This window comes from Alnus glutinosa, chromosome 8, assembly GCF_958979055.1.
Source record: "Alnus glutinosa chromosome 8, dhAlnGlut1.1, whole genome shotgun sequence".
NCBI lineage: Eukaryota > Viridiplantae > Streptophyta > Magnoliopsida > Fagales > Betulaceae > Alnus > Alnus glutinosa.
Genome location: NC_084893.1, coordinates 6,528,896 through 6,599,984, shown reverse-complemented (window position 1 = coordinate 6,599,984; position 71,089 = coordinate 6,528,896). Strand labels below are relative to the sequence as shown.

Here is a 71,089-nt window from a genome sequence, read left to right as displayed (position 1 = left end):
TTATAAATATATTTCGACACGACTCGAACCTGACATACAATGTAATGACAAGCAACTTTTGATATATCCTTGTGAAATCGACACTAACTCAATACAAAATTAAAGAATTATAGTTGAGGGGTTTAACCTGTTTAATAAATGGGTCGGTTAGAGTTAACCGATATACTAGTATATAGCTTTATATTCATACCTCGTTATGATTCTACCCGACACAAAAACACGCATTATCACTCCTATTTAGGGTAATTTTTTGTTTTGGTTTTTTTTTTTTTGACATACTAGGACTACTTTTTGAAGTAAATAAATCTCATTATTAGAACAAGGGATTCCTCTATGGGGCCATTATTAAGCGGCATTTTTTGTATCTGACCATAGTTAGAATTATTAGCATTATTGGATGAACCCCACTCGTTTTGTGTTGAATTAATTGCAAAATATAAATCTTAAGAAAAAAAAAAAAAAAAAATATATATATATATATATATATATATATATATATATATAAACAATTGTAATTTATTCATTCTTCAAATAAAATAAAATAAAATAAAAAATTCTCTCATGACTTGGATTTTTTTTTTTAACCATTTCAAATGAAATAACACTTCGGCCAATACGGAGAAAGTGCACTACTTGCAAAATGTGATTACGGAACTCATTATGCTGGTAAGTTTTTTCATTTTTTAAGTGTAGTGATTGGCTTATTATTTTATAATAATTTTTTTTTTATATCAAAAAAGAAAGAAGTGGACGTACAGCTATTCTCAACATAAGAAAGGGGTGGTCACTCAACCACTCGTGGCAGCACGAACGGTCTTTATAAATAAAATGTCAACTTTACACTTGTACTTTCTTAAAATAAGTATGTTTAATATTTGTTTATTAAAAAACACAAAAATACTTTTCCAAAAATTTACCAAACAACTTTCTTGAATGAACCCCATAAAAAATATTTTCTCAAATGTAAATCTCACAATAAAAAAAAAAATTAAAAAAAAAAAAACATTTCTCAATTTTATATTACATCACAAGCTTTATAAAACCGAAATACAAAAAAAAAAACACTTTTCAAATTCATTAACAAAAAACATATATGTAATCTCTTTACATGAAATTCTAGATATTAAAATTTTATCCAACGATATAATTAGGGGTCACCTTACACTTTGGGGTTGCTTAAATTGATTTATTAATTTGAGTTCCAAATTCTGGACTTATAAAAATAAATAATCCTTTGATTTCAAAAAAATAAATAAAATAAATAATATACAAATATTTCGAAAATACCCATAAAGTGACCTAAATGGCTAAATGGTATTTTCCCAAAAATTCAGCCCTCCCCTATAAAAGCCCCCCAAACCCTAATTCTCCTCCTTCGCCGCTCACCCAAAAATGACAACCCGCTTCAAGAAGAACCGCAAGAAGCGAGGCCATGTGAGCGCTGGGCACGGCCGCATCGGAAAGCACCGTAAGCACCCGGGGGGTCGAGGTAACGCCGGAGGGATGCACCACCACCGAATCCTCTTCGACAAGTACCACCCGGGCTTCTTCGGCAAGGTCGGCATGAGGTACTTCCACAGGCTGCGCAACAAGTTTCACTGCCCCATTGTCAACGTCGACAAGCTGTGGTCGCTCGTGCCCCAGGAGGTCAAGGACAAGGCATCCAAGGACAACGTGCCGTTGCTCGACGTAACCCAGTTCGGCTACTTCAAGGTACTAGGCAAGGGGCTCTTGCCCGAGAATCAGCCCTTCGTGGTCAAGGCCAAGCTGGTGTCCAAGACCGCTGAGAAGAAGATCAAGGAAGCAGGTGGGGCGGTCGTTCTCACCGCTTAGGAGGTTATTGGGTATTTAATTTTGTGGGTTTTAATCTGAACTAGATTGTTTAATTGCTGTTGCAATTGGATCTGATATTTGGATATCATATATTTTAGAAAATGTTACAAGTTTCATGTTTTGCTATGAATTTTATTAGCTATGTTTGTTGGTTGGGTGTGAATTTTGGAGATGGAAAATGTGTTGAAGACGGGTTTCGTAGAAGAAAGATTGCCATTTTAAGAGTTTTAGCTATATGTTTGAGATAAAATAAGACCAATGTTGTTTTGATAGGATCATATTGCTTTCTGCTTTGGGAAGTTAATTCTAGGTTGTGCTTGATGGTCCAGCAATGAATCTCCTTGCTTTTGCTTATGTTTAATGCATCTTGGGTGTTTGGTTTGCTAGTTAATGACTTTGGCCTTCTAAAATGTCTGTGTAGTTTATACGGTTCATGTGCGTGCAGGTTTATGTGATCCTTTGCAGAACCTTTTTATGAACTCCTATTATAATGAAGTGTTTTTGTTTGTTGTCAGTAGTCACTGCTCTTGTCAAGTAATGGTGTGATGAATTTCAAGCCGTGGTTATTATTTCTGGGTCATTGACAGAATTTGCATAATGTAAATGCATCTCAATTTAGAGTGCTCTTTTTCGCCCATGCATCTAGCTAGGTTTGTGTGCTCCTCTAGTGAACTGATGCCAGTGAGGCATTTTTCTGAACTAATCCTGCTATATCATTTGGATCCAGCTTACGTCCGGTTGAAAAACAATTGGACATCCCGATTTAAGAGCACTATATTTAAGATGAAACGACATGGTGGAGGGTTGGTAAAACGTTGGAGGCAAATGCTTAAGTAGAAGACACTTTGATGTCGTTTCAAGGGGAAGGGAAAAACACCTCCGTTCCTCAACTTCTTCCTCTCAATTCTCACCTCAAAAACCCTAAGATAGAGTTGACTATCTTCTTCTTCTTCGTCTGTTGCTGATTCGTGACACAAACTGACAATGATGTAGCTAGGGTTTTTGAGGAGTGAATTGAGAGGAAGAAGTTGTCGAACGGAGGAGTTTTCCCCTTCTCCTTGAGACAGCATGAAAGTGTCTTTTGCTTAAACGTTTGCCTCCAATGTTTTACTAGTCCTCCACGACGCCGTTGTCTTAAACATAGTTCTCTTAAATTGGGACCTCGCAGCGTAAGCTGGATCCATATCATTTAACTCTAAGGTGAGAATTATTTTTGATTTATTTACACCTTTGGTAGGCTTAGGACTTTGGCGCCTGGTAGTTAGGGTTGTAATTGAGCTTAATCGGCTCAACAAACACATTTTTTAGCTCAAGTTCGACCAACCAAGGTCGAACAAATCTAATGAGCCACTATGTTTAAGTTCGACCAGCACAAGCCCGAGTCCCTTTTTTCATTTTCTCAAGGCTAGCCAAAACCCTAGGTTTGAGCTTAGCAAAGAAAGAAAGACTAATGCTATTCTTTCATACCAGTTCAATTTGTGGTTGAAACGGAATGCCTTTTAAGACATGTTACGTGGAGAGTAGTTAAAGGAAAAAAAAAAAACCAAGTTAGAAAAGAAGAAAGAGAGAAAACAACTGCATATATTAGTAGGGGATTTTATTTTTTTTTTCAACTTTTTTAATTGTTTTATATGGCTGAAAATATTTGGAAGCAACAATCATAAGCTCTTCCCCTAAAAAATTTCAATTTTTAGTCTCTGCCTCATGATCTATACTGCTCCAGTGGCATTGACATTATTGCCACCTTGCGTCAGCCCTCCGCATCTGGAGCTTCTGCTTCAATGTGCTGATGATTGAAATTGAAAGAGGCGACCAGAAGTATCCATTGGCCTACTACAACTTTGTGAAGACAAGGCCCTGTTTGGCAACCTCTCCTCTTCTGGAATCGGATTCTCTCCATTTCAATTAGCCGGTTGACTGTAAGGATTGTGTTAAAAACATCTAAGGTTTACAAATTGCCACCTCATTTAAAAGTCCATTAACGTTTTCTTATAGCAAACTTGACGTTCGTTAGGTTTGGTAGCTGCCATCTGGAAAACAAATGCGAATGGGAAAAGACAAACAAGAGAATAGAAAAAGACGAATCCCCTTCACTTGAATCCCTCTTATCTCTCTCTCTGTCTCTAATCTGTGAACTACTCAGAAAATGAATAAATAATAATCTATGAATTAGTTCTCTCTCTTTCATCTCTTTCATGGCCGGAATTGATTATCCTACGAAACCAAATATCATCACCACCACACCTCTAAAGCTCTTTGGCTTCAACATCCGAACGTTTTAGAAGAAAACGACTAGGGTCAACGTTAGTGATAATTAGTGAGCACAATCTCCAAGGCTTTGTGGGGAAAGAAGTCACACACGTAAAGGAAAAGAGAAACGAGAAAGAGACTGAAATTTCTAAAGAGAATGAGAAAGAAGGGGTTCATTTGGGCTTTTACTCTTCAAGACGACAATTTTTTTTTTTTTTAAATGACTTTTTAGGGTTTGGAAGTGTAAGTTTTACTATTCTCTAGTGTTTGGAAGATGTCAGCCCAGTGAGCAAAAGCTCATCGGAGTTGAGAGAGTATGTTTGCGGTTTTCTCAAAAACACAGTAACTTGTAAATACACCATTGTACATCAATGGAAGATGACTTTTGAAGATTAATGGCCCGTTTGGTGACCCTTTCCGCATATTTGATGTGATTTTTTTTTTTTTTTTTTTTTTTTAGTGGTAGTAAGAAGTAATTGATGTGATATAAAATAGAAAGAATTTATATAAAAAAAAAAAAAAAAAAAAAAATTTGTTGATGTAATATAAAAAGTAAAAAAAGTTTGAATGTTTTGAAGTTAATGTTTTTTTGGGAAAAGTGAAAATAAGAGAATTGGAGATCTGGATCCTCTCCGGTTAGAGTAAACTGGATAAAAGCCGGTTCACAGCTGAGATTTCTTTAAAGAAATCAAAGGTTAAAAAATTGCCACGTATGAAGCAATGCATTTAACGGGCGTCCAAAGCCCATGGTTAACTTTCTTTCATCCCAAAGTATAGACGCAAAGCAAAGCCAAGTTAACTCTTCCATCTGACTCTTTTTTTAAAAAGAAAAAAAAAAAATCTATTCCATTTGATCTGTTTCTATGATCTCCGAACTAATATTTTCTCTCTCATGGCTGAGATTGATTATCCTTCAAAACCAACCAAATACCATCACCACCACACCTCTAAAGCTCTTTGGACTCAACATCCAGAACTCAGATTTAAGCAAATCCACATTTGGGTCAACGTTAGTGATGATAAACCGTAGAAACGGTAAAGCAATTAATCACGAAAATCGGCATCTCCCTGAAGAGCACAAACTGAAAAGATCTCTCTCTCTCACCCTCTCTGTGTGCTCGTGCTTGGGGGAATCTTGCCAACAATTTCATTCAATGGTGGTCCAGTTTTTTTCCCCATCAATCACAAGTAAAGTCCCCAAAAATTTAGATGAGGCTATCTTCTTCTTCTTGTCGTCGTCCTTGATCGTTCTGATGATGCTAGACAAGCTGGCATCACATGATTAATTAATTCTGTGGAAAAAAGAAAATAAGGAACCATTTAGGCCTTGTTTGGAAGCCCACCCAAACTTGGACTTGTTTTCAAAATTACAAAGGCCCATGCAAATCCACATGTTTGGCCCACTATACCCATTTTTTTTTGTTTTGGGCTCGTTTTGCAAATTGTTTTTCTTGGGCTTTTGAAACGAATTCGTCAAACCTAGCCTGGCCCAGACTACGATGCCCAACCCACTTGAAATTTAGTTAAAATCAATTAAAGCTTGATTAACCTAACGGAATTAATGGTAACACTAGTGGTTGAACGTCCAAGCAGCGGAATAGGGTTGAAACGGAGTGGAGCTGGTTCCAGCTGCAATATGTGGTGACGCATATCCATTGTATGCAATTTTATTTTATTTTATTTTATTTATTTATTTATTATCATAATCGTCGACCTCAATTCAATCATTGAATCACGGAAGTTCAATTGTTGAGCCGTTGCAAAAACGTGTCAAACCATTGCCTATTCGAACACATGATTTGAGCAAGCAGAATTTAAAACCCAAGAATCTGTATTTGAGGAAACTGAAAGAAGATATGCGTTAATTTTATTGTTATTGAACTCGTCATTGCAACACTAATTGAATCTGCAGAACTTTTCTTATTCTTTTTATCTTCCAAATCCCTTTTTAACATCCTGCAAAATCTTTTGTAGTGTCATTTCTTATGATAATAATGGCACTTCACATATTTTACATCTGACCGAGATTCTTCATCCCTTGTTGATTGTTGTTTAGACCAATACTACCTATCTCTGTCATTCTTCCCCTTAGAATTATCCCTTATGTGCTTTGGTTAAGACATCGCCACAAGACCATTATCCTGATTATTGACAAGTTTTCTTCTTATCTCATATGACAAAAGAGCTCTGGTCACGTCTTCCAACTCTAGAGTTTCTTCCTTATACAATAATGTAGTAACCAGGTGATCATACGAAAGTAGAAGCAATGCCAACAGAAGTATTGCTTTATCTTATTGGTCAATCTTCATTCCGAAGTTGAACAATTGTGTATTCAACACGTTAAACTTGTTGAGGTGTGCAAACATATATGTATTTCCCTCCATTTGTAAACCATATGATTGTTTCTTCACGTATAACTTATTTGTCAGAGTTTTGCGTCACATATACACACTAATTTCAATGAAATTGGCAAATTGTCTTTGCATTTTCTTCTTGAATCACATTATTAATAAGTTCACCCGACAAATTAAGACGGATTGCACAAGCAACTTTGACATCCATCTCTTCTCACTCATCATCATCCATCTTCTAAGATTTCTTCATTTTTCCAATAACACTACGTAGACTCTTTGCATAAATCAAAATATATTTTACCCTTTTTTGCCAAAGAGAGAAATTTTTCTTATCATAAAACTTCCCATCTTCGTACTTGGTGCTCTCCACATTTACCGCAATTGTCAATCTGCATACCGAAACTGACTTTGATATCACTTATGAAAAAAAACTACGATTACAATAAATAAGACAAAACAATCGCATAGGTAGACCAAGATTTACGTGGTTCTCTCAATGTGAGTATGTTCATAGGCGGAACAGAAGCAATCATGAAAAAATTCACTATAAAAATAAAAAAAATAAAAAAATAAAAAAATACAAAATAGTGGAAAAAAGAAATTCAAAATTCAAAGTCCCAATAAATGCTACTTTGATTTATGTTTTAGTGTTGTGGACTTCATAAGAAGGCAATTAAGTCCGTCGACACTCTCGATCTCCTTAGGAGAGAAAATTGACTGGACCTTAACAGACTTGATGTTCAAGTCACAAACATCCAGAAGGTGGACTGTGGTCCGTGGAAAACGTTCGACATCGCTTTCAAAACGAACAGATCGAGTTCCACATATCGTAACCATCACAACTTCCCAACAGGTTTTTTGTCTTCGTCAATGGCAGTCGATCACCAGTCACAGCAACATCGATCGATCTAACACAATTAATCACCATTTAATTTTCTCTTAATTTGGTTTTAATGAGCATCTAATTAATACTTGCACTTAACGTTATTTTGAAAGGAATATTGTCATATTCAAACTTAATTTGTTTTGTACCACACGTAACTCGATCGATCTGCACATAAATTTTTTTTTTAAAAAAAAAAAAAAAAAAAAAACCGACGACGAATAAAATGCATAATAATGTCCGTAATGACATGATGACGACGACGACCTGAAACTGGTAGGAAACTAAAATTACAGGAATTATTATTGAAATAGGGTTCATCCTTGAAGTGATTTTTCAACTTAATTCTTCATTTTCCAAGACCCAACAAGACATACTCAAATTCAATAATAGATGGCTCTGGTCTGGATTTTCGACAGGTTCATAAGTCAAATGCAACAGGTACTACTACTTTTAGCTTCGGGGGGGACCAACATGTACATATCTGTCTCAATCCAATTGTTGGTGCCACTTTTGCATGAAGGGCTACGTAATTTGTTCGCAAGGGCCTCAAGATTGGAGATATTCCTTCTATGGCAGCAGTAATTATTATTATTATTCTTATTTTTTAATATATATATGATGAGATGAGTTAATTCCCACTACATATATGAGTGACTCGTTGAGAGTAATATATAAACATATATATATAGGTGGTGGGTTTTAGCAAAGGCAGAGGTGGCTGCCGCCATCATGGGTCAGGCGGCCACAAGTGGCTACCACGTCAGGTGTTTTTTTTTTTAATTGTTTTTTAAAATTTTATTTTGAAGAGTGTGTTAGTGACAGTGGTACGTTTGAAAATTCGTTTGGATAATTAAATATTTGAGAAGAGTTTCAACTAATTCTGATAAGTTTGCCAGATCAAATTCTAAAAGAATTGAATCCTGTAAATTCCTAATTAATCTAAGTAAGATATTGTTATTGATAATGATACAGAATGTAGACCAAGTCTTAGACAGCATTTGTGTTCAACATTCCTCTAGAGGACATCATGTCGGCCATGCCATCGGATCAAATTTTTAAAAAAAAAAAGAAAAAAAAAATTATTCTGTTACTTTCATTAATGGATTATGGAATATACCTTGGGCTCTGTCAATGGCTCAATAGCACATGCAAGGCCAAATCTTAGAAATCTAGCTATATGAATAGTGATACATGTATTGGCTGTCCAACTTCACTTCTAGATTCAACCACTAATTATCCTAGCTAGATTTACTCAATTTACTTCTAACATCATTGTTAGGACAGTTAACTGCACGTTGGTAGTTCAATTAAGAAGATAAGGTAGCTAGTGACTCGTTTGAGATATAGATAGAGAAAGCTCTTATGTCTAAGTTAGTGAAGTATATGAAAGAAAAATTCAATAAGCAAGAGGGTGAAAGGAGAAAATTGTGCATGCCTAGAATAGAGTCTATCATCTTTACTTATAGGACTAGCTATTGTTATTATGGTAATTAAGTGAGTTTGATATGGCAAGGATCGAAAGTCAATGGTCTGATATGGACGGTGATAAATTTTCAAACATAAATAGGTAAGATTGTCAATGAGGAGATACCCTTTCTTTTATGGTTCCTTACCACATGTCCATTGGGCAGATGACCGGCGGTCAAGTGACTATCGTTCAGCCAATGGGGAAAATTCCTTTCACAGGTGGTAAAGAAGTTATTCAACAACCTACCTCACCCTACAGATATGGGTCGCGAAGAACCCTGACCCTGCGAAAGTGGTCACAAGAGTTCTTTACGACCCACCCTAGTGTGGGAAAGGTTGGATTGAAAGGTGGGACTGAGGACCCAGTCCCACCACCACCCATGGAGGGGATTTTCCTTACCGCACCATCCGTTCCCTTTTTTTTATTTTTTTTTTATTTTATTATTTATTTATTTAGGGGATATGCTAATATGACAAAGATGTATAAATGGAGAGCTGATTTGACAACTAATAATGCTTACATGGAGATAGTACACGCGGTGCAATGTGATTGAACCAGGTGGTTTTTTTGGTATACATGGTAACCAACTTAATAGAAGGGGATTAAAAGAGCGATTTCACATAACTAGAAAAGTTAAGGACCAATTTTATTACTTTCGGAAAATTTAATGACTAATTTGATAAACTTCAAAAGTATAAGGACCAATTTTGAATTTAACTCTAAAAAGATATGAAATTTGAATATAGTATAATCAGCCTAGTCATGATTATGTCAATTACCATCAAGTTTGCAACATATGCCTAATAGCATACATACAAGTCATCTTAAGTAGATTGATAAGATGGGGTTCCAACTTAGATTGTATCTTTTTATTTGTTTTACAAGAGAAAATGTTTATCAGAAGTTCGACAGGTAACAACAATGAAAAATATAGAGTAATAAGTAAAATTCCATTTTTCATTTTAAGTGAAACGGAGAGGAACCATTTTATTGTCAAGATTAGATTTTATGGAATCTAACAGTATATACATTGCTTACGTTGCTATGTCACACTACAAAAATTCTCTTATTCCTGGACGGTTTTGAATCATCCAAAACTAGGTGAAAACCGTCAGAAATCAATTCTTGATGATTTATTATGGACGGTTTGAAACCGTCCGAAATGTAGTTTCTAGATTCTTCTTTTCGTCCTTGTTCACGCCCAATCTTCTTTCTTGTATGCTCTGGCTTCGGTTTAGCTACCAGAAATCATCACATCAAAGCACTTAAAATAAATCAACAATAATCTAAGTGGAATCACAAGAATTTACAAGGAATTACCAACTGGAAATTTCCCACAAACCACCGAAAATCGCACCAGGAGTCACTGAAATTCGACCTACTGCTTCACCAGAACTCGTTCTTCGATCCATTGAAAATCAACTCCGGTCCTACCAGAAATCCATCAGAGAATCGGGCTTCTTTTGGATCTCATGGGTCTTGGGTCATCTCTGGTTCACGGGCTCATCGGAAATCTCCTCTGCTTCGACCAGGCTACTGAATCGCCGAAGGATCAGTCCTTCTGTCTCAGTTCTTCTGTCCCTCTCGATCTCTTTGTGTCTCTCAGAAATGCCTTCTCAGTCTACAAGGACAAAACAAAAAATTATTTTATCATATAACTCCCAAACCAAACCCTATTTTTTTGAAATGAAAAACAAAGAGTAATGCACAGAGAATCGAAGAGAAAGAAAGTGAGAAGAGAGTGAGAGAAGGGAGAAAGAGAGAGTGAGAGAATGGAGATGCTGAGAGAACGGAGAAAGAGAGATTGAGAAAGCTGTGAGGTGTTGTGTTCCACTTGATCTTATGAATTTACAGACGGTTTGGGACCAAACTGTATGGAAATTTACCTTTCTAGACGGTTTGGATCAAATCATCTGAAAATTTACATTTACAGACGATTTGTGACAAACTGTCAACAAATTCCACGATAGTTTTTAAAGAAACTATCGTGATTTCTTTTTTTACTGACGGTTTTTAAAAAACCGTCTGTAAATTTTTTAATTCCTGACACTTCTTTTAAAAACTTTATTAAAAATTTAATTCTAGACGGTTTTTAAATCCGTCAAGAATTGGTCTTTTTTTTTATAGTATTATTATTTTAAATTTTAAATAATGTGTCACCGTATATACCCTGAAAAATCGAATATAAACCGTGAAATGATTGAAAAAGTACAAAAAGAAAGATTGTTTGTGAGTCAACTTTGCCTTTTGTTGCCTCTGGTTTTGGTCTCCTTTTCCTATTCTCCAGGGCTGACGTCTCCTCAGTCCTCAGTGATCTATGGGCTTCCTTTTCATTCCTACCGACCCCGGCCGTCATCCTTCTCTACAGTAAACAGAACAAATCAGTGTGCCACTTTCTGAACTTGGTTTTCAAAACATGTGCATGGCCACCTGTTTTCTTTTCTTTTTCCCTGCTGGAACACGAATTTCTTCCGATGTGAACATTCTCAGCTGATCATTTTCCATGATCGACCCTACCACTTGATCAGCTGACCATATAATATAACTATATATATATATAGTCATTAGTCAGAAGGTCCCTCCCCAACTTGGAGTGTATCCACTACCAGTCTACCACTTGGTTGATTTGGCATTCAAAAGGAAAACATGAAGTCCAGCTGTATAAACGCACATTCAGTGGAAGCAAAACACTAGTGATGGAAAATGGGTAGAGACCCAAATTTAATATTTATTAATTTGATGTTTCCACTTCTTTGTCCTTATCTCTTTCTTTTTGCCTCATTTAATTGTCTTTTTTTTCTTTTTGTTAAAGTAGTTCTTCAGTTGCACAATCCTAAACGAGAGGGTCAAGATCTGTCGGTGTTTAAATTTTCCCAGGGTAAATGTGTCATTTGCGATCACTCGCTGGCTTTTTAAAAATTAAATTTGACTGCTTTTAAGTTTTTCCCATTTTTTAAATGGATGGTATTTTCCATCCAATAAAGGGACATGCATTCATTAAGCCACGTCAACAATTTTTTTTTTTTTTTTATCACATTATATTAAAATAATAATTATTTATTTTTATTATCATCATCAGGCTATAAGGTGTTAATTACGATCATGATTTTACAAACATTGATAAAAGGCACAAAAGATTCTCACCCATTTTTTTTAAAGGGTTGTGATATTACACAATAAGATTTATATAATTTTTACACAACACATTCACATGAGTCCCACCTCATGTGAGTATATTGGTTAAAATATTTTTGTGTAAATATCATTTATTTTTTAAAAAAATCATTAATCCTTGTTGATAATATGAGATAAGTGTATTAAAACTGATGTGATGTGTATTTAAATACTAATTGTTGATTAAAAGGAAATCAACTCTCCGTATTTATAACTTTCATGTATGGATCTGTACTTTCAAAAAGTACGATTATTAACTTTAATTCTAGAATACTACTTAGCATATTTAAAAAAGAAAATAGGCGGTAATAGCATGTATAAAAATTGAGGATTACGAGTTAGGATGAAGCTCATCACCACAAGTGAACCCTCCAAGATGACATTCTCTCTCTATAAGTTTGGGGTTTTTGATAAATGGGCAAAGATGGGACCTAATAGGACTGCTTGCATGCTCAAATTAATGATAAAACCATAAAATATTTTTCATAAGAGTTGTCATCGATCATTCGATGTCGAGTGTCGAACGTTTGAGGAAAACTACCCTCGATCTTACGAGAAAAGTTGTCATCCATTGTTCGAAGTTGGATTAAACATTCGAAGACAAATTTTTTAAATATATAATATTATTATTTTTGAACACTTTGTAAGTTGAATATTTGGGATACCTTGTTCAGGCCGGCTCATTTAAACATGTTGATAAATTTTAAAATATTTAATGGGTCTTAGGTTTGTAAACTATTATTATTTAGAAATAATTGTCACCTAGAAATAGGGATGTAATTGAGCCGAGCCGAGTCGAGTTTTAAGATTTCAAGATTGGCTCATTTATGAGTCGAGCTTGAATTCGAGCCGAGTTATAAAATATGTATTCAAGCTCGACTCATTTAAAACTCGGGAGAGCTTGATCAAGTTCGAGCTCGTTGAGAATGACATTCGACCCAAGCCGAACCGGGTTACTTGATAAGCTCAGCTCAACTAGAGCTCAATGTAGGCTGTTAAATTTTTCAATGTGTGATCAAAGCGGAGTTCAAGCCCGAGTTTGTGAACAACTTCCATACTAACTATTAATAACTTAATATATTAGTTTAACAAACTAAATACTATTATCAAAGTATTATAATTAATATGTAATACAATATTTATTTAGCTAGTATACTATATGCTTATTTAGTGTGTGTGTATATATATATATATATCAAAAAATATATATATAATATACAAAAAAAAAAAAAATCGAGTAACATATAGTTAATTACATTTACTTAGTATATGCTAATAAATTAGATAATATGTTAGTTTATGAACTAACTAGTTAGTATGTTAACTAATACACACACACATATAAATATTAAATAACATATATAACATATATTACTTAATTACTAATATACATGCTTAAATTTATATAACTCATTTTTAGTAATATATATATAAGAGATATGAACGAGCTAACGAGTCGAACTAACGAGCCAGACAAGCAATCCGGTCGAGCTTTAAACGAGCTGAGCTAGCAAGTCCCTATCGAGTTTTGTCGAGCGAGTCGGGTATTTATCACTTACTAATCAAGTGGGTTTCAACAGCAATAAGCGAGTTTCTATAGTGTCGAGCTTGAGTTCGAATTGGGTTAAATCGAGTAGGTATCGAACAAGTTATCGAACGAACTGATTTATTTACATTCCTATCTAGAAAGTTAAAGAATGAGAAAGAGAAGAGAAACATAGAAAAGAAAGTAAGAGGGAAAGAAGAAAGAAGTCACATGAGCTCGAGAAGACCACGACAACAAAAATGTGTATCAACTTTTAATTTACTAAAAGCTGGTTACTACAAAACAAAATTATGCTTAAATAGACAATGGATTAAACCTTAGTGACACTTGAGTTGATAGCCCACTAAAATAACATAAACCCCAATTAATTAACATAATTAAAAGTCAGAAAATAAAATAAAATAATATATCAGAGTCCAAACACATGTATAATCACTGATCTTTATCTGGGTATCCCCGTCACCTTCCCTTAGTAGTGATAGATAAACTTCTTGAAGAGACATAATTGGATCCCATAGGGGCCATTATCTAAAGCAAAAGCATATGTAGATTTGTCTTCTTGTAGGTACTCGTGCGGGCATGGCAGAATGTTTGGTGCATTATTTGGACCTAATAAAGTTGCAGTGCATTATAAAATTACATAAACGAGTAGGGTTGAGTAGAATATTATTGTCTGGACAATAAGACTGGAAATTATAAATTAAGTAAATGGTAATTAATAATCTTTAATTAGTTAGTTAACTAATCCTATAATGCATGCCTAGTGAAAGTAGGTGAAGGTGGTCACTCACTTACTCAATATATAACTTTTATTAAAGCTAAGCATCATTATCAAGTGGATGCGTATTCTTTTCCACCAACAACAATTGATCGATACCGGCCGTCGGAAAGTTGACGTGATTTTTAAAATTATTATTGAATTTGAGAATAATTACTATTGAATTTTGATTTAATTGTGATTTTAAAAGCCATATCAACTTTGAGAGGATAAAAAGATAGTCCATAGTATTACTCTATAAATTTACATTACAAAATGTCCATATTTATAGAGATGTAGAGCGAATACAAAATGGTAGAGGCGATCAAATCAGATTTGAATGTACTCAAATCCGTTAATATATTTTATGGATAATTGCACTGTTGGTCCTTGGAGTTGACCATAATTATTTTTCACTCCTTATGATTCAAAAAGCTCATGGGAGGTCATCGTAGTAAATAATAATTACGAATCATTTCCTGGACTAATTTTTCATCCACTAGGTTAACAGATTCCGTTAATCAGCCACGTCACACCTAATAGAAAGTCGATACGTGTCCATTACAATAAAAAAATATATAAAATATAATAAAAATATAAATACTTGTTTAAAAAAAAATAATAAAAAAATAAAACAAAGGATTTTAGAGGTGGCCCGAAGGCCACCCCCAACTCCTAGGTGAGGCTGCAGCCACCCCTAGAGATGGTCGGGGGTGGCATGCGGCCACCCCCATTGGTTGGGGGTGGTTGTTGGTGGGCAGCCACCCCTTTGTATTTTTTATTTTTATTTTTTTAAAACAAATATTTTTATTATTATTATTATTATTATTATTATTATATATATATTTGTAATGGACACGTGTCGGCTTTTTATTGGGTGCGGCGTGACTGACTAACGGATTCTGTTAACTTTTGGATGGAAAATATATTCAGAGACTGATTTGTAATTATTATTTATTACGAGGACCTCTTATGAACTTTTTGATCCACATGGAGTGAAAAATAATTATAGCCAACCCCAGGGATCAACGGTGCAATTATCCCTATATTTTAATATCCCCTTAAACTTAAGGTGTAAGATTTTAGAAGCTTGAGTTTGAATTTTTTTTTCTTTTTCTTTCTTTTCTTTTCTTTTATGGAGATGGGTGGCAACGACAAAGTCCAAAAACTTACTGGAGGTGGTCAACTACGGTGATCGTAAATGACCTTTAACAACAATAGGCCGAAACACTTGTGCCCAACAATGGGCCAAAACTGGGAGCCAACAAACGGTTAAAATGAGACTACCTATAGATCTTAAATGGGTCTGAGTTTTAAACAATACGATAAAAGCAAAAAATTTGGCCAATAACTAGGCCTGGAGAGAGATTTGTCGGAGGAGGTGCATAGGGAGACGAAATCGATGGTGGATTCATTGCGCGGAGACAGTGCCAGAGAGGTGTGGGAACCAGTGGAGAAGTTGCCGAAGCACCCAATGAAAAGAGCTTTGTAACGAGAACAAAGTGAGGCTTCGTAAGTAGCACTGGCACATGACCTATTTGAAAAAATGCGCATCCAATTTAACCAATGAAGGTGGGAAAACACCTAATTGACAATGGATCTAACATCATTCTCTGACCAACGAGCTCACTACTACCTTCAATACGGAAGAATACTGACAAAAGAAGAAAAAAAAAATGGTGCAACACAACAGCGTGCAGAGAAGATCTGCAATGACAATTGGAGAAAGGAGAGAGCAACAATTGACAAATGTAAAATTGAAATTCCACAGGGTAAAAAACTTATGGTAGTCTATAGCTTTGATACCACGAATAAAATCATAATCAAGTAGAAAATAAAGACAATAGCAGAAATAAAATAAAATAGACATAAGGATTTTACGTGGACATAGGTTATAGATAAAGCCCTAATGGTTACGTTGTTACTTTTATTCACTTTATACACACCACATAAGATATCTATTTATAGGAAGATTGAGAGAATTCAAAATAGTAAGGGAGATCAAATTAGATTTGATTTGGTTATAATCAATTACAATCAAATCAAATCTCTTACATATTTTAACACTGATAATCACTCTTTAGATGGGTCTTAAAGTTTTTTTGATGTAATTTTTTAGCTTTGCTTGCCCTTGTGCTTCCTTATAAACACATGTTAATGTGGGCGGCTTTTGGCTTTTGGCTTTTGGCTTTTGGCGGTCTTGTTTTAAAGGTGTTGTATTATTATTTTATTATTTTATTTCTTTTGTTCTCGTTGAGTTCTTTTGATAAATTCTTATTTAAAAAAAAAAAAAAAAAAACCCTTATAAAAGAGGCATCTGTGAATGCTTTAAAAGATTAAGAGGGTTTGATTGAATACATGGTTTTTATTGAAACAAAATTAGATGAATTTTAAGTATCGAGATTTCTTATAATTGATTCTTCAAATTAAACGCAATTCCCATAGTTTCACAAACAGGGGGTTGCAATGGGCAAGTAGGCCTTGCACCTTTTCTATGGACAGTTCCCAATTTGTATACAATTCGTAGAACCAATTATAAAGAATATATATCCAAATTTTAAAGGATTTGGAAGAAAAAAAATATAGCTCTTTAAACTTTATCTTGTGGACGTAGGTTATATACCGAACCACTTAATTTTTTTGTGTTTATTTATTTATTCTGCAATATATTATCTTTCATGGTATCATGGCTCTATGCTAACGCCAATTTTTGATCTAATGGATTCTAATTTTTTATTTTTATTTCCTTTATTCTGTTGTCGACTTTGGTGTTTACGATGAAATTCAACTGTCCTTTAGTGTTTGTAGCGAGATCCGACTGTCCCTTGGTACTTACGGTGAGATTCGACTGTCACTTGGTGTTTTGCGGCGAAATTTGACTACCCCAAATGGTTTACGGCGAGATTCAATTGTTCGTTGCAGTCTTCTGGTTAGTTTTCAAAAAAAAACAAAAAATAAACTCAAGATTCACAAATAAGAGTGTTATATTGTAAATAAAAAGAAATAACAATAAAATGTAGCATTTTGGGTTTTATTTCGTGGACGTAGATCGTATATCGAATCATGTAATTCATTAAGTATATATATATGGAAATATAAAATCATTGATAACAAAAAAAAAAGAAGTATTATTGATAGAGTAATGTTTCTTGTACAATTCTTACACAAATTTTATACAACTTTAACTTTTTATTGTTATTATTATTATTTTTTGAATGGTCAACCGTAATTTATTTTTCTATACGTGGGCCTATATTACTCTTATGCTTATCACATTCAATACTCCGGCCATTTAAAGAATATTCCCAAGCAATTCTGGATGGGATTCTTTTAAAAAGGTTTTCTAGTATAGAAAGATAAAGAGGATAAGCTTGCATGGACAACTAATAGTTTATATAATAAAAATAAGAATTTAAGCTTAGGTGTATCTTACCTGGCTAAGGTACATATATTGGACTGTCCCTAGACCGACCTAACGTGAATGGTGTACGTGTGTGTGAAACAACAAGTCTAGGCTGTCCAAGCACGTGACATGTGTTGGTCTTCCTTAAACCTCAAGCATGGACAATTGGTTGATTGTACACATGCATGCAACCTAGTTTATAAACTTTTTTATAAATATTGCATCCATCCAACAATATGGATACAAATTTGAGTTATATCTGCTCTATCGAATAGTTGCAATTAGAATCGCTTATAAAATACAGTCTCAACTGGTAAAGAATCAATTTTTTTTTTTAATGTAAGACTGAGGTGTTATGCTTTGTAACCTGCTTAAATGACACATTTCAATCTTATAGACTATGTTGGAGGAAGTTATTCTAACTCAATTTAAAAGAAAACTCTATCCAATTAGATTGGGAAAAAAAAAATAGGAGATTAAACAAAGATAAACACAGAATTAGCATTTTAGAGAAATTGGAATATAAAATCTCATGTAAGCTAATTATCTTTCTAATGTGGAACTGAACTGTTAAGCTAATTATATACTGTGTTAGTTGAAGTTATTCTACCCGAGTTTGAAGAAAAACTCTATCCAATTAAGATTGGAAAAGAAATAGGAGATTAAAAAAGAAAAGGAAAAAAAAGAATTAGCATTTTAGAGATTTTAATTTGGGTTTAAATACTGTTAATGATCCCCCATTTGAGATTATCCTTAATTTCCTTGGTATCCTCAAAGTCCAAAGCTCAAAAGTTTCAAATTTGGCAATGAATGAAACCTTGACCGAGCAAAGGAGAAAAGGAACAACCCTCCTAATTTTGGACCTTTGCTGGCTGGAATTTATCCAAAGTCCAACCGTGTACAGAAAAAGGTGAGGGCCACGCTTTGGGAAATTCCAAAAGGGAAGTCCTTATAAGAAAATAACACGAAGCTTTGCTTGGCCTTATCACGCTAATATCAAAAAATATATTTTGTCTTCACTCTTCACCTAATGCATGTTCATTAGCATTTTAGCAGCATGCCATTGCCAGCAGCAGATCGTCCTATCACCCCCACCACCTACTTATCTTATTGCCCTGGCCCCAACCCCTTCCTAAGGGCCCCACGGACTTTTTTACACCTAGAATAATAATTAAAAAAAGAAAAGAAAAAGAAAGCTAACCTAAAGAAAAAGAAAAAGAAAAAGAAAAAGAAAAAGGAGCGATGCACGTGTATCTCGTCTATATAAACCCCCTTCCTATATCACTCTCTCGCTCTAGGCTCTCTCTGTGGAGCTACCCCCCCCTCTCTGTGTCTCTCTAGTGCCTCCAAATCGCTTTTTATTTCTTTCACAATTTTCTGTGTATGCGACTCTTGAGTAGTTGAGTTGAGTCTCTCTCCTGAATTCGTGGATATAAACGCATTATTGGTCCAAACAAGGCCCTAGAGTGTGTGTTTTTTTTCCTGAGTTTGTAGGTCATTTTTCTCGTTCTTGGACTTTCTTCTTCTACAGAGAGAGAGAGAGAGAGAGAGAGAGAGTTGGAGGAAGGTAGAGAGAGCAGGGAGACTAAGGTCGGTTGCTGTATGTCAGAGGATTGCATTGAGACCTATTGTGGCGGATTTGGCGAGCTCGTGAACCCCTTGCAATGGCCTCAGCTGCGAAAGAAACGACGGTGTCTGGATCTTTCTGTGTCAACAACGGCCTTCCTTCGTCGTCTTCTTCTTCTTCTTCTATTTCCAGAGCGGCGGCGTCGGCTTCGGCTCCGGTATCGGCCTCCGCCGGGAATGCCCCGCAGGATTGGACCGTGGCCTCCACCGAGCACCGCGATGATCAGCTCGGCAAGAAGGTCGCCATGGCGTCCATGATCCGCGCCGTCGATTCGCTTCCAGAACCTTCCGCCAATGCCTCTTCCAAAGGTTTTCTCTCTCCCCTATGTATCTCTATCTCTACACATATAAATGTGTACACACTCTTTTCTTTTTTGTTATTTTTGTGATAAGTGGATGATATTGGAGGTCGATGCTTGGTTAATGTGTATTTATCTCCTTAGTTTGTTTGTCGTTTGTGAGAATCTACAAATGTGTTTCTCAGGTTTAAATTAAGTGAGGTTTGTTTCTGTAATGTTTGCGCTCTGTAATTTTTGTCTTTTGTGAGCTCTGAGTAAATAAGAATAGTGAAAGGAAAGAGAGAAAAGCAGAGAGAAATAGTTGAGGAGGTGTAGGTATTGCCTGAGCTTATTCAAGTTAAAATAACATATCCATTTGTTTAGAATTGATTTCTACTATAATTATTCTCTACAGGGTACATTCTGATGTTCACATATGTATAGGCATTGTTTTGTATATTCTGTTTTTTTTTTTCTTCTTCTTCTTCTTCTTTTGTAGTTGCTATCCTCTCAGCCCTTGTTCGGGTCCATTCATTTCTTGGCGCTTCAATTGAATTTGCAGCTTTCTATCCCTCCTGATTGATAACAGTTGTTGATAACTTCTTAATTTCTAAATTGGCTCTATTCAGAATTAGAATGCTCCTGATTTTATCCTGAATTAGCATTAATTCAATGGTGAAGACGAAAAGTGATGCATCCTTTTCTATTTCTTCTGGATGTTCTTGAATTGCACGCTACTTGATTGTATTCCTTTGTTTCATTATTGTGTAAACTGCAAATATATTCCTTTCCACTTTGTTGATTGCTCAAGATTGTTGCATTGGTTGTGCAGGGATCCCAACCATGCTGAGGGCTCAAACAAGCCATCCTTTGGATCCTTTATCTGCCACTGAGATCTCTGTGGCCGTAGCAACTGTCAGGGCAGCTGGAGCCACACCTGAGGTTGTTAATTACACAGAATTTTTTCTTGGGAAGAGATGTTTGTATGTATAATAATGAGTTTACTTTTGCTTTTGAAGTGGTATACTAATCAATAATGAATATTTCCCATTTCAGGTCAGAGATAGCATGCGCTTCATAGAAGTGGTTCTGTTTGAACCAAATAAGCATGTTGTTGCTTTGGCAGATGCATATTTCTTCCCGCCTTTCCAACCATCTTTAGTTCCAAAATCCAAAGGTGGGCCTGTAATCCCCACCAAGCTCCCTGCAAGGCGAGCTAGACTTGTTGTCTACAACAAAAAGTCAAATGATACAAGTGTATGGATTGTTGAGTTATCAGAAGTACATGCTGTAACCCGTGGTGGACATCATAGAGGAAAAGTAATTTCCACGCAAGTTGTTCCAGATGTTCAGCCTCCAATGGTATACCCCTGTATTAAGTATTCACATAGGCTAAGATAATAACTTAAGACTAGAGTTTGAAATTCTGGATAACTTGTATTAGTGTTAAACCCTTTACTTATCAAAAAAAAAAAATTCTGGATAACTTGCAGTCAACTGAACTTTCTGCTGCTGAGGAACACACAAAAATCATAGCAACAGCATTGAAAATGTTGTTTTTCCCCTTCCTTCTCTGGTCATTACAACTTTAGATGCTTTTTTAGTTGAGTTTAATGTATGGAAGAACTATGTTGCTAGTATTCAAAATAAATGCTAAATATTTGACTTAGGAAATCATATTGCTGGAGTCTTTAAGATTTACAAATTTTGTATATGCCCACTATATTTATGAGAAACTGGGGTAGGCCTTCCTTCACATTCATTTTTTCTTATACATACGGTTTGTGTATGCTTCAGTGGGGAGGCAAGTAACTACTAGGGCTCTTTTATGGAGGTTGGGGTTTTCTGAGGTAGGTTGATTGGCGAAAGATTGGTTTTTAAGTTGGGGTTCAATTGTTTGATTTGGTTTAGGTTACTTCACGTTCAGTTGGTACTACATTTATTTTCCTTCTAACCCAACTTGTTTAACCAGTGGGCTGAAAGATTTCAGCTGTAAACCAACTTGCTAAGTTATGGATGAGCCCTGTCAGTTTGTAAGCCACTGTAATATAGAAGCCTGGAGGATGGTTCCCTTGTGCTTAATGTGGTGTATTTTGTGGGAACACAATGCGCGGAACTTTGAACATTGTGAAAGCTCGGTAGTAGAGTTAAAAGTTTTCATGTTCAATCCCTCTATGTTTGGATGGCAGCTCACAATACTCTTCTATTTTCTAATTCCTCATTTTTGTTCATCTTCTCCCTAGTTGAGTGTCTCTCATGTATACTCCCTGTGTACTAGGGTTACACCCCCTCTGTGCTTTTTAATAAGATTGAAGTACTTATTAGAAAAAGAAAAAGTTTGAGTTTTATATTTTCTAAACTTGAATTGCAGTTTGATAAGAGATAGTTTTGCTTCATATATTAATTATACCTCACAACCTGCTAGACAATTGTCGTATTAAAAGTCAACCTAGGTGCAGGCGTTGGATTTTCACAATTTTACGCTTTCTTAATGTAAATTTTACGTACAAATCCACAAAAAAGGATAAAAGAAAACCAGTTTGGTTGGGTTTTGTTTGACATGGTTTGGGTCCAAACTGCCAGCCAGTTTCAGGGTTGATCTGAAAAACTCCTTTTCCAGATCTAGCTGCTAATATTTTTCTAAAAGATCTTGTACTATGTTGATTTGTATTTCTCGCACACTTACTGTGATGTTATTTGGCTCAAAATTAATCAGGATGCTGTGGAATATGCTGAATGTGAAGCTGTTGTGAAAGACTTTCCCCCATTTATGGAGGCAATGAAGAGGAGGGGTATTGAAGACATGGATCTTGTGATGGTTGATCCATGGTAATTTAATTTCTTAACCCAGTAGTTTCTGAAGATGTTTTATGTAAATAAGTAATTAATTTGTGGCATGCTCTGTTGTTAACCTTCCTTTTACATATACTGTATGCAGGTGTGTTGGTTATCACAGTGAAGCTGATGCTCCTAGTCGAAGACTTGCTAAACCACTTATATTCTGTAGAACTGAGAGCGACTGCCCTATGGAAAATGGATACGCACGCCCAGTTGAGGGCATCTACGTACTTGTTGATATGCAAAACATGGTGGTGATTGAATTTGAAGATCGTAAATTTATTCCCCTACCTCCAGCTGATCCATTGAGGAACTATACTGCTGGTGAAACCAGAGGTGGTGTTGATCGAAGTGACGTAAAGCCTTTACAAATTGTCCAGCCTGAAGGTCCAAGCTTTCGTGTTAATGGCTACTTTGTCGAATGGCAGAAGGTAGATGTTGGTTTTCCAGATTAGTTTAATAATCTCTGTTGTTTTAAATTCAGAAACTTATACAGAACATCCTCTATTTTCTATTTTGGTTGACAGTGGAATTTCCGCATTGGCTTCACTCCTAGAGAGGGTTTGGTTATATATTCTGTTGCATATGTTGATGGTAGTCGAGGTCGAAGACCTGTGGCCCACAGGTTGAGCTTTGTGGAGATGGTTGTGCCTTATGGAGATCCAAATGCTCCACATTACCGAAAAAATGCCTTTGATGCAGGGGAAGATGGCCTTGGAAAAAATGCACACTCTCTTAAGAAGGTTTAGAATTTTTACTCATTATATTTGAATTTTGACATCTTGCTATAACCTCTGGCGGAACTTTATTGGTGTGAAACAAAACAACCTTTTACAGGGATGTGATTGTTTGGGATATATCAAATACTTTGATGCCCACTTTACAAATTTCACTGGAGGTGTTGAAACGACTGAAAATTGTGTATGTTTGCACGAAGAGGATTATGGAATTCTATGGAAGCATCAAGACTGGAGAACAGGCTTAGCGGAAGTTCGAAGGTCTAGACGGCTATCAGTGTCTTTTATATGTACTGTGGCTAATTATGAGTATGGATTCTACTGGCACTTTTATCAGGCAAGTTGAAGACCACATTATTTGCATATGAAAACTAGTTTGCTTGTGTTTCTATAATTGTCAATTAACCTGGAATGTCCCTTTTGAACTCAAAGTAGTTTTGTATAGTGAAATTATGTAGATGTTCATTGTATTTATAGTGTGATTCTATATACCAGTGGTACTTAATGGGTCCAGAGGTGATTAATAGTCTGCCAGATGTATAGTTTGACACATTTGTAACTCCACTTGTAAGAAGATTCAAGGTTTTCGTACATTAAAATTTCTGTTGGCCTATGAGCTACTTACACCTGTTTATCTCATTGTTTTCTTTGGCATAGTGGTAAAGTGGTTGTCAGCTCTCCTAACTTGTGAGTTATATGCTGTTACAGGATGGAAAAATTGAAGCTGAAGTTAAACTTACGGGAATTCTCAGCTTAGGAGCATTGCAACCTGGAGAAATCCGAAAGTATGGTACAATGATAGCACCGGGTTTATATGCACCTGTTCATCAACACTTTTTTGTTGCGCGTATGGACATGGCTGTCGATTGCAAACCTGGTGAAGCTTTCAATCAGGTGCATTGCTGTGAACCTCAGGGATTCTTTTGGGGGGTTTTCTTGTGTCTGATTAACACTTGTGTTATTCCATTAAGGCCAGTTTTGGTTTCCAATTGTGACAGTTTATTTAATCTCACTTTCTGCTGATGGTGGCAGTTGAAAATGAGAGGAAATAGATTGCTAGGAATGCCAACTGCATTTTATGATTCTTCAGAGATCAACTTAAAAACAATTTAGAATAGGGTAGTTTTCATTAATTCTTTACAAGAGTAGGATGTCCTTGTGATGAATGGTATTGCCTTCTATAACTCCATTCTCATGTATCAATATATTATAGGATCCTTAGGATGCTTAAGAATTGTTAAATCACCACTTGTCCTAAAAGCTTAAGTCGATAGAAAGTGGTAAATTTAATAATTTAATCAATACTTTAACATTTCCCTCACGTGTGGGCTCAAACTCCATTTTAATAGGTCAGACCCAACACGGGGAATAATTAATTGAAATAGGGGGTAAATGATGGAGTCAAAGTTCGAACTCCGGACCTTTGGCTCTGATATTGTATTAAATTACCGCTTGTCCTAAAAGCTTAAGCTGATAGGAATGGGTAAATTTAATCATTTAATCAATACTTTAACAAGAATTATGCTGTGGATCATCTTTTCTGTTTTTGTTTATTTGTGAGGCCATCAGTAGCTGCAAAAGAAGGTTTAGTGCACTGAAGCCATTAGTAGGGACGCATTTAAATTGACTATTCTCTATGTGACTTAAGATATTTAAGTAATAGAACCTTTCAAGCAATCTTTTTAAGAGGTCTGCAGAATGTTGATGTAGTCCTCAAAGATTTGGAACCTTTCATGAGGAATGCTAGTGGGTTAGTAGTCATTCATTCTCTTAGGAATAGTGGTTGAAAGTAACAAGGGCTTGCTTCCCAGAAATCAAAATATATCTAATGGATTCTTATCCTTGTTTAAGATACTCTTATTGAGAAAAAATCACGTTGCTTTTCTGTTGTTTACTTCATAGTATTAGATGTTTTCTTCCCCCGACATTTTGTAGGTTGTAGAGGTGAATGTCAAAGTTGAAGAACCTGGAGAGAACAATGTTCACAATAATGCATTCTATGCTGAAGAAAGACTACTCAAATCTGAGATGGAAGCAATGCGTGATTGTAATCCTTTGACTGCTCGCCATTGGATTGTAAGGCATCCCTATCCTGGTTTTAGAGCTGCACAATTTGTTACTTTGTGTTATTATGTGAGGGAACTACAGCTCGTTCTTCTTTTTGTCTGAATTCCATTAATTGTATGTCATATATATGAGCTCTTTCTTAATGAAATTCTTACTTATCAAAAAAAAAATATATATATATATATATATATATATATATATATATATATATATATGAGCTCTTTCTAACATTATATGGAAATGGTATATATTTTATTTATTGCAACGTAAAATTCAATTTAATCTTGTTTTCCTTGCTTTCAAAATGAATTTATTTCTTGTCTCTGTGTAGCAACATATAATCTGTAGGATTTTGAGAAATGACTTCACCTCATACTGGTTTATGTTTAATTTCCTTAAACAAAGTGTGTGAGCCATTTTGAGTGGCCAGAGGACTACCCATTTACCCTGAAAACTGATTGGGCTTAACCATCTCTAATTTGATGGCAAGCCCAGGTGAAGCCTTAGTTGGCCAGCCTAAAGTAATCGGTTTTAGCTTTAGGTACTACCATATAAGAATATGTTATATATTGCTGGAAAAAAATGCAAATATTTTAGTCCGGTTAATTGATTTTAGTATTTAAATTAATAGCAGGTAATAGCAAGGTATCAGGTGCAAATATTGTCATAACAAATGCTTGTAAAATATTTTAGTGATTAAACTCTTGGTAATACAATATAATGGCAGGGTATCAGGTGCAAATGTTATAGCAAATGCTTGTAAAATGTTTTAGTCTGGCTATTTGATACAGTGAAATTGAGGTTTGTTCGCACTTCGTAGAAGTCGGGCTGACCTAAAATGCCTTAAAATGCTCTCTTGCATCCCCTTGTTTTAGAGTTTTTGTAGTTCGTTTATTTGAAAATATGTACAATTTTAAACTCCAGGTAAGGAACACAAGAACTGTCAATCGCACTGGACAGTTAACAGGCTACAAGCTCGTACCTGGTTCAACTTGTTCACCATTAGCTGGTTCAGAAGCCAAGTTTTTGAGAAGAGCTGCTTTCTTGAAGCATAATCTTTGGGTTACAGCATATGCTCATGATGAAATGTTTCCTGGAGGAGAGTTTCCTAATCAAAATCCACGTGTTGGTGAAGGATTGGCTACGTGGGTTAAGCAGAACCGACCTTTGGAAGAAACAGATGTAGTTCTTTGGTTGGTCTCGTCTCTCTTTGGTTCTTCCTTGCTATTAATATCATGTCACTTGTTGCTGCTTTTCAAATCATTATTAAGATTATGTGTCTCTAAACTTTGTCCCCATTTTATTTTTTGCTTGCACTAAATTTCCTTTCTTCCTATAAAAGTGACATTTTCTTTAAATGTCGCCAATGCGTTCAAGCATGTAAACTTAATTATGGTTGTAGTGGTATCATCTTTACATTATATGATTTTCCAACTTTTTTTCGTAACTCTTCTCATTGCTGTTGGCTGCATTTCACCATCATGGCTTGATTGCAATTCTTTCTACGAGTTAATAAGTAATTTCGCTAAATGCAGGTATGTATTTGGAATCACACACGTCCCTCGGTTGGAAGACTGGCCTGTTATGCCGGTGGAGCACATCGGTTTTATGCTTATGGTATTCACTGGTTAATCTTACTATGCATGTTTTTTCTGCATTGCCCTTGAGAATTTACCTAATTGTTTTCAGGGACATGGGTGTGGTCTTTTCATGTGAGTAGGACGCTGAATTTTTGTAGCATTTCTCATAAATGAGACTCTTGATCTGTGAATTTAGCCTACGACTTTCAAGTTCTCCTTGCACTTAGGGCTAAAGCCCCTATTAGTGTAGATTGTTGTAAAAATAGCATCTTATTTTCAATAAAGTGATCTGAATCCAAGCCTATGAAAGTAGCCAGTTTCTGATCATTGTATGCAGCTTTCTTAATTAGAATATATTGCATCTACAACTCTACCTTACTCTAGAAATACTTCGATTATCATCGCAAAAGATGATTCTTCACTGACTTTTGCTTGTATATTCACCATATCAGTTTGTCTATGCGGAAATCATGTAAGGTTTTTGATTTTGTTTTTCAAAACCGCACATTAAAGTGTTAATCAACTTTCTAATCATACCTCTTGAATTGTCCTTTATGCGTTTCATACGCGATACTGATTCTGATGATGTTTGTGGGTGCAGCCTCATGGGTTCTTCAACTGCTCTCCTGCAATAGATGTTCCTCCCAATGCCTGTGAATTGGATGCCAAAGACAATGATGTCAAGGACAATGGGGTAGCGAAGCCAATTCAGCCTGCATTGCTGGCAAAGTTGTGAAGGGATGTTACTTCCAAATCAAAATTTTCTTTTGATTTAATATAAAGATGCCATTACGGTGCTTCCCTTTCCTCTGCTGGTGCTTCGTCTTACTTTTCAAGTTAAGGCAATGAGTTGATTCTCCCCTTCCCCTTCCCCTTCCCCTTCCCCTTCCCAGAATTTGAATCAAAAGCTGTGCACTACTTCAATCTTTTTGTATGGAACCTCATTCTGATATTTTGATTTGTATTTGTACTTGATGATTATGGATTTAAACGCTGATCATTCAGTTCATGGAAAATTTTTCCAGTATTAAACTACATTATGTTTCAGACCATTGTCAAGCAGATGCATAGGAAATATGCTACAGTGTTCTTGACATTTACCAATTCAAATTTAAATTGACAATCTAATAGGATCTTCTAGAATCTTTGGATATTTTTCCAAGTAAATTTGCTCAAATCCCGACTTTTAAAGAGGATAAGATTTGTTGAACAAATATTTAGGATTAAGATGCCTACAGGTTTCTTTTTCATTTTCTTTTTAAAATTATAGGTTCTTAAATTATGTAAATTGAGGTCATTTCTTGCATAGTACAAATTGAAAAATGTTACTTATTAAAAATGTGATATCTTACCAATGGTAATTAAGTATATTTTTATCAAGTTCTTGAGTTTTATATCGTAGAAAGGCTTTGGGTAAAAAACTATCTTTCAGTTTGTTAAAGAATCAAATTTTCAAAAGTGAAGAAAAAACCTTTTGGTTTTTGGCTGCCTTAGTAATATGCCACAATTTTTAATAGGTAGTATTTTTTAAGTCGTTCGTTGCAAAATAAAACAACCTTAATTGAAATAATTTGATAATCTACAATTCTTTTAAAATTGTAGTGAATATGTAGCATTTTTTAAGTCGTTAGATACAACAAACAACCTTAATTGACATAATTCGATAATCTACAATTTTTTTAAAATTGTAGTGAATGATGAGTTCCAATACCTATCATTTGTACCAACCTGGTATTTATAATATTTTACTATATTTAAAAAGTGATAATACTCGTATGGTAGAATTTTAAAAAATATTTAAATTGAAAATAATGCTATTTTTTCCAAGCTCTTTTTATTCCCTCCCCCGTTCATGAGATTGAAAGATAGATGTTTAGTAGATTTTGTAGCATTGATTAGTATTCATAGATGTAGACCATCTCACCATCCCCATTACTTTTGTAACATGAAAAATAGGATTCATTACTCATGTAGTCTCTGTGTAAACTTAAAACTATCGCATGACTTAAAAAAGGACGGCACCGTGTACTAACTTCACTAAACAGCACCGTTTACTAACATGACTAACAGCAGCAGCCTAACGTCTCTGACTTGAGTAGCGTAAACATCACAGCAAATATAAGACTTTTCAATTGCACAATTGCAGCGGGAATGAAAAATATGAAGAACTTCCAAAGCCAAGATGACATCAGACTCTCTACTTCCAAATACTGGTTTTTGCTTCCATAGACAACTGAAAACAAAATACACCCAAACAGATAAAAATAGCTGAACAAAAGGAAGCAAAAATCAGTATCCCAAAACAACCAGTAACCCATCAAAACCCAGCAACCACTTACTAACAAAGACCAAGTATCAGTAATTCTTCAGAAACCAAACACCAACTAAAAAAACCTAAAAGAAACTCAATCCCACTAATCAAAAAAACAACTCTTTGATACTCCAGTTATGGCAAATAAACAAAGACTCGTTCCTTAAATCTGATCTTCTGTCTTTTGATGACTTCCATGCTTAACATAGACAATCTGCAGTGTTGGCAGCAAGGATTTTTTCCTCCAAACATCCACTCCCAGCCCATGACATCTGTTCAAATTCTGGTACGGAAGTGATCTCGGCTTTCTACTCCATACCCACAACTAATATCTCCTCTGAATGCCCATTGAGCTAATCGATCTCCTGTGGTTCAACAATTTTTCATGACTAGCCACATCACAAAAGTTTGCTTGGGAAAATGACAATCTATTTCTCCAACACAAATAAATTATCTCCGTTAACAAAAAATTATCAATTGCACAATACATGTTCTACGAAATCACACACAGAAAAAGGGATTTTTGTCAAGATATTTGGGATAATATCATGGATTCCAGAACCAGAAAACCAACCAAAACATGTTCTACGAAATCACACAAAAATAGGGATTTTAGTCAAGATCCATGCGATAATATCAGGGATTCCAGAACTATAGAACCAACCGTTTGGCATTATGATAGTTGGATCCAACATAGACAAAGATCTGGGCTTTCTAGCTACTGAATGTAACGATCATTTTTCTTAACCGAAATTGAAGAAAGACCCCCCGAAAATATGAACACATTTATTCAAGCAAAAATTTTGAAATGCAAGTACCTATAATAACATCTTCCTCTGTTTTTGGGTTCTTTCTGTCAAGCCTGAACAACAAAGATCGGGGTCTTCTTCTTCTCTGGGTCTGCCGTTAGTCATGTTAGTAAACGCTAAACGGTGCTGTTAGTAAAGTTAGGAAACGGTGCCGTTCTTTTTAAGTCATGCGGTAGTTTTAAGTTTATACTAGGAGTAAATGGCAAAACGCTGTAGTTTTTAAACTACAGCATCTATGCGGTACTTTTTAGTACCGCATAGAAGCAGAATCTTGAAAAATAAACGTGCGCCATTTATTAAAGTGGAATTCATTATTGAGGCCTAAATATGGTGAATTCAATTGATCTGACTCTCAGCTGACCCCTTCACCACAAAAAAAATAATAAAAAATAAAAAATAAAAAAAATAAAAAAAAAAGAAAGAAGAAAAAGAAGAAGAAGAAGAAGACTCTCAGCTGACACCTCATTCTCTCTTTTCTCTTTTTCCTATTAAAAGAAAAAGAGCCCATTCTGTCATGTCATGGCATAAAACAAGGGTTTTCTGCTATCCAATTATATTTTGACACGTCATCTTAAAAAAAAAAAATTCAAAAATTTCAATTGCTGTTGAAACACTGGATCTTTTGCTCCATTTCCCTCTCAAAGACATTCTGCCCCAGCTAGGCCGGACACCACCGGCACCGCCTAGACCAGACCATGCCGCCAACGCCCGTAATGGACCCGCTGCCACCGACTGGGTCGGAACACCAGCTAGGCCAAAACCAACGGCACCGAACGTTGCTCCTCCGACGTGTGTTTGGATGCTGCTAGCACCGCCCAGGCCAAAACACGTTGCCAACTCCCGAGTCGGAACACGCCACCGAACGCTGCTCCTCCTACAGATCGACGTCCACCCGACTGACGGAATGGTTGGCCCGAAGGCCACCCCCAAGTTCGGGCCAACCCCAGACCTTGGGGGTGGCTGCGCGGCCACCCCCCAGTGGTCGGGGGTGGCCGCGCAGGGCATGAGGTGGCCATCGGGGGAGCCCTAGATGGATCTAGGGTTGGCCCGAAGGCCACCCCCAGACCCCAGGGATGGCCGCACGGCTGCCCCATGGATCAGGGGTGGCCACGCGACCACCCCCGGCCAACTTTGGGTCTAAGAAGTTGCCGATCCGTTCGTCTTCTCCTTCCTGTACAGGGACTACTCACCAAGTTCCTCTTCTCCTTCGAGTTCCGACGCCGTGGAGTAGCCGATCCGGCTGTGGAGTTGCCGTCGATCTCGAGGTCCGGCGTGGCCGCGTAGGGTAGTGGCTGGGAGGAGGATTTTTGGTTTTTGTTTTTTCTTTTCCTAAAGATTAAAAGAGTAAAGGAAGGAGATGATCCGGTGTTTTTGCCTACACTTACATTTTTTGTGTTTTATTTGTTTCATGCTGATATGTCAACTTCTTATTGGTGGGCAAAAAGTGGTGGTTTTTGCCACCACCGAATAGAAGTTATTCTCTAAAAGGAATCTTTCCCACCTTAATGACGTGGACGGATGAGTCAGCAGACCATAATCCCTTTGTCCTCTTATAGAATTAAAAAAAAAATATAAATAATAAATAAATAAAAGCGATTTATCACTAATTAACCCGCTTTGACCGAAGTCACACTAAAAGTATTCCCCAAATCACGCTGATTAATAAAAGAGAGTTTTTATTTTTATATTGGTAATAAAAGAGATTTTCAGTCGTTCACGGTCGCCACCCAACCTACCTAGTTCCTACTCCTCTGCAACAGGAATGGCTGCGCCGGCCCCTGGCGAGGAAAAGACCCTCCAAGATGAACTCTCGCTCCCAATTCTGTTCGCCGAACGGGTCATCAAGTTGGCCCAGGAAGCCGAGTCGTCCAAGCAGGACTGCGCCGAGCTGGTCAAGCAAGTGGACCGCCTCGCCCAGATGCTCCGCTCCACGGTCCGACACGCCTCCGCAACGCAAACGCTCTACGAGAGGCCCGTGCGGCGGATCGTTGCTGACGTGGCGAAGAACCTGGACCGAGCCATAACCCTGGTCCGCAAGTGCAAGCACAGCGGCGTCCTCCGCCAGGTCTTCTCCATCACCACCACCGCTGACTTCCGCAAGGTCTCGAGCCTCCTGGAGTCCTCCATCGGCGACATGAAGTGGCTGCTTTCGATCTTCGACTCGGACGGCACCGGCCTCTCCCTACCCCCAATCGCCAGCAACGACCCCATCCTCGCCTGGGTCTGGTCCTACACCGCCACCATCCAGATGGGCCAGCCCAAGGACCGCGCCGAGGCCGCCAACTCGCTCGCCTCTTTAGCGAGCGACAACGACCGCAACAAGAAGATGATCGTCGAGGAGGGAGGGATTGGACCGCTGCTCAAGCTTCTCAAGGAGGGCTCCTCCGCCGAGGCCCAAATCGCTGCCGCCACTGCTCTCTGCAACATCGCCACCGACCGGGAGAGGGTGCGCTTCGTCGTGGAGTCGCACGGAGTTCCGGTGATCGTTCAGGTGCTTGGGGACTCTCCGGCCAGGGTTCAGACCTCGGTGGCGAAGCTGGTGGCCCTGATGGCCGAGATGGACCCCGAAGCGAAGGAGGAGTTCGCGCGAGAGAACGCGACGAGGCCGCTTGTGTCGACGCTGGCCATGGACACGGTTATGGACGATCCGAAGCCTCAGTCCGGTAAGACCAGCATTCATTCCCTTGTTCAGATTAACAAAGAGCTAGCTAAGAGTGACAGCGTAGCACGAAACTATCATAACATTAGTGGGTCGTTGGGTCATTCGCATTCCGATGGGAGTAGCAGAGGTGGTGGCCATTATAATAGAAAGGAGAGGGAGTGGGAGTCGGAGACACCTGAGGTAAAGCTTGAGGTCAAGGTCAGTTGCGCAGAGGCGCTATGGAAATTGTCCAAAGAGAGTTTGGGAAATAGTAGGAAAATTGCAGAGACAAAAGGGTTGCTTTGCTTAGCCAAGATTGTTGAGGTTGAGAGAGAAGAATTGCAACTCAATTGTTTGATGACGGTGATGGAGATAGCTGCCGTGGCAGAATCCAATCCCGACCTTAGGCGAGCTGCTTTTAAGCCTAGTTCGCCGCCTGCAAAGGCGGTGTTGGATCAGCTATTGAGGGTAATTCAAGAAGGGAGTAGTCCGACATTGCAAATTCCTGCAATTAAAGCAATTGGGTGTTTGGCGCGGACTTTCCCTGCGAGGGAGTCACGTATAATTGGTCCTTTGGTTGTGCAGCTTGGTGGTAAGAATGTGGAGGTGGCAATGGAGACTGCTGTTGCACTGGGGAAATTTGTGTGCCCGGAGAATTTCAATTGCCTGGAGCATTCGAAGGCGATTTTAGAGTTTGATGGGGTTTCACCGCTAATGAAGCTGTTGCGGAACAATGACCGGGCTCAAATGCCCGGACTCGTTTTGTTGTGTTATCTTGCGCTGAACGTTGGCAATAGCAAGGCCCTCGAGCAAGCACGGGCACTGTATGTTCTCGAGGGTGCAGCCCGTTCTGTTGTAGCTCAATATCCTGGTTTGAGGGAACTGTTTGCCAAGGCCATACACCACCTCACTCTTTATCAGGCTGGAGCTCATCCCCACAGGCAGCCTTATGCACCCTAAAGCCACTTTGTTGGCTGCTAGAACTATTCCTCCATGTGAGTGTGTCTTAGATTGTAACATACCAATAACGGATTGATACAATCTGAGCATGAAAAAAACAAAATTTGACTGTATAATAGCCTGTTGTTCACTGTATTGAATCATCATACCCAATAACTGTATCAATTAGTTGAGTTAATTTGGTTATATGAGTGGATGTTTTCAAATGTACCTGTAATTGTTTGCACATAATTTGACGGAATTTTCTCGTTGTATTCTTAAAGAGTTACCAATTCTTGTTTCTCCTATGTTTTCTCACGCTTGATATGTTTGTGCCCTTATGACTTTTTGCCCCACTTTGATTTTATTCACTGGCTTGAAAAATATTATTTGAAAGGGAGGTTGTAAGTAATTAAGTTTGTTTTATGGTTGTGGTTCTATTTTGTGCTCTTTGTAGACTGATTTGGATGGGCTGCAAGCTTACTGATTTTTTCTATCAGGGTCACTTCAAAGTTTCGAAGCTTATCATGTTTTTAAGTGCATGAGTGAGGCAACAATTGATGGTCGTCTGTTTTCCTTTGTTAAATTGTCGTCATTCTTTTTAGCATTTGATGCTACTGCAGGCTTCATATTTTAGTTAGGCATAGTTCTAGAAATTGTTCCTCTTATAGACATAAAACACAATTATTTTTTATTGAATAATAATTTTTTTTTTGAAGGTGATTGTTGATGAAGAAGAAAAGCTCGAGTACACAAAAAATATACAAGAGAAGTACATAATACACAATTATTTGCATTTCTTTAACGTTTTTAGCAATTATGGTCACTTTATGTGGTTAATTTCCCTACAGTTGTGTCAAGACAATTATATCTTTCCTTGGTAACAATAATATCATTTGGGGTTGGGCAAGAAATTAACCCGCGATGTTTAATCAGGTATAATATATAATGGCATGTACACTTGTACTTCCAAAACTTTCCTGCATTTATTTTCTAATCCATAACAAGAATATTATTGATAATTCTCTATTGTCATCTTCACCATTTAGTCATTTTTCTACTGTCACAATTTGTGGTTTGTCTATGTTGAGCACGATCAAACTATTTCTACAAGGTGAAGTTAATGCTTTGATTGAAACACTACCTTTACAGACTTGGAACCTATCCTTATTGGTCAAGGATCTTCTTTTTTGTTCTGGACTTCTAAATACTTTCTTATAATCTTGTAGTTTCACCTGCACTGACCAGGTTGAGGAAAACTGATTTGATAAACTACGAGTCATGCCTTCTCCTGATCTATGTCAGAGTTCAAAGTTATCTAGCCGATCTCTTGCCATAGAGTGGTGTGAAGAAGGTGAAATGCAAAACAAGTGACATAAGCGCCATATATATGCATTGTATGTAGGCATGCAGTTCAGTAGGTTTCGTTCCATACATTTAAGGCCTTGGTGATTCTCAAAATTCTGTAATCTGTTGTATGAACTATGCCACTCTTTAATGATATATATATATATATATATTATTATTATTATTATTATTATTATTATTATTATTATTTTTGTCTTTATCAGTTATAACTGCATTAAATGCTACTTTAAATACTTTTATTCGATCTTCCAAATCTAGTAGTTCACATAATGTGTTCGTTTCAGTGCTTTAGGGAGCTGGATTAGGGCTTAGGAGTGAGTTAAAACCACAGACCAGGCTAAGTCCATGTGTAGAAATTCAGAGACCTGGTTCATCCTTTTATATCGAGGTCAATGTAAGTCTGTCTATAATTGAGTCTAGGTAGTTATTGAAGATAATACTCACCCAACCAAAACAGACCACCCGAAGATCATGAAGATCATGAAAGCTGCTGAAACTGTTGAAGATAAGATCAAAGAAGCTGATGAAGATAAGGATATAAGAGGAGTTGGAATAAGATGAACTTTATGCAGCCAAATACCGCTCAGTTAAAATTGAGGCTTTGTTGTTATAATTGGGTACGTTTGTGTCAATTGGTGTTGACCCAAATTAACATATTTAATAAATGGGTTAATCTCGGGTTAACTCACTTAACCATGAGTGACTCACATAACCCATATAAATTAAATAATTCTTTTTTTACAATTAAAAAAACTTTTAAAGGCTAAAATTCATTTTTTCTTTTGTTGCATCTAAATTCACATACAGGTCGAAACCTGTTGTGTTTAGGTCAACCCAATACGATCTATTTATTAAATGGGTTATGCGGGTCATGTCGCGTCACACTCTATTTAAATGAGTTGTGTCAAGATTGAAAAGTTTGATCCGTTTAACTAAGTGGACCGTATTCAAATTGATTTATATGTGGTTGACTCGTAAGTCGATCAAACCTGAACCCAACATGCCAACACGAATTGTTAGCCCTAGTAGCATGGCAAATTAAACTATAAAGATCTTTTTACATTGTCAACTACCTAAACGTGTAAGAAAAAAAATAACAAAAGCTTATAGAGGGTTGTTGGTTGTAGTTGAAGAGGTGTCTCCATTTTCTAAGAATTTGACTTGAAGCCCTTCAGCTCTATGTTTAACCAACAACTAAGGCTGGTGTTGTAGGTGCAAGTTTCGAGTGGAATTATTTCTGGGTAACACTGATGTGAGTTGCAGATGCTATAGTCCAACTTCTGTAGGAAATATTCAAGAGCTGAAAGTAGTACAAAATTTCATGCCAAATTTCAAGCTAAATTTGTTTCTCTTGGGTACATTAATGCATTTCATGTTCTTCTGGAATTTTGAAGTTTGTGACATCGTGTCATTAGTACAAATCAATGAAGTGTGCTCTAATAATGGAAACCATGCTCGGGTCTACGACATAGGATATGCTCCTAATTTAAAGGATAATGGGCTTAAGCCGAGGCTATCATGGACATGGAGGTACTCACACATGAAAGCTAAGACACGACACGAAGGGCCGCAATTACATTGGAACCACTATAAAAGGTAAGTTTGAAGGGCTTTTGGCCCTTACCTCAAAACTCATATTCCAAGCGTGCAGTTCTATTTCCTATCTCAAACCCTACCGGCTTAACCATCGAAGTTATGCCCTGCCGGCACCCCGGCAGAGTCCATTGTTTTTGACATTCTCTCTTTTTTGCAGTACAATATTGCTCAGTTCTGCATCTACCAATACGTCCATTGTTGGAAACATGCACTTTATAGAAACCAATCAGATATAAATAGCTTAGATATATTGTTGTTAGCCTTCTGCCATTTTGGATTGGCTGAATGTTACTTTGAAGTGAATTTTCCTTTGCTAATTGGAGGCCTTTGAGACGTTGATGCCTCAAACAGAAGCAATGGACAGGGAACGAACAGAGGTATTCAAAATGCTTGAAATATTCCCCGTTCCACCTAACTTCCTAAACCAAGTAATAAACTAAATTTGCAATGGATTCAATGCAGAGGCAGAGACAATGATCAAACATGTAATCACTAGTTTTTGGGGTTTGAATGAGGAAGGGGCAATCAATCAATTGGGACGTGAAAACTTGGTAGGCTTATCTTTGATGAGAAGTTATGATAAAACTTTCAAATTAAGAAAGGAGCTTTTTTTCCTTTATCTCTCCCCTTTCACGTTTAGCCTCATTATTACTACAAACCCAAATTGTCAAACTGCAAATCAGATGCTTTTGTACGTACGTCCCTGCAATCTGTTCTAGGTTTGAATTTAAGAAAACATGGAACAATCTGCTAGCTTGTTAAGCATTCAGACGATCGACTATTTGTTATGTCTTTATAGCTTCGATTTTAGTTTCCTTTCCCATGGCCCCCATCTGATTTTGGCAGAAGAAAGGGATGGACACAAGTAACCATCCTCGAATGCTTCAACCTCACAACATTATTTAAAGGGTCCAAATAGATATGCATATCCGATCGATAAGCATATATTAATTTGCTTCTATCCTCCCAATTATTTTTTTGGTCCATTATTCCTCGGACTAAGGTCCCCATTTATATGATCTTAAGACAGGCTCTTTCCTCCTCACCTTTATGCCAAAAACAATTAATTTTAATTACCTGCTAACTTCATCTTGTGGGGGATTTGCTCAATCTAGCCGGGCAGAAGAGTTTGTTAATTTTTCATTTTGTAAAACGTAACTTATATTTTATGCGAAACTCCACTTACCTTTCGAGCTGTTATGGCTTTTGCAATGTCTTCTTATTAAAGTTCAAATGTTTGCAATGTGGGTATCCAAGGTATTAGGCCTCTTTCAATCACGCTCTCTGTTAAGATTTTATGTTAAAACCTAGTGGAATAAATAAAAATAACCCAAATACCTCGTTTATAGAATAATATTAAAAAAAAAAACACACACACACACACATACCCACAGCATTAATTGCAATGCCTTTGAACTGACCCACAACGGGTCGTGGTTCTTAATTGACCCACCGCCCATGTACAACTAGACCGCGGGTCATCTTTTTTTTTTTTTTAATTAAATGTATATTTATATTTTTATAAATTTTACAAGGGTATAAAGAATATTTCACTTATTAATCATTTGAGTTAACGAAAAAACCTAATGGCAGTGAGTGATTGAAAGTGACTGCCACATTGATTGGACTCGGACACTCAAATTACAAACTGTTAAGCTTCGAAGAAGACATTGCAAAAGTTATAACAGTTGAAAAATGGTACGTAATCAAAGTTTTCCTTATATTTTGATAACAATTTTGGACACCCTTATATATATACTAAAGTATCATTAGTGAAATCTCATTAAGTTTGTACTCAAAATTTGTTGTCTAGGTCCATTCAAGTGACCCTTAGATGTAATTAGCTAAGCATTATTTGTTCCCAAAGTGGGCCAACTAAAGGGACACTCATGAATACCGGGCAGACTCCTCATCATCGCTTTCTTATGCCTCATCTTTACTTTTGTTTATTTTTATTTTTTATTTTTAACTTTTTATATTTATTTATTATTACTATTTGTGGGGGAGGGGAGAGGGGTTGAAAACTTGAAGATAAAAACGACTATATGATACAGCTATCATTAGGAAAACCATGGTAAAAGCACTCACTTGTCGGACACCGTTATTTGACCAAGAATGCTGCTCTTTAATCTTGCTTAGTTAAATAATTAGATTTATTACTTTGTATTAATTAGTTTAAGTTTTCGAAACAAATGATGATTTAATTGAGTATCAAAGCAAATGTCTTAATTACTTTCAACCTTTGCGCAGCAACCTCGCCGGATCTCACTTATTGAGAGAGAATTTGAATGTTCACACATGTAAAGAAATCTATTTCCAATCCGATTAACCATTTAGATAAGCGGTAATTTAACGAATCTTCCGCTTGTCGGGATGCGAGCTTTTTCCAGGGCGATGGCTTCAAAGTTCAAAGGGTGAAGGCCCATTTCTTTATATAGTTGAAGTCGGCAAGCTTTTTAATTTGTGGATTTTGTGTGCGGAAGCTGCAAAATTACATCCAACAATGACATTACAGAATAATAACTCTAAATTGATCAGTTGATAATGACCCTAACAACTAACATGGTCTTTGGAATCTATCAGTTTCCAACGATGAGTACCGAGGCATTGGTCATAATCATATTGTCAATTACATGAGCTTGCTTTGGAGAATTATTTAGCTCAAATCTATAGCAACCTATACGGGATCGGCCGCATGCAGTCTGTTCACACATTTTGGCTGTCTTTGGTCCATATTTGTAGCAGCTTTCGATCTGTCACTCGAAATTACTCGATCAACTAGGTTAGCTATATATATATATATATGCATTAGACAGTACTGCTGGTTCATGGAAAAGGGTTTCTGTCATCGATCAGCCTTGTCTGATCATGTTTTTGTTTTTGTTTTTATTTTTATATCACATTAAAACACTTCTTCGATCAAAACACAAAAAACACCCTCTTAAAAAGGGTTATCAATGCCACTACTTTCACTTTTATATCGGATCATAACTCTTTTTCAATCAAAAAATTTTTTTTAAAAAAAGAAAATCATCTACGAAGTTTTTTTATCTAACTAATTATAACCCAGAAATCGTCACGTTCCTCTTCCTTTTTCAGATATCTTTTACACCCAAAAGAAGAAGAAAAAAAGGACATTGACCTTTTCAAACTTTATATAGTCTCTAATTTCCTAAAGCAATGGGGGGCCATGCCAGGACACGGACTAGGTGGAAGGCCCCTGCCATCTCTCTCTGTCCCTCTCTCCCAGAAGAAAAAAGAGGGAAAAAGAAAAATATCGCTCAGGCCATTCCCATGCACAAGCTGCATGCATTTTATAATAAACTTTTGTAGTTATGGCTCTGACTATCTTGAGTTTTGGAGCCATTGCAGGCCCAGTGAAAAGCATCTCAATACATTTGAAACCAAAAGATGATAAAACGAATTCAGACCATCCATAGTTTTGCGGTTGGAGACCCTACCCCCTCCTCTCTCTCCAATAATGCAGATAATACAGAGGACAGCCAATTTTAGCCTTTTGTAGCGACTCAGAAAATGCATGGGGGGGCCTGGAGCCCGCAGGAGGGTTCATATGCTAGGAAATTAACATCCCGTATATTCTATAGGCCCGGATAATCTTCTTATTAAACCTCTGCCAGTACCGCTTCAAAATATATATCACAATCTCAACCTACCCCGGTTTTATATATATATATATATATATATATATATATATATATATATATATATATATATATATATATATATATATAAATAAATAATAATAATGATGATGAAACTTCAGATGGGTTTAATTGGGGTTAAGATTCAAATAAGAAGAAAAGAAGAGGAAGGCTTTGCTTCGCTAGGTGGCCAGGTTCAGATCATTTAGGTTAAGCCAGGAAAAAGAAAGGCACGAAAAAAGCATCTAATAATGTGAATTAGTTAGACAGCTTGGAAAGATTAGTACGACCAAGTTAATTTCAATCATATACATTATTTCAACTTTCTGGAAACAAATACAAAAAAGAAAGGAAATACAAATCAAATCTCAAAGAAAGATCAGCTAAATGATTATTATCGATCTCCTACGAAGCCAAAAAAAAAAAAAAGTACTTCAGCTCAAACTTTCAGGTGAAATTCCCCGTAATATCAACATCTTTGTGTACGTATTTGTTTATGTAGGGAGAAAGTAAAAGAAAAAAAAAAGAAAAGAAAAAAAAACGGGGGGTGGGGGGAGGGAATTTACAGTTCATATCTGCTGGAAGACATCAAAATTTCCTCCTGCTAGATCTTCTGACAGCGACGTTGACGGATAGCTACTGAAATCTACTGAATTTTGAGCATGAAGCTGACCTTCTTGCCAAGAGATTGGCTTCAATTCCTCGGATTTTATCCCATTGACCTGATACTGAAACAAACAGTCTAACTTGTTCTCCTCGTCCCATGAGAAGACTGCATTATTTTCCACCATATTGTTCACCTGGAATCCGGCGTAACTGCTTAAGTTTGAGCTATTGCTGGAATTTTCCTTCACATCATTCATAAGAAAGGAGCTCATTCTTGAAACAGAGTTGTCAGAAAACTCTGTTCCGGACAAGTTTCCATGGTCGGAATTTGTCAGACTCGGCATTGAAGTGAATCCAAAATTGGAATATGTCTCAAAAATTTTCTGATGCTGAGGAACGAAACTTGAAGAATTGTACCCATTTGAATCGGTAACCGCTTGGAATTCAAAGTATGACATTGGATCAAAAGCAGGCTTGTACATGAAATGCTCTGATCTTGAAGCTTCTGTTAGTCCACCATCACAGAAATTCGAGTCGTCAACTAGAAATGCTGGACTCTGTGAAGCCATGGTTGAGCCAGTTGGAAATCCTAGAGACTGTGGTATGTGTGAAGATGCTGTTTCTGTACATTTTTTCTCCTCTTTTGGTTCAAGTACTTGGCTTATTGGCTTGTGGGTGGTCGGGTCAATCCCCTGCTTCATTAGCTTCTTCTTCAAACAAGAATTCCAGAAGTTCTTAATCTCATTGTCTGTTCTTCCTGGTAATTGTGCAGCAATTTGAGCCCACCTAATAAGATTGACCCAAAAAAATTCAGAACTCAAACACAATGAATACCCATTTCCATTCTCTATCAACAATTAATATTCAAATTACCTGTTGCCAAGAACTTCATGAAGACTGATAATCAGATCCTCCTCCTGTTGTGAGAACATTCCTCTCTTCAAATCAGGTCTCAAGTAGTTTATCCATCTCAATCTGCAGCTCTTTCCACACCTTTGCAATCCTGCAAGCATCGAACATATTTAGATTCTTTGATATTGGTGAATTATCAAAAAAGAACATACAAAGTTGATATTGGAGAATTATATTATATATACCAGCTAGTTTAGGAACAGAACTCCAGCAACCAACACCAAATCTTGTTATGTAATTGAAAAGTTTCTCATCTTCTTCAGGAGACCATAAGCCTTTCCTTAATTTCTGCTTTATGCAGCACGAATGTCGCCCCATCCTGCAAAGACTGTTGTGAGGACAATGTTGTACTATGCCTCTGCTAGCTAGCTTGATTTCTCGGGCATGGAAAAGATTCAGAGGTGGGAATATATGTCTCTGTTGCAAGAGTGGAAAAATCAAGAAAATTTTCTGTTGATATAAAGGCGACAAGGATAAATCATACTTAGAGTTCAAGTTATGGAGAGAGAGAGAGAGAGAGAGAGAGAGCTGAGGAAGGTGAAGCAATCAAGTGGGTTTTACGCAAATCTGGTGCTGCTTTTGCATTCGACTGGATTGGTTTTTAAGATATCTCTATCTGTAGAGAAAATCATAAAGGTCATATAAACGAGAACAACTCCATAAACGTGTACTAATGAGTAAAAATACAGTTATATGGCTAAGTTTACATCAATAATAAAAAATAGTAAAGGTACCTTATGTTTCAATCTTTAACAAAAAGCTCTATGATGGGAGTGTTAAATCACCACTTGTTTTAAAAGTTTAAATTGATAAAAAGAGGTAAATTTAATTATTTAATCAATACTTTAACACTTTCTCTCACGTGTGGACTCAAACTATCTTTATTGGGAGTAACTTGATAGAGTCAGGGTTCGATTTCATAACCTCTGCTTTGATACCATGCTAAATTACTGTTTATCCAAAAGGTTTAAGCCAATAAAAAAAATTAAATTTAATCATTTAATTAATACTTTAACATATCGTAACCCTTTTCTTTTTTCTTTTTTTCAAGTAAGAAAATTCTACCCATTTATCCTGATTAAAAATATCGTAACTCAATAATTTAATGCATGTGGTTCATGCCTTCATTGTACTAATTGTCTAGAACCTCTAACTTAATTGAGTCCCGACCTACCACCATAGATTTATAATTAATATGATTTTGGGGCGCCTCTTTCTTTGAAAGAGAAAAATCAGAAGCCGGAAAACATTTTTATTTTCCACATGTTCGCCGGTGGGCGGTGGCCTTTCAGCCTTTCAAGCCGCGGTGCAGTGCAATATTTGATGAGTTTTCAGGGCATGTAAAATAAGAAAATATATATATATATATAAAAAAAAAAAAAAAAAAAAAAAAAAAAAAAAAAACAGCTTTTTAACTTCAGACTTGCAGTAAGTATTACAAAGTCGTCCGACCGACACAGTGCGTCAATGAGCGTGGGCTCCATGAATATGTTTGACTCTTTAAGATAAGGGTTGCCATGGGCTTCCACTGAAAAATACAAGAAAATATATATATATATATATATATATATATATATATATATATATATATATATATATATATATATATATAATGTTTTTTCTTTCTGTTTTTGGTACTTCCTTCACCATGGATATAGTAAGCTTTAAGTTTCAAGCGACAAGTGGCGGTATATAGTAATATATGTTTATATATACAATTATTAACACTACTTAATTAACCATATTTAAATCTGAAACCACATAGTACAAACTGACGCTGTAAAATATATATATATCCTATTGATTAGCTTTTCACATACAATATGATATGTTTTATTAATAAGTAATTACAACGTGTTAGGAATAAATTAATGTTAATGATAGAGCAGTTTATGGAGTATAATAATATGAATTGTTTCATTAGCTTTTCACAAGATATGAATTTGTTTGTCCACCTTGTTCTAGACAGGTTCTTGTCACTGCATTTTGAACAGGTTCTAGACAGGTTCTTCTTAAACAGTTAACTAAGAATGGAAAAGATCAAAGGTAGTAGGACTTGGATCAATGCATTTTTTAAGGGGAAAAAAATATTAATATTGTACAAGTTCCTTCGATCAACTTGACCTTTTTATCAAATCACACTCTAGCGCTAGAATTTTTTAGAAGCATCAAATTAATCACTATTTAACATATGTATAATTAACAAATCACTCTCTCCGATCAGTTGATTTTTTAACGGTGAAAAATAACGTCTTGTAAGCTGACGGCCATGTCATACCTAATAAGATTTTAACATATGTACATGGCGTTGAGTACTCGGCATCAATTAACTTTACCACAACATTTAAAAATGATACTAAAAAAAATTAAAAAAATGAAAGGAAGAAAAAAAGGGGGAGTAGTGGTTTGGGTATGGCAACCCGGCTAGCCGCTAATTAGGAGTGGTTTGATCACCTCCTTTGGCTAAATAAAAGGTGGCCGAACCACCAACTAACCATTTTATAGGGGCATTTTGTCTTATTAAAAAAAATTATGGTCATTTTTTTTTTTGGGTTTTTTTTTTTTTTTTTTTTCTACCTTTGGGGAGACATTGACAATGTTTTAGTACTTTTTCCTTCTTTTTTTATTTTTTATTTTTCTTAGCATCATCTGTATATTTGTCACGGTATAAATTGAGCAGGGGAGATACCAAGTTGGGGCTTGGGCGGTCATGATGCTAAAAACTTATGGATAAAGTTTTCTTTCAAATTGGGTTAGATAAATTTCTTCCAACTCAATTTATTAAATTGACATATTTTCAAAATGCATACGATTGACATGCTCTATTAAAAATTAAGGCTGTCAATTTTTTACACAAACCTAACATGAAATTAGAGAGTTATGGTTGATGGGTCAAACTCGTTTAATTAAATAAACCGAGTTGGAGTTGACTTATATAATCTTATATTCATGCATCGACATGACCCAAACTCGACACAAGACATTTATAACTGTTAATTTTTGACACGAACTGCAAACTCGATACAAAATTAACGGGTTATAATTGAGAGGTTTGACCTATTTAATTCAATTAGTCAAATTTTATATAGTTTTATGCTCATGTATCGACAATAATTAAAACATACACGCGAACTCAAATTATCACTCTTATTAAAATTGTATGTGAAAGTTAAAAATGTATATGACAATCATATATATATATATAAAAATGTCAATTTAATATATTGAATTGTAGAAAATTCTCCATACTAATTTTAAAAGAAAAACTTTGATTAAAATTTATCTATTATACATTTTATACTTATGATTCTATCCTGTAATCTTTTAACTACAAATAATTTTTTTGCCAAGCAATAATGCAAACTAAATACTTGATACCCACGTGGCCCCGGACCTTCCCCGATTGTCATCGGAGTAGCAAATTCCGGTTAAACCCGAGAAATTGAATGATTGGAGGCATTGAAATGATAGGCGTAACCATGACCGACAATTACAAGTAGGCAGCTATAAATGCAAAAAATCTTCGAAAATACGCAGCCAGCGTGACACACCCAGTCACACGCACATACGACCAATGGGTACAGTTCTTGGCCAAAACACTTTTTTGTCTGTCTTTCTTTTATTTTATAGTCCACGTAAATGATAGCATGCTCCGCTGCACCACCAGCCGATATGGATTTCTACATCATTGACTTCGGTTTCACCCGACTTGACTGACTTATCCTTGATGGTTATTGGTTAATGGCTTAATGCCAACCAAAATTAAGATTAATTAGGAACATGATTGAGTGCACGGCTGGGATTAAGGATTATTTGTTTTAGAATATTCAATTCAAAATTATGGAGCTTACAAGCACTTTTTTAAACAATTCTATACTAAAAAAAAAAAAAAGGATTGGGCCCATGAGATCTTTGATCACACGGGAAAAAATTTGTTTGTCGGAATGTGAAAGAAATTGAAGCATCAAAGGGTCGGTTGCTTTTGAAATAAAATAGTTACACATGTTGTTGAATTAATCATTCATTTAGAACTAAAAAAAAAAAAACCACATATGATTGAAGAAAAACATTCAATAAAAAAATAAACCACTTGTTAATCTCTTATTTAAAGTACGTTAGGTTACTCTAATCAAACCCACATTTGAAAGCAAATGGGATTTTTCTAATAGCCCTTCGGCGTGATCTAATATTTTTTTTTTATTACATTTACGACAAGAACTATAAGCCAATTTCTGTTAATGACTTTGTTTTTTTTTTTTTTATATCTTTTGTTTTTCAAAAAAAATATCAAGTTAGATATTAACAAATAGTTCAAAGCAAAAAAAAAAATCGTTTTACCTTTTTGACACATCATAATACTTTTTCAAATAAAAAATAAAACCCTCCAAAACACATTAATAATCGTGAAATATATATGATACGTTTACAACTTCTGTACAACTTTTATATAACTCTAACAACTTTTTTTTAAAAAAAAAAAAAAAAACCATTGATTATTTAGGACCCACATGTATGAAAACAGATCCAATTATTAGTTTGAAAAAAAGTTTATTTGTTGTACAACAATCATTTTTTAATAAAATAAACCCATAATTAGTCTATTATTTCCTTCGTCTGAAGATTCGTTTGAGCATGAGAATGGGATGAGTAATATCATATAGGTAGGTTTTATTTTTCTTTTCTCTTTTCCTTTATTTTTAATTTATAAGTAGATAGTTAGTCTTAGTTAATTTGATATTTCGTTACTCTTATTCCTTATTATGATGTGATTTGATCAAAAGTTATCTCTAAGATAACACACAAGTTGGTAGAAGTAGTACTTGAGTAGGATTAGTCTTTCATGGTTGGCGTTTGTTGAAAGATTTAGAATTTTTCCGACCACTTTAACCTAAGACGGCCCAAAACTCCTCAAATTATCTTATTTACTCTCCTGTATATACGTAGGATTTGACTTAGATACTGTAAAATACAGCACATACGTCATATGGGGAGCTATTTTTTTTTTTTTTTTTTTTTTGCTTGGTAAATAATATTTTGTTGGCCATTTTGGTAAATGACTGTCATATCATCCATCAATGCCATGGAGAATTAATACGCCATCGAGAATTAATGGGTGCTTAGGAATTAAGAGTGAACTTAATTATAATTTGACTTGTTGAGGCCCCCTAGCTGCCCTTTCTTAGCTGTCTCCTTCCGTTTCCTATGCGTGTTATACCGTTTCTGCCCAAGCGCGTGGGAAGAGTGAGGTGGTTTTTTCGGGTTTTGCTCAATTATCTAAAGAATCTAGAGTCTGGACAAAGGTTTCGATATCACAACATAAAGAGAGAAGAGTCAAAAAGGTCGAAAATGACCAGGCATAAACCCCCTTCAATTTGATAGCAATCGGAAACCAGTTTCTTGCAAAATTAGTTTGGAAAGTACGAAATTATTACTTTAACTTCACGTTTAGTGGTCCAGAATGATTGAGATTAGTGGCCACCATATACTCATTAAAAATATTTATAATCAAACCCTGTCTTCACTAACATGTCTCCTTATTTTCTACCATCTTTCTTTTACCAAAATTGGAAAGTTCCAAACTCCTTTGCCAACTGGGGATTACAGTCTGATTGGTTCGTAATTGGTCTCAAAGTGCTAAACTCTTACCTTAAACTCTCACTTTTCCTGTTACAAACTACATCTCACATAGTGGAGTGATTAATAATTTAATTAATATTTTATCTTTTTTTTTTTAACAAGTGAAATTTAACATATAGAAGATTTAAGAGGAAATCACGTTTGCAATCTCCTTCTTATAGTTAAAAATCTCTTGATTTTAGGGGCTGGTATCGGTTCGGTCAGTTCGGTTAACCAACTTCATTCCGACAAACTGTATTTTCAAAAATGTCGATTAAGTCAGTTAAATTGGTTGGTAGGCGGTCAGTTAAGTCGGTTAATAGGTGGTCGGTTAAGTCGGTTAACATGGGTAATGAAACGACGTCGTTTTGATTTTTTTAAAAGAAGAGATAGAGAGAGAGAGATCGAACGTTTCATTTTTACTAAAACGACGTCGTTTTGTTTTATGTTGGTTTGGTTAATTGGTCGGTTAAAAGGTGGTTCGGTTCGATAAGTCGATTAAAATTTTAATCGAACCGACTTTCGAAACAAAATGTTATACTAACTACCAAACCGAAATTAGTTGGTAGGCGGTTCGGTTCGGTTTGGTTCGATAGGCAGTAGTCGGATAATTTGCCCACTCCTACTCATTTTAGTGTATCGAACTTTAAAAAATTTACAATCTCATCTCTCCGTTATAATTTTTCATTAAATCTTAACATATGGACGCAAAATTTTCAAAATACTCTTATTTTTTTTAAAAAAAAAAATTGTAATATAAGAGTAATTTTAAAAATTTTACATGGGTATAAAAATGTTATTTTACAATCTGACCGTTTGATTTAACCCTAAACCCTAATAAAATAGGTGAGATTGCAAAAAATTGAAAGTTCAGTACACGTAATTGAGAGTTTCTAAACGTTAAAATGGATGTCACAAAAGTAATAGAAGTTTAGAAGAATTAAATGAAGTTTTTTTAAATATTTAATTAAAATAGAATGTAGAATTTAAAATTTATGTTCTAATTTCATATTAAATTACTAATTATTTCAAAAATTTAAGTCGATAAAAATAATAAAAATAAATATTTATTTTAATATTTTAATATTCCCCTAACATATGATTCCAAACTAGTTAATTAAGCTTACTCACTATAACTATATAATTATTGACTTACAAAAAAAATCTATATAATTATTTATTTAATATATAATATATTTTTCATTTGGAGACAGTTTGTGGTTATTGTAGTCTATCATTGTCAGCTGGCAAGCGTTGTGAATGGTCATTAAGATCAAAGTGATGAGACTGCGCCGGTGGCAGTGCAGGTGCAAGGGGTTTCTATCAACTACAACTCCTCGTATGGTATGTCATGTTGCATGTTTTATACGTCCGACATCATCTATCTCACTCTCGACGGCCCATACAGCTGCTAGTACTGTTACTTCTTGAACACCTAAGTCCTCGTGTGGCTACGTCACCATGATGTCTCCGACATACATTCATGTCCCTCATGGTCCACTTCAGTCTACATACATCCATGTCCCTTATGGTCCACTTCTCTCTCTCTCTCAAACGAGGCTGTTATAGGCTGGATATATATCAGCAACTAACAAATTAAAGAATAATATATATATATATAAAATCTATTCTCACTATTCTTAAAGATATACGAGAAATAACCAAATTAATTTTTGGGATAACTTCACTTAAGGGTATCGAACTATCGGCTTTTTTGACTTAAGAGTACTGAAAGTGTATTGAACTATCGACCTTTTTGACTTAAGAGTACTGAAAGTGTATCAAACTATCGGCATTTTTGACTTAAGAGTACTGAACTTCTAAATATCTCAAACAAGGGTATTCAATTTTTCAAATGTCTCAATTACAGATATTCTGTTATAATTTGTTATTAATTCTTGCCAAAATTTTTAAAGTTCATTTCTTTTTTTAAAAAAAAAAAAAAAAAAAATTGCTAAGATTTAGGTATTAGTCAGAATTTAACGGAATTTGCAAAAATATCCTTACATGAATATTTGAATAATTTTTTTAAATTTTTTTTTTAAAAAAAAATAAACAAAGGGTATTTTAAAAATTTTGATAGGATTTAACGACAAATCCTAATGGAGTATCTCTAATTGAGACATTTTAAAGTCCAATACCCTTAATTAAGTTAAAAAGGTCAATAGTTCGGTATCATTAAGTGAAATTATCGCTTAATTATTTTTATGCATTATTCAATTACAATGCTAAGAAGGTAGCAGCTAGCCAATTCTTTAGCTAAAGTACTAACTAGCCAGATGGGGAGGTATTTTTATCTACGGCTATTTTGGCCAGTCCAATATATATGAATGCTCTATTAATTAAACGTTTTGGCACAGCATAAAATAGTCAAACAATTTATGCAGAACCTTTTATTTTGGCTAATATTATTGCAGGGAGTTGGGTCGACGATGTGGTTTAAACAGAGCAGTTGCCCTAATTTTTTGTATTATCTTTCTCCTTTGTACTTAGCAGTAGGCCTATAACAGATCATAAGAGAGATAATACTTGTGTAAATCAACTCCAAAACGAGAAATAATATCAGAAATTTGGGATTAATTACATCTAGCTAATTATTAAAGCTTTTCAATAGATACTCGATCACTGGCCAACTTCTATATGAATGACATCAACTGATCAGAATTAAGCAGCATATCAGAGAATGGGATGGGTTAGATTTACCAGAAGCTTTTTGTTAATGGATATTCTATATAAATCACATCAACTGAAGCTTTCCTTCAGGCTTCAGCTTGCAATATAAATCATGGTTTTCTCTTAGATGCTTAAATGCATCGAATTTATACAAGATCGATGCAGTTGATCGATCATATATGAGTTGTATATTGTGATGTGAACTTTATGCAGGTCATTTGCATGGGCCACGATGATGGTTACATAAATAACTTACATATATAGAAGTCATTTTCGTATACCATATAATTAAGAAGGAAAATAAATTACAGTGCCCTAAAAGAGTGAGGAAGAGGAAGGGGAAGCTACTGGCATGGTATTTTCCTATAAAGGCATTGTCCTTTTCAGACAGTCCCAATCAACCAACAATAAAGCTTCCTTTTCAAGTGATGATGATCACAAAATGATAGTGAAAGTAAAGCTTTGGAAACCCCATTTCTTTCCCTTCATCCTTCCCCCAAATGATTAGGTCCTGTGCCTGGGTCTGAAACTTTTGCTTGTCTCCATAGAAAAAAGTAAACAACATTTCCTGTCGCCAAAATAATTAACCACTTAGCCATCAAGGGCATGGAACTTTCATGCTACCTGTAGGATTCGGTAACACGTGGAGCGAAGAAATTTTAAACATATTAAAAATCGTCGGTTAAGATTAGGGTTAACAATTTTTTACACAACTTGCGAATTCAACACGAAATTAGTGAATTAGAGTTGAGAGGTCTAATTCCTTGATTTAAATGAATCAAATTAATTAAAATTGACTTATATAGTCTTATACTCATATCATCAACACGACTTGAACCTAACATGCGACATGTATAAGGATTGGCAAACACAACCTCCAAATCTAATAAAAAACATTAACAGGTAAAAGCTGACTTATATAATTTTATACTCATTACCATCTCTAATGAGAGATATATTATTTCATCATATTGGATTAAAAATACAACATGAATGATATGAAAAATGAATGGGCGCATCAAGCGGTCACACCAAATTGTTTGAGTGGGAATTTGTTTAATTATCACATAATTGCCAAAGTTACTTAAAACTGGGGTCATTAAACTTATTTCAGCCCTCTATTAATTAAGGTGAACAGCTTCTGAAGATTCCTTGGACCCTCCTGAGGCCATCCATGCACCCAATCCACTAGTAATCAAGTCAAAAGTTGCAATTAGAGTGCCTTGAGAAGAAAAAACCTTCCATGTCTAATCATAAAGCTAAGGGATAACCCTGATTAAAGTTTCATGTCTCCAATTGATAATAAGTTTGATTTGACACCTATAATTAAATCTCCGTTAATTATACGTACCATTATATTCATTTCATGTACAATTTTGGTCCATCCGCCTGCTCCTAGAGTACTCTGGCCGACACTAAACGTGCCCTAAAAGTCCTGATTCGAGAAGGTTAATAAAGGACCCTTTGACGTACAAAATGGCCGAACATGCAATACTCATTGCAGTAGCCTCTATGAAATCTTAGGAAAAACAGCCATAATTAACGTTAAGACGCACCGGAGCGGTCGTGCATTGCTTTCCACAAAAATTCCTTCAGTGGCGATCATTTCGTTCTTAGATAATGATGTCCGAATATTTTCTTGTCCGGAGATCGAAATTTGATTTTCTGCATGCCATTCATGTCTTGTATATTTGTATGTCGGCTTACAACAAGATTTACAGTGAAAATTCCACCACCTGCCGTATGTTGTTAATAACGAAAAATGTGCCTTTTTGTACGTGGGTTGCTTTACTTTTGTGAAAAAGTTCAATTCGCACCAACTTCTTTATATTCAGCCGTGTATAAATATATATATATATATATGTTCAAAGTCAAAGATTGCGGCATGCTACTACAATCATCATATATATATATATATGCAAATTTGTTTTCTTCTCTTTTCTATTTTCTTTGGTGGTGGGGGAGGGGGATCGGCCGGAGCTTAATTTTCAGAGATGTGTACGTATCTTTTATATATATATATAATGCCTAGCTTGTGACTTAAAGAATCATCATCATATCATTACATATATTACTAGAAATTTTGTTACATGTTTTCTAATGTTTTTAGAAGTACGTTAGAAATTCCTTGTATTATTAGAAAAATAAAATAAAAAATTCCTTGTATTCCAAATTATTCTTCCAAAAAGAAATCCTTGCATGCAATATGAGTCAAAATTCGTGAGTGTTTGCGTATTGCTTTGGTTAGTTGTATTTTTTAATGGAATTATGGAATTGTCTCTTAACATATAAGTCGCACGGTTCAAACATAAACAGGATATATTGGATCCTATAATCTTCCCTTTATTGTCAATTAGTTGGCCGACAAAGGAAAATATAAATATAAATTCAACCAAAAATTATACTACGAATTACAAGACAAATTCTTTTTTGGTTCATAGTATTACTCGATAATTGCATGATATTTCAAGTGGGTTTGTGCATTATTTTATAAGCCGAATTTTTTGTTTTTGTTTTTGTTTTTTTTTTTTTTTTTTGGGGGGGGGGTGAATTAAGTCACCAGCCCCTCAGGCTTTCACGATTTTCTTATTTTTTATTTTTATATAAATTAAGACTACTATTTCTAATTTGATAAACTTGTTTAATTTCTACATGTTTTATTGATAATCTATGTGTTTTCTACCGCTTTCACGAATGAAAGAAAAGGTATTTGTAAAAGAAATTAAAGACAACGTACGTGAAATAAAGAAAATATATAAACACAAAAAATTTTATATAGTTCGGTCTATGACTTACATTTACTAAATAAAGTCTTAAGAGCTACATTTTTACTCTTATTTACTTGATGAGTTTATAATATAAATAGTTCTATTTATAGCGCTTACATATGAAATATAATCATAATTAAATTCCTTAATTTAAAGTGATTCATACTCATCAAATCCCTAAATCAAATCATCATCAAACCTTTAACTTTAGGGTAATCTAAATATACTTTTACATTCTCTCAAATTCAAGGTGGAATAATTATGGAAACTTGAGCTTGAAAAGAATTCCTCCCTCCCCCCCCTTGGGGATGGCAGGTAAAGGCTTGAAACTTGTTGGAGTTGGTGGCGGCCGACGACAATAATGTGATGGAGGCAACAATGATTAATGAAGATGGGGCCTTTCACAACAATAAGCGAAAAATATTGAGCCAACAAAAGGTTGAAATGAAGTCAACTATGAACCTTAAATGTGCATGGGTTTTAAAAAATGCCACAAATGTGAAAAATTGGGCCAACAAAGTATCAAAATAAGAGGCAATAAAAGGTCAAACATATGCCTCTTGGGCTTCTTCTTTTTTTCAACTGATTTTTATTTCTTCTGAGAATACCACTTTCGGGGTAAATCCACCGCACAACAAAACAAACCTCTCTTTTTTCTCTTCCTTTTTTTTTTTTTTTTTTTTTTTTTTTTTGTAATGATAATGAAGTAGAATCTTCACTTAATGCAGGTGCGAATCTGGCTACACAAACTGGTGGGCTGGGACCGCTGATGGGCCTGGTGGAACTGACCTGCTACGGAGGCGCAACCAGAGCTTCTGGCGACGGCAGCATCAACATGTACGAATGGTGTGGTATTCTTTTCTCTGATCTGCAGATGCGAAAATTGAGAGCCACAATTTGTGGCAAAATGGATTTTTTTTTTTTATTATTAAAAAATTAAAAAAAATTATAGTTTCCAACGGAGAAGAATCACTGTAGGCAAAAACAGATAAATATGGACGCTATCATTTTTGTTCTAGGATGAATGTGGAGATTAGAGAATAAAGTGATGAGAAGAGAGAAAATAAAATTAAAATTTCACTTGATCGAAAATTAGCGTTAGCCTTTAGTTTTGATACCCACTCGCAGAGGTCTCGCTACTCCAACTAACCTATTATAGAGGCATTCCTTGTGAGAGAATATATTCTACATATAATTGTGATTGTATTTGGTACGAGAATATATGAGATTGATATGATTGTAATTAGATTTAATAGTAATCAAAACAAATTACTTACCATACTTATCTACTATAATTCTCCTATAAATAGAAGCCTCATGTATTGTAAATATATCAAGATAAGAATATAATGTAACACTTTGAGCTTTATCTTGTGAACGTAGATCATAGATTGAATTACGTAAAATCTCTTATCTCAATTTTATCATTCCGCTTTAATTTTCTTTATATTATATTTTCTTTCACCCCTTCATGAGGGGTATAGGTTGTAGGTATCGTGACTCATCACAGAGGCTGCCTCCATGACTTCTGTGAGGGGAGGTTACTCCTCCGGAAATGATCTATTGTAGAAGCGTGAGCTCTGCAAGGGGGTCGCAGAGGTGACCTCTTTGTGAGGATCATAGGGCCTTTATCCTTTGCGAAGGTCTTGAAGAGGAAGAGGATGGCCTTTAAGATTTTCATTTTCTACCCCTTACAGAAGGGTGGGTCTTAAGGAGATTCCAGTGTTTTTAATTTAAAAAAATAAATAATAATAATAATAATAATAAAGAATTGTATCATAGTTGTTTCCATAATTCCATTATTTAGTTGATAGAAAACTTAACAAAAGATCTTGATTTACAAATCCTAATAGCATAAATCTCAAATTTATCAAAGTGAAAACTGAGGTCTTCATGTTAAAAAGCACAAAAAAAATGACAGTGTGACATAATTAGCCTTTTATTTTTTATGTTATAAGCAAAGTTAGATTTTATTTAGGAGTAACGATACTTTCACAATTTCGTACCGGTTGATGTAATGTGTTTTAAGTAATTTTTCTGCTATTTTTTTAAGTAATTAATACAAAAAAAAAAAAAAAAAAAAAAAAAAAAAAAAAAAAACAGCAGAAAGTCATTGGGTACTGCCAAGCTCGGGTGTTTATTTTATGGGCCATTCTACCAATTGTATTGGGCTTGTACCCGATATGCAGCTTCATAAATCTAACAATTAAAAAGAACAAAAAACTCAAGCCCAGGCCTTCCCCATTCTCAATTTCAATTAGATAATGTGATATATCCTTTTTAATGATATTTTACTTTTGCTAAAAATAGGTTCCATCTTCATACATAATAAACCTCTTAATTAGATGCATGCCCTTATAAGATAAAACTCCTATAACAAGTAAATCTCTTACAACTCTTCCCTTTAATGGTATCAATTGGTAAATCTTCCCCCCCCTCCCCCCCCCAATTTTTTTTTTTATAAGTTTTAAAATTATTGGCGAACATTTATTTTTTAGAAAAAAAATACACATATCTCCCTCAAACTACCACTCAATTGTCAATGTCCCCCACAATCTACCAATTGTGTCAATGTCCCCTCTAAAACCAACAAAAAGACAAAAATGACCTCAATTTTTTTTTTTTTCAATAAGACACAAATGTCTTTATAAATTTGAAAAATAAAATAAAAAAATATATATAATTTTAAAAAAATAAAGAAAAAATGAAAAATGAAATTGAAAATTAAAAAAGAACAAGCCAAAAAAAAATCCGTTTTTGTTTTTATTTTTTTGCTTTTTTATAAGTTTTTGTTATTTTAGATTTTTTTTAAAAAAAATAAAATTTAATGATTTTATGAAGGGTATTTTTGTCATTAAGGGGTAAATTGACATTTTTCGATAGTTTATAAGGAGAAGACCGACACAATTGATAGTTTAGGAAACATTGGTAATAAAGTAGTAGTTTGAAGAAGTTATGTGTATTTTTTTCTTTTTTCTTTTTCTCTTAAGCAAATTAATGGAAATTGGGGTTTTGGTGGACATCATTGGCAAACTCCCTGTATTCTTTTAGACCCATGGCCCATTGTTCCTAGATTGGGCTGGTTGAGTCCACGAAATCCTGGGTCCCTAATTGGAACCTTCATCCTTGATTCCTTTCCATACCACAAGGAGAATTTTTCCGAAGAAATGTTATATGGCACTCAAGCTTGATATGAGCAAAGATTATGGCATGGTAGAATGAATTTTTTTTAAAGGCAATTATGGGGAAGATTGGATTTGCATAGAAGTGGACCGAATTAATTATGGCATGTGTTAGATCGGTAGATTACTCTATCCTAGTTAATGGCCAATCGCAGGAAAGATAATTCCAACTAGAGGAATTCGTCAAGGTGATCTTTTATTACCTTATCTTTTTATACTGTGCGCGGAACATTTAATTGTCTATTCCATATTTCAATTTTTGTCTTGAGGTTTTTTCATATACACCAAAAAATGTTGTGGATTATGCTCCACTCCTCTTTATTTGCCTTACAGAAAAGTAAATGTCATCCGCTAAAAAAAAGGGTCAATTTTGTCACTCTTATAATGTGGATACCTATTAAGTGGATGGTTTTGCCTTGTAGCGAGTTTAAAGTGAAATGAGATGCAGCAATTGACAAATCAAGAAAGATGATGGGTATGGGGGTATGGGCGTTATTATTCGAGATCATGAAGGATATGTGTTCGTATCAATGTGCTTCTTAAAAAAATTCATAGTTGACCTAACTGTTGTGGAAGCATATGCAGCGTGGTAGACGGTGAAATTTGGACATGTTGAATAGAAAAATAATTCCTTTATAACTCTCACACAACTTCTACACAACCCTCTATCACATTGTGTGAGACTTACATACATGGATCTCACACAATGTGATAGGGGTTGTATGGGAGGTGCTGTGAGGAAATCACTTCCCTGTTGAATATAATGTTGGAGGGAGATGCGATGGAAATTGTAAATTCTTTACGGATGGAAGGATAATCTTGAAATCAATTTGACCATTTGATTGAGGATGCAAAAATGGTGTGAGGCATGGTAAGAGGGATACTAATATGGCTGCTCATAGACTAGTAAATGAGGAATTAAGTAATTTTTAGGGTAAATTTGAATAAAAGAATATCCGGCTTTTATTCATTATATTGTATATGCCGAGAAAGTTATGTTATTATGATATTAATGAAAACTTGAAATTTGCACTAAAAAAAAAAATTATATATTGCCAAGGACTTCACTCATGAATCATGATATTAGGCTTTTCTTTTGCATAAAATTATTTTTAATCTTCAATTATTTTAAAAAATAAAAATATTAATAAACAAATTCAAACACGAAAAACTCATATTGTTGGGGATAAAATTAACACCAAAGACATGTGGGCCTAAGGTAGTATCGGGGGCCGAGCCCATCAGGTCGGCCTAGCAAGATTAGACCCAATTTATAAGACCATTCGTTATCTCCAAAAAGACGTATATCTCGAGTATATCAAGATAGACTTTTATCCCATCCAATATGGGATAAGGAACCTAATAGAATGACATTAGCTAAAGAGAGTGTCATATCCAGTTTGGACTCTACTACCCAATTTGAATTCTATGAAGATAAGACTTAAGACCATGTGATCTAGGACTCAGACTCCTAATCAGAAAGATAAAATTAAAGACTATGTGATCTAGGACTCAGACTCCTAATCAGATTATGCTCCAAGTATTTTAGCAGTTTTATAACTGTGAGCCTATAAATAAGACTACTACGCCAGGTATTAAAACAGATTCTCTGAACTCTTGAGATGACTGATATTCTCCAGAAAATAAGTTTGAACTGACTTAGGCATCGGAGTGGGGGTCCGGTCGGCACCCCCGACGAGCCGTTTGTTATTTTGCAGATTACGAGGAGAACGAACATCGAGGAAGGCAACGAATCACAAGGCAACACGTCACCGTACCGGAAACTGTACCAACAGTTTGGCGCCGTCTGTGGGAACGATTATTCGTTTCTCAAAAAAAAAATCCGCAACGGTGACTACGCGATAAATCATGGCTGAAACTGGTCTGTGGTTTCTTCCTTCAAAGATCATCACTGGACCAAGACAGATCTATATAGATCTACAGTCGTACATAGTAGATCACGTTCAACTATGACGTATCAGTATTCAATTGGCATCGAATCAGTGCTCGCCTTCGTCAGAAAAGCAAGATAAGTCCATACTTTTATTTTCATTTCGATTTGTTAAATTGTGGAAAGAAATTCATAGTGTGGATGACTATCTGTGCTATTATGAAATCCAATGATAAGAAATTTTGGAGTGTCAGATCTGAAACTCTCTTTAGACAAAGATCAATAATTATTGTGCCCTTGTGCGTTTACAAGCGCTTCATTAAAAAACATGAAGCCTTTCAACTATACTATGAGTTTTGGTTGGAATGATGCTTCTCTTCTAATACTTGCTGATTTTTAATATTTTTTATTGGCACTACAAGACAAATAATTGGGTTTATAAGAGGAGTGATGGTTTGAACTTTTCAAGCCTTGATTTCACGTAAAACTTTAAAAGTTCTTAGCCCATGCCTTTCCTCTTATTAGAAAGAGATTTCTGAATCAATAAAAGTATATCTCTAGATCTGGTTTTTTAGCGTCAAAATTAATTGCTGACAACAAGGCATGTTGCTCGTCCATAGTATCGGCAATGTGTTTATTAACCTTCTCTGTAGAGATGACAAGAAAAGACCAAGAGATGAAAGCAGATATTTCCTCTAAGTCAGATCTCCCACTTCCGAAAAATCCAAACAAGACAAAGGAAAAGATGGGTCAAAAAGAAAGGGGATTTTGGGATCTAGCAGGCCTGGTTCAGAAGGCCCAAACAGGTCAGTCCAAAAAGAAAAAACAAAAGAAGAAGATGGTTCAAGAGGCAGGGAGTCGGCCCAATAAGCATAACAAAACAAAAGAAAAAAAAATATGGAATAGAAGTGGGGCCCAACCGATCCGGATCCTCCCCTCCGAACCTGAGAGCACCTTCGTGAACCTCCGAGGCAGCAGTGAAGGAAAGATTCCACCTTTGAACCTCCGAGGCAGCGGCGACAGGAAGATCCAAACCGAGTCACCTCGGTTCAAGTTAAGATCCACACAGGTGACGCCAAGTCAGGTGACGAAGGACCCACAACCGAGAAGGTCCAGCTCGAGATCCTCCCCTCTGACTCCGAGACCATCGACCAGTGCCGCTACCACCGGATCCGTTGCGGCCACCGTACAAGACGACTCCACCCGAACATGGGGGCAGTCTTCTTCACAGATTTGGAGATTTTCAGGCGATGGCGACGCTCCACTCCACTCAGAATCCAGCGACTCGTGCTCCTCACGATCATCCCCGCCTGTTGCTGAATCGTCTAGGCCAGGCATCTAGAAACTTGAAAGCTCACATCTCTTTCACCCAATCCGTGGCCAAAGACTAGTGACCAGCGAGATGGAGACCCTCGAGAGGATAGAGCTGACTGTAAACAAGAAAGCAAACCCGAGACTTCATATGAGATACTTCTCTGACCTGAGCCAAAAGTCCGAGACTCCGAGCATCAAGTCACGACTCGCTGAGCGTTGCTGGAGCATGGAGCCACCTCGATGATTGGACCGGAATGGCACAATCGGGGCAGTCCCAGGACCCTTCGGAAAGTACCGCGGCCTCGATGTCCTTCTTCATCCAATATGTGGCCGTGGACTCATGGTCCCAAAAAAAAAAAAAAAAAAAAAAAAAAAAAGGTGAAACCAACCCGGTCCGGTTCCTGGTTCCTTCTCTGAAGAAGCTGATGGGAACGAGATCAAAACCCTCGTCAAAGGGAGATCCAACAGGAGTTGAAATTGGCGGAGAGCAAACCAGAATCTGCTTGATTTCGAAGTCTTCAACGCGGTGCAGAACCCAGGGCTCTGAGTTCAACAAAACCCAGAATGTCTCCACCTCGGATCAGGTGCTGGTCGGGTCGTTGTCTCAAAGATCCGGTCTCCCCAGCCCCCCAGATGGTCATCGAAAGCATGTTGTTCGAGCTCCAAAGGAAGATCCACGCCGGCTCATCTCGGGTCAAATTCAGATCCTCCATCCTCGGGGTTATGAATTAGAACCCATTCTAATCAATTCCAGTGGGGCGGATGAAGAATTGCGGCGTTGTCACAAAGAGCCCAATCCCGATCGTGAAGAATTTGTGGGTCTTAGTAAGAGCAAATTGAGGAGCAAGATTAGCCTTCCCTGTCTACCTGAACCATCCAATTCGTGTTGTAGAGAAAATAAAACATGAGCCCGGCGAATCCTATTTTTGTCACGAACCTCAAGAAGATTGCCACAGCATGGCTGCAAGGCCTAATCCGACGGCTCAAACTAGGGAGACGACCATGGGAATTCTGGCTTTTTCCAGCCAGTTGGCACCTATTTTGTTCCCAATTCTTGTTGAAACTCCAAGACTGAGAGCTGAGGGAAAAACGTAGACGAGAGAGGTCTGGATGAGAATTCCCATGCTCAGAGATACCCGCGAGTCGTGGGCCACGACGCTCCAGTTCATCGAGGAAACAATGAGAAACGTAGGAGCTGTGCAAAAAAAAAAAAAAATGTTTTGGCCGAAATCTTGAGTCAGAACACCGATGGGGTAGAACTTCGGTGATTTAAGTATTGATGGTGGCCCACCTATGCACAACCCCAATTGGTTTCCATTGAGCTCATGGCCCAGAGGTCCCAATAATGGCCGTGTGAAGCCCATGAACTCCCAAGCACTTCGGGTCTTCACCCAGTGAGACGTCGGAGTCCCAAACGGTGTTATGTATGAATGAAGAATGGAGGGGAGTTGTTATGGACTCCTTTGACAGAAAGGGTCTAAGACGATCTAGCGGGTGGTTCTACCAAAATTCGGACAGAATCGAGAAGCCTCTATTTTTTCCACCGAGGCCCACAATTCATATGGTTCCCTCTCATCATTAGGAAACTTTGAGATCCGCAATTTACCGATGCAGTTGTGGCTTCATGATGACCAAGCTTGTTTTGAGAGTGAAAGGGGTTCAGTGCGTTGCGCGAGGATTGAAGCTGTGGGTTTTGGAGAAAGGCAGCGTCGGACTAGAAGAAAAAGAGGAGGGAGACTTGAAGAAACCAATATCAAGCTTTTGAAATTGGCTTTCCAAGACAAGCCTATGCTGTTTCTGTAAAAAGGGTATACCCCGAGAAAGTTAGATCCGAGGTGTTTTATTGAGGCTGAAAGATAAATCCGAGGTGATTTATTGAGGCTGAAAGTTAAATCCGAGGTGATTTATTGAGGCTGAAATTTAAATCCGAGGTGATTTATTGAGGATAAAAGTTAAATCCGAGGTGATTTATTGAGGCTGAAAGTTAAATCCGAGGTGATTTATTGAGGCTGAAAGTTAAATCCGAGGTGATTTATTGAGGCTGAAAGTTAGATCCGAGGTGTTTTATTGAGGCTGAAAGATAAATCCGAGGTGATTTATTGAGGCTAAAAGTTAAATCCGAGGTGATTTATTGAGGCTGAAAGTTAAATCCGAGGTGATTTATTGAGGCTGAAAGTTAAATCCGAGGTAATTTATTGAGGCTGAAAGTTAGATCCGAGGTGTTTTATTGAGGCTGAAAGATAAATCCGAGGTGATTTATTGAGGCTGAAAGTTAGATCCGAGATGATTTATTGTGGTGAAAAGTTAAATCCGAGGTGATTTATTGAGGCTGAAAGTTAAATCCGAGGTGATTTATTGAGGCTGAAAGTTAAATCCGAGGTGATTTATTGAGGCTGAAAGTTAGATCCGAGGTGATTTATTGAGGCTGAAAGTTAGATCCGAGGTGTTTTATTGAGGCTGAAAGATAAATCCGAGGTGATTTATTGAGGCTGAAAGTTAGATCCGAGGTGTTTTATTGAGGCTGAAAGTTAAATCCGAGGTGATTTATTGAGGATAAAAGTTAGATCCGAGATGATTTATTGTGGTGAAAAGTTAGATCCGAGGTGATTTATTGTGGTGAAAAGTTAGATCCGAGGTGTTTTACCGAGGCGAAAAGTTAAATCCGAGGTGATATACCGAGAAGAAAGTATAATCCGAGAAGTTTGATCCGAGGGTATTCTACCGAGGCGAAAAGTATGTACCGAGATGACACATACCGAGAGTATTATTCCGAGGGTACTATCCTGAGGAGACTATGCCCGAGCTCCTAGTTCCAAATAGCACACTTTGAGGACCCCTCCAAATTTGCCATCCTCCGAAGTGCACAGTCACATGCCGAGGAATCAATCCGAACCGAAGGTCCAGCTTGAGGAACTCTCCCAAAGAGCCCCATATCGAGTGGCGTGCAAGATAAGGAACTCCAAGTAAGACGGTTCATCTTCATCGAATTCACCAGATAAGTTCATACTCTTCTTTTACAAACATGATTTATGGATAAATGTTGGTTTTTACCAACCAGGAAAATATATATATGAATGCACATGTACGATTTGCCGAAATATATATATTTTGATAAAATAGACTCATGTGTTGAGGTTTCACTCCTGTCGTGAGTGAAAGGATCACAAAATCATCCCGACGGATAAAAAGAATATATGGTGCTACTGTGCATTCTACTATTTTTAGTATATGCAGTGCTTCGTTAACCCTTTTTGCAGAAAAGATACGGGGAGACAACCCCTACAACAAATTAAACAAGGAAAGTCTCTCGGTCAGTCCAACACCGAGAGCCAAGGAGACAACCTTGCAGAGAAAACAAGGAAAGTCTCTCGGTCTATCCAACACCGAGAGCAGGAAAAGTCTCTCGGTCAGTCAACACCGAGAGCAGGAAAAGCCTCTCGGTCAGCCAACACCGAGAGCAGGAAAAGTCTCTCGGTCAGTCAACACCGAGAGCAGGAAAAGTCTCTCGGTCTATCCAACACCGAGAGCAGGAAAAGTCTCTCGGTCACTCAACACCGAGAGCAGGAAAAGTCTCTCGGTTTGTTAACACCGAGAGCAGGAAAAGTCTCTCGGTCAGTCAACACCGAGAGCAGGAAAAGTCTCTCGGTCATTCAACACCGAGAGCAGGAAAAGTCTCTCGGTCAGTCAACACCGAGAGCAGGAAAAGTCTCTCGGTCATTCAACACCGAGAGCAGGAAAAGTCTCTCGGTCATTCAACACCGAGAGCAGGAAAAGTCTCTCGGTCATTCAACACCGAGAGCAGGAAAAGTCTCTCGGTTAGTCCAACACCGAGAGCAGAAAAAGAAAAAGCCTCTCGGTTAGTCCAACACCGAGAGCAAGAAAAACCTAACGGTTAGTCCAACAAAGGATATAACGGCAGGATTGCAGGTTTTCGGAAGGACAAGAACGTCCAAGATAGAATTGGCCCGAGTCCTTTCCTCGAACAACCCGAAATGGTTATGGAAAGGACACCAAGACAAGAAAACCTCTCGGTTGGAGGTCTCCAAACGTTAAAAGATTGGAGCGTTCGGAGATAAAGAAATTAAAAGGGTACAAAGATTTCCGAAAAGAAAGGTAAAGCTCAGCGACCTGACTACCCACCTCGAACGACTTAACCTGCTGTCGCAGACTAAAGTTATGGGGGGGTAGCTCATTAAGACAAACAGGAAGGTAAAGGTTTAGAAAGACAGAGTTTCAGGAATGAAAAGCTTCAGGAAGGTATGAGGATAAAACCTCTTTATTAAAAAATCATCAATTCAAGTATTTACAGGTTGAAGCCCTGAGACTCACTCCGAACTCCGAGATCTCTTTTACACCATCGTCCAGGATACTAAGAGGACTTGACTATCCGCCTCGAACAACTTAGCCCGCGGTCGCGGACTAAAGTTATGGGGGGTAGCTCAACAAAGTTAAAGCTTCTACAAAGGCAAAATCACCGAAGCTACACCAAACTCTCAAATTAAGATCTCTCAGGAGCAACTCGAACAAAGATACGGGGAGACAACCCCTATAACAAACCATACGGGGATATCACCTCTACAAAAAATAACCAAGTAAGTTCAACACTTCTAAAAGATTTTTTCATATCCTCCTCGGTCATAACTTACACAAACCGATTGTTTGTTTAAGTTAAGGAGGATAACTCAAAGTAAGATTTTTCTCTCCTAGTCACGGAGTTCAAAACAAAAGATTTTTCCCTCTTTAGCTCAGAGGTTGAAACAAAAGATTTTTCTTACCCTCCTCGGAGTTAACTTACGCAAACCGATTGTTTGTTCAAGTTATTAGAGGATAAGTGAGAATTGATTTGTCATGGAAAGTTTTTCCATAACAAAGAATTCAAACATTACAAAGTTCGAAAATAAAGATATTCACAGGTGAGACCAACCTAGATGGTATTCAGATTAGAAGTCTTCAGACAGAACCTTGATCTCAGGAAAGTCGTACGCAAAGTGTTATCTCAGAGTGGCATGTCACCACAATCTTGGTGAAATCAACTACATCAGTCCGATTCATCTCCTACCGAGAGTAGAAGATCATCTTCACAACTTTGGCCCGACCGACAATATTATGTGGAGGCATTTATGAAGAAGATATTTATGAGAAGTTGCTATTATTACTATGGCAGATCACAAGTTGGATCCACTCAACCCGATCCAAGGAGGAGATAAACATTTAGCAACTACTTCAGGGAAATCAGGATAGGACTTATGGTCCAATCAGATAAGAAGAAGGATCAGATCAGAAGTCTAAGAAGATATCATATTAGAAGTCTAATAAAGGATCAGAGTCCAATTAGAACTCTGACATCAATTCTAGAGCTCGATTAGAACTCTGACAGCAATTCTAGATCGACAAGGAGCAGGAATTCTAATCCTTCCAGAGATTCGACGCATTATTCGTCATAATTACTTTGAAAGAGGCGGCAATTGTCAGATACAGATTATGGAAGATCCAGATTCAGAAATTGAGTTATTTAATTCTCTTACATTCTAAATTCAAATAAGAGAATTAGGGGGGTAACTGTTGGGGATAAAATTAACACCAAAGACATGTGGGCCTAAGGTAGTATCGGGGGCCGAGCCCATCAGGTCGGCCCAGCAAGATTAGACCCAATTTATAAGACCATTCGTTATCTCCAAAAAGACGTATATCTCGAGTATATCAAGATAGACTTTTATCCCATCCAATATGGGATAAGGAACCTAATAGAATGACATTAGCTAAAGAGAGTGTCATATCCAGTTTGGACTCTACTACCCAATTTGAATTCTATGAAGATAAGACTTAAGACCATGTGATCTAGGACTCAGACTCCTAATCAGAAAGATAAAATTAAAGACTATGTGATCTAGGACTCAGACTCCTAATCAGATTATGCTCCAAGTATTTTAGCAGTTTTATAACTGTGAGCCTATAAATAAGACTACTACGCCAGGTATTAAAACAGATTCTCTGAACTCTTGAGATGACTGATATTCTCCAGAAAATAAGTTTGAACTGACTTAGGCATCGGAGTGGGGGTCCGGTCGGCACCCCCGACGAGCCGTTTGTTATTTTGCAGATTACGAGGAGAACGAACATCGAGGAAGGCAACGAATCACAAGGCAACACGTCACCGTACCGGAAACTGTACCAACACATATGGATACCAAAAGATGAGTTTTTTCTTTTGGTGGGGATTATGGACGATGACGGAGAGTGCGTGTCGCTGCCATCGGGGCCGGACGCGAAGAAGAGACGAGTGAGCTACTTCTACGAGCCGAGCATAGGGGAGTACAACTACGGGCAGGAGCATCCAATGCAGCCCCACAGGATCCGGATGGCCCACAACCTGATCGTACAATACGAGCTCCACCGTCGGATGGAGATAAACCGGCCATTTCCAGCGGGGCCCGCCGATATCAGGCAGTTCCACTCGCATGAGTACGTGGACTTCCTAGCCTCCGTCACGCCGGAGACCCTCACCGACCCGGTCTTCTCGCGCCACCTCAAGCGCTTCAATATCGGCGAGGACTGTCCGGTCTTCGACGGCCTCTTCGGCTTCTGCCAGGCCTCCGCCGGCGGCTCCATCGGCTCTGCCGTCAAGCTCAACCGCGGAGACGCCGACATCGCCCTCAACTGGGCCGGCGGCCTCCACCACGCTAAGAAGGCCGAGGCCTCCGGCTTCTGCTACGTCAACGACATCGTGCTCGGCATTCTCGAGCTTCTCAAAGTTCACAGGGTATTTGGGGATTTCTCTGTTTTTGTTTTTTTATCCACCTTATTGTCAATGTGCTCTGGGATACATTTGCTTCAGATTTTTTGAGCTTTGTGTTAATTATGCTATACATTGTACTAATATAGTCTTGTGTGTATTTGGGTGTGGTCAAGTTTTGAGCTTTATTGATTTCTGGGTTGTGTTTTGGTTGTTGCTGAGATAAATTCTTATGAACCATTCTCTGTTTTGCTTTGGATATTTAGTTGTAGGCTTGTAGCTCGGCTTTTCATTCTTAACAATTATGATTATTTATTTTTCTTTGAACAGAACGTTGTCTGGTTGTTCTTATTTTGCTATTGGGTTTTGAATTTCAAGCTTAGTTAGTTTTTGGGTGTTAGATTAGATTTTAATGTTGCTGGGCTTACACATTGGTACATTTGGCTGAGCAATTCATTTCTTGTCACTGGGTAGCGTGTACTCTACGTGGATATTGATGTTCACCATGGAGATGGGGTTGAGAAGGCATTTTACGCCACTAACAGAGTCATGACGTTGTCCTTCCATAAATTTGGGGATTTCTTTCCGGGGACGGGGCACATTAAGAACACAGGGCGCGGGACTGGGAAGAACTATGCCCTGAATGTCCCTTTAAATGATGGAATAGACGATGAGAGTTTCCGTCGTCTGTTTCGGCCAATCATTCAAAAAGTCATGGAGATCTATCAGCCGGATGCGGTTGTTCTTCAATGTGGAGCAGATTCGTTGTCTGGTGACAAGTTGGGGTGCTTCAACTTGTCTGTGAAGGGCCATGCCGATTGCCTTCATTTTCTTAGATCTTTCAACGTGCCTCTCATGGTCTTGGGTGGTGGAGGGTATACAATCCCCAATGTTGCCCGGTGCTGGTGCTACGAGGTATTCCTCTTCATTGTGCTACTCTGTTTCTCTACCTTTTTGGCACACTCCTTAATAACTTTTATAGGTGATAAGCTATCATTTTTATGAGTTCATTTGTTACTTTGTCACAGACAGCAGTTGCAGTCGGAGTGGAGCCTGATAATAAATTGCCTCACAATGAATATTATGAGTATTTTGGCCCAGATTATACTCTTCACGTTGAACCATGCAACATGAAGAATCTAAACTCACTCAAATATATGGAGAAAATAAGGTACTTTTAAGTACTGTGTTTTTTGCCTTTTATTTTTCACCCCTTCTGATAATGTCTATTACTTGCTTATACATACTGTTATAGTTGATGTTAGCGGTTGAATTGTCAAATTTATTGAAAGCTTATACTAAGCCTTTAAGTGTTGACACCAATTAATTGAAAAGTCCTACTTTTGTCTCAAGTAATCTATCAATGTGTTTGTGTTTTTTTTTTTTTTTGTGCGCACGCTTTGTGTTGTCCATTGTCCAGTATCTTCTGTTGGTTGTTTGAGTCCATTTTCATTCTTGGTGTAGCTATGTTCTACTTTCATTTACCTTTTTGTTTGATAGATATTTTGATCTATGTAATTTTCAGGAATACGCTGCTAGAGCAACTTTCAAGAATACCACATGTACCTAGTGTACCTTTTCAGGCAACACCACCCACCACACAAGTCCCGGAAGAGGTCTGTGGCCTGTATTGAATTTCTCATTTATCCTCTTAACTAAATCTCTTTGTTTTGATCTTACTGGAGGTTTGGTTGGATGTAGGCAGAAGAGGACATGGATCAAAGGCGAAAACCTTGCATGTGGAATGGTGAGTATGACTCTGATCCTGATGAAGACAGGAATCCTCAAAATACTGAGCCAAACTTGTTTTCTAACTTATTCTCTTTGCTCTGGTAGAGATGACCCCAAAGCTTAGCAATGCCTCCATCTCTAAGGTGAGTGCTCGAGTCCCAGAAGGCATGGAGCCCTCGACGAGCAAGAGGTTTAAGGCTTCTCTTGAAGGCAATTGGGGGAGAATGGGTCTTCCTCAGGCAAGGAAAGGAAAGAGGGCAAGCTTCGACCCACTCGACAAGAGTTTCAAGGCTTCTCTTCTGTCCTCCAAATCTAAAGACAATCAGGGGAGAATGTGTCTTTCCCGGGCGAGGAAAGAAAAGGGGGCAACCTTTGACCAACCCGAAGACTCATCTTCTGAGTTCAATCTGGATCAACTTGCCACCCAGCCTTCTTTAGGGATGCTGTCAGACATTGTTCCTCCGGACAGACGGGGAGAGATCTTCAAGGATCCGGTAATGGCGCTTACTAGGCTCTTTACTGAGGACGATTTGGAGGAAAAGAATAAGTTGTTCGGGATCCTTAGCGAGGAGCTTTGCCATTCTCTTGTAGGGGTGAGTGTCTTGGTTTCTTCTCATTGTAGTCCCTTTCCTCCTGACACATTATGTTGACTTGATTATGTCATTACCAGGCGGTGTTATATGCTCTTGCACTCAATAGGGAGCATAAGAGGCTAGGCATGATCATGAAGGATCTCCAGAAGACAAGGAAAGGAACAAGAGTGGCCTTTGACCAGCCCGAAGACTCATCTGTAGAGTTTGATCATCAACTTGCCACCCAGCCTTCTTCAGGGATGTCGTCTGACATTGGTCTTTTAGATAGACAGGGAGAGATCTTCAAGGATCCAGTAACAGCGCTTAACAGGCTCTTTCCCGAGGACTACTTGGAGGAAAAGAGTAAGGAGTCATTTGAGATCCTTAGCGAGGGGCTTTGCCATTTTCTTACCCGGGTGAGTGTCTTGGATTCTTCTCATTGTAGTCCCTTTGCTCCCCACACATTGTGTTGACTTGATTATGTTTGAGATCCTTAGCGAGGAGCTTTGCCATTCTCTCGCCAGGGTGAGTGTCTTGGTTTCTTCTCATTGTAGTCCCTTTCCTCTCGACACATTGTATTGACTTGATTACTTCATTGCCAGATGGTGTTATATGTTGTGGCTTCCATTAGGGAGCAGAAGAGGCTGAGCACGATCATGAGGGATCTCCAGGGAGCAAGGAAAGGAAAGGGGGTGGCCTTCGACCAGCCTAAAGACTCATCTCCTGAGTTTGATCTGGGTCAGCATTACACCTTGCCGTCTTTGGGGATGCCATCTGAAATTGGTCCTTCGGATAGACGGAGAGAGATCTTCAAGGATCCAATAACAGCGCTTAGCAGGCTCTTTCCTGAGGACTATTTGGAGGAAAAGAGCAAGGAGTCATTCGGGAACCTTAGCGAGGAGCTTTGCCATTTTCTTGCTCGGGTGGGTGTTTTGGTTTCTTCTCATTGTAGTCCTTTTCCTCCCGACGTTGTGTTGACTTGATTCCGTTTTTGCCAGATGGTGTTATATGTTGTGGCTTTCATTAGGCAGCGAAAGAGGCTTGACACAATCATGAGGGATCTCCAAGAGGAGAGGAAAGGAAAGGGGGTGGCCTTTGACCAGCCCAAAGACTCGTATTTTAAGTATGATCTGGATCAGCCTGCCACCCAACCTTCTTCGTGGATGTCGTCTGACATTGGTCCTTTGAACAGACGGGGAAAGATCTTCAAGGATCCAACAATGGTGCTTAGCAGGCTCTTTCCCGATGACTGTTTGGAGGAAATGAGCAAGGAGTCGTTCGGGATCCTTAGCGAGGCGCTTTGCCATTCTCTCGTCGAGGTGAGTGTCTTGGTTTCTTCTTATTGTAGTCCCTTTCCTCCCAACATGTGTTGACTTGATTACGTCATTGCCAGGTAGTGTCATATGCTTTGTCTCTCATTAGGGAGTGGAAGAGGCTGGAGAAGATCATGAGAGATCTCCAAGTGGAGAACATGTACCTTAAGCCGGATCAACGATGGTTGGAGAACTCGCACAAGCTCTGTCGGAGAGTGCTGGACAAGGAGAAGAAAGAGCACAAGGTTAGGGACCAGAGGCTTTCAAATGCGCTTGAGGCCACTCAAGCCAAGCTTGAGGAGGCTCGGGGCCAACTGAGGAGGATTGGGGGAGACAACTCAATTGAACTCGAGGCCTTTAAGCGCGAGTTTCTATTAGAGAAGTGCATGTTTGCTTGGTTGGCCGAGGTGGATAAGAATTTTGAGGCTCTTCAAGCCCTTCAGGATGAGCTGGAGGCCAAGAAGTGTGAGCTTGAGACGGTTTGGGAGGAGCTGATGTCTGAGAAGGTTAAGTTCGACAACCTTGTGTCGGCCTGGACTGTCTTTGAGGTTGCTTGGGCTAAGTTGGAGGCAACTCTTTTAATATTGCCCTCCTAAGTTTGGTAGCGTGTCAATAGTTTATAGGTAGATAATATTTATTTTCTAAGTTCTTAGTTAAGTTTAGTAAACCAACAATTGGAGTTTAGAACTTATAGATGACTAATTAAGATATAAATAGATGTTTTAAAATAGGTTTGGTGATATATAGAACTTATAGATGACTAATTAAGATATAAATAGATGTTTTAAAATAGGTTTGGTGATATATAGGAATTGATAATCATTTTGGCCTGTTTGGATGCAAGAGTGAAATTCTGATTCTATTCAACTTTTTGTTACAGTGTTATATTTTATTCAACTTTTTTTAAACAAATCATGTTTTATTCAATTTTTTCTATTTGTATCTCAGAAAGTCAAACTTCAAAATTCGAGCATCAAATAAGAATTAAATTCTGATTTCAAAAATTGAACACTCAAACGGATTTTCCTAATTTGGAAAGTTTCTATTTGATAAACTTTATATTTTGGGAAATAGGCCTTTGGTGGGATCCTAAGAATAATATTAGGTGCTTCATAGAATAATATGGTGGATCTGAATTCCCTACAATTAGGTTGCTCGAATTTAATGAAATTCAGGCAGCCCAAAAGGGAGGTTGTGGGGCTCATTAGTCCAGGCAAAAAGTCTTGCTCTCTAGGTTGTTTGAGACAAGAGGGTCTTGCACTCTAGGTTGTTGGGTGTAACTAATTGTAGGGAGTCCTCGTTCAAACATGGTACTTTGCAACATATTATGATCCTATTGGATCCTTTACTAAATAAAGTATTCCGCATGAGGAAGCCCTCACAAGTCATAAGAGCTAGGGAGCTGAAAATACAATGTATTGAATCATTTGGTAGCCTTCCTTTAGGCTTCTAATACCTGAGGTACCTAATGATATCATATTATCTCTAAGAAGAATTCGCCATGTGAACCATAAATTGACTTGTCAATTGATTGTATACCGCAAAGGCAATCTATGTGCTAACACATTGAAATGGCTATGTTAAGGTACCCAAGCCCCGTGGTCGGTCATAATCCTATCTAATGCTAAACTCAATACCCATAATTAGTGACCTCC

At 37.0% G+C, this 71,089-nt stretch overlaps 5 protein-coding genes across 11 annotated transcripts; 4 read left to right on the top strand and 1 right to left on the bottom strand.

Annotated features, from left to right (window-relative positions):
* The first annotated feature begins 1,364 nt into the window (after nucleotides 1–1,364).
* Nucleotides 1,365–1,963, top strand: LOC133875912 (large ribosomal subunit protein uL15x-like). Its single transcript, XM_062314184.1, has one exon. It carries the CDS (start codon nucleotides 1,393–1,395, stop codon nucleotides 1,831–1,833), a length of 441 nt encoding a protein of 146 aa, XP_062170168.1. The 5' UTR covers nucleotides 1,365–1,392; the 3' UTR covers nucleotides 1,834–1,963.
* A 16,997-nt stretch (nucleotides 1,964–18,960) lies between these two features.
* Nucleotides 18,961–27,813, top strand: LOC133874768 (amine oxidase [copper-containing] zeta, peroxisomal-like). The gene is made up of 12 exons (XM_062312637.1): nucleotides 18,961–19,606; nucleotides 20,408–20,517; nucleotides 20,632–20,937; nucleotides 22,292–22,404; nucleotides 22,514–22,844; nucleotides 22,941–23,156; nucleotides 23,251–23,487; nucleotides 23,859–24,044; nucleotides 25,086–25,226; nucleotides 26,142–26,410; nucleotides 26,753–26,834; nucleotides 27,399–27,813. The coding sequence occupies exons 1-12, from the start codon at nucleotides 19,336–19,338 to the stop codon at nucleotides 27,531–27,533; spliced, it is 2,397 nt and encodes a 798-aa protein (XP_062168621.1). The 5' UTR covers nucleotides 18,961–19,335; the 3' UTR covers nucleotides 27,534–27,813.
* A 3,772-nt stretch (nucleotides 27,814–31,585) lies between these two features.
* On the top strand, nucleotides 31,586–35,012 carry LOC133875197 (uncharacterized). Of its 6 annotated transcripts, XR_009901439.1 has the most exons (4): nucleotides 31,586–33,553; nucleotides 34,217–34,269; nucleotides 34,349–34,433; nucleotides 34,727–35,012. XR_009901439.1 is itself a non-coding variant. In XM_062313232.1 (2 exons), the coding sequence occupies exon 1, from the start codon at nucleotides 31,680–31,682 to the stop codon at nucleotides 33,516–33,518; it is 1,839 nt and encodes a 612-aa protein (XP_062169216.1). In that variant the 5' UTR covers nucleotides 31,586–31,679; the 3' UTR covers nucleotides 33,519–33,553; nucleotides 34,746–35,012. The 6 variants fall into 6 exon arrangements, 3 of the variants coding, with proteins under 3 accessions (XP_062169216.1, XP_062169215.1, XP_062169217.1); XR_009901438.1 differs by having other exon boundaries at nucleotides 34,217–34,433; nucleotides 34,746–35,012; XR_009901437.1 differs by having other exon boundaries at nucleotides 34,217–34,433.
* A 5,461-nt stretch (nucleotides 35,013–40,473) lies between these two features.
* On the bottom strand, nucleotides 40,474–42,285 carry LOC133875359 (transcription factor MYB20-like). The gene is made up of 3 exons (XM_062313471.1): nucleotides 41,827–42,285; nucleotides 41,603–41,732; nucleotides 40,474–41,515 (listed from the first exon to the last, which is right to left on the bottom strand). The coding sequence occupies exons 1-3, from the start codon at nucleotides 41,957–41,959 to the stop codon at nucleotides 40,693–40,695; spliced, it is 1,086 nt and encodes a 361-aa protein (XP_062169455.1). The 5' UTR covers nucleotides 41,960–42,285; the 3' UTR covers nucleotides 40,474–40,692.
* Nucleotides 42,286–65,264: 22,979 nt separating this feature from the next.
* LOC133876414 (uncharacterized) lies at nucleotides 65,265–70,276 on the top strand. Of its 2 annotated transcripts, XR_009901531.1 has the most exons (11): nucleotides 65,265–65,845; nucleotides 66,293–66,733; nucleotides 66,847–66,989; nucleotides 67,344–67,434; nucleotides 67,520–67,565; nucleotides 67,655–68,142; nucleotides 68,220–68,537; nucleotides 68,724–69,044; nucleotides 69,120–69,440; nucleotides 69,515–70,165; nucleotides 70,228–70,272. XR_009901531.1 is itself a non-coding variant. In XM_062314696.1 (10 exons), the coding sequence occupies exons 1-10, from the start codon at nucleotides 65,306–65,308 to the stop codon at nucleotides 70,028–70,030; spliced, it is 3,225 nt and encodes a 1,074-aa protein (XP_062170680.1). In that variant the 5' UTR covers nucleotides 65,265–65,305; the 3' UTR covers nucleotides 70,031–70,276. The 2 variants fall into 2 exon arrangements, 1 of the variants encoding a protein (XP_062170680.1); XM_062314696.1 differs by having other exon boundaries at nucleotides 69,515–70,276.
* Nucleotides 70,277–71,089: the final 813 nt, after the last annotated feature.

Excerpts from the sequence above, each read along its gene's own strand:
- LOC133875197 (XM_062313232.1), top strand. The coding sequence starts at position 31,680 with ATGGCTGCGCCGGCCCCTGGCGAGGAAAAGACCCTCCAAGATGAACTC.
- LOC133874768 (XM_062312637.1), top strand. The coding sequence starts at position 19,336 with ATGGCCTCAGCTGCGAAAGAAACGACGGTGTCTGGATCTTTCTGTGTC. Across the intron at positions 22,405-22,513 it reads CTTGTGATGGTTGATCCATG|GTGTGTTGGTTATCACAGTG; the intron begins GTAATTTAATTT and ends TACTGTATGCAG. Across the intron at positions 25,227-26,141 it reads TGACTGCTCGCCATTGGATT|GTAAGGAACACAAGAACTGT; the intron begins GTAAGGCATCCC and ends TTTAAACTCCAG.
- LOC133875359 (XM_062313471.1), bottom strand. The coding sequence starts at position 41,959 with ATGGGGCGACATTCGTGCTGCATAAAGCAGAAATTAAGGAAAGGCTTA. Across the intron at positions 41,733-41,826 it reads TTCTGTTCCTAAACTAGCTG|GATTGCAAAGGTGTGGAAAG; the intron begins GTATATATAATA and ends CGATGCTTGCAG. Across the intron at positions 41,516-41,602 it reads CATGAAGTTCTTGGCAACAG|GTGGGCTCAAATTGCTGCAC; the intron begins GTAATTTGAATA and ends CAATCTTATTAG.
- LOC133875912 (XM_062314184.1), top strand. The coding sequence starts at position 1,393 with ATGACAACCCGCTTCAAGAAGAACCGCAAGAAGCGAGGCCATGTGAGC.
- LOC133876414 (XM_062314696.1), top strand. The coding sequence starts at position 65,306 with ATGGACGATGACGGAGAGTGCGTGTCGCTGCCATCGGGGCCGGACGCG. Across the intron at positions 67,566-67,654 it reads AAAACCTTGCATGTGGAATG|AGATGACCCCAAAGCTTAGC; the intron begins GTGAGTATGACT and ends TTGCTCTGGTAG. Across the intron at positions 68,143-68,219 it reads TTTGCCATTCTCTTGTAGGG|GCGGTGTTATATGCTCTTGC; the intron begins GTGAGTGTCTTG and ends TGTCATTACCAG.